Source organism: Coffea arabica, chromosome 5e, assembly GCF_036785885.1.
Source record: "Coffea arabica cultivar ET-39 chromosome 5e, Coffea Arabica ET-39 HiFi, whole genome shotgun sequence".
NCBI lineage: Eukaryota > Viridiplantae > Streptophyta > Magnoliopsida > Gentianales > Rubiaceae > Coffea > Coffea arabica.
The window spans coordinates 3753108-3823215 of NC_092318.1; the positions used below are offsets into that span (position 1 = coordinate 3753108).

The 70108-nt window shown below is 35.4% G+C and overlaps 5 protein-coding genes across 7 annotated transcripts; 4 read left to right on the top strand and 1 right to left on the bottom strand.

Moving 5' to 3' along the window:
* Positions 1-2195: 2195 nt before the first annotated feature.
* LOC113722651 (BTB/POZ domain and ankyrin repeat-containing protein NPR1-like) lies at positions 2196-10179 on the bottom strand. 2 transcript variants are annotated; one of them, XM_072048305.1, is made up of 8 exons: positions 9342-10179; positions 7602-7887; positions 7134-7421; positions 5843-6016; positions 4501-4932; positions 3480-3677; positions 2821-2997; positions 2196-2699 (listed from the first exon to the last, which is right to left on the bottom strand). In XM_072048305.1, exons 1-8 carry the CDS (start codon positions 9831-9833, stop codon positions 2497-2499), a joined length of 2250 nt encoding a protein of 749 aa, XP_071904406.1. In that variant the 5' UTR covers positions 9834-10179; the 3' UTR covers positions 2196-2496. The 2 variants fall into 2 exon arrangements, with proteins under 2 accessions (XP_071904406.1, XP_071904405.1); XM_072048304.1 differs by having other exon boundaries at positions 7134-7887.
* Positions 10180-21670: 11491 nt separating this feature from the next.
* Positions 21671-25766, top strand: LOC113722606 (putative disease resistance protein At1g50180). The gene is made up of 4 exons (XM_072049491.1): positions 21671-21923; positions 21972-22182; positions 22355-22708; positions 25568-25766. Exons 1-4 carry the CDS (start codon positions 21671-21673, stop codon positions 25764-25766), a joined length of 1017 nt encoding a protein of 338 aa, XP_071905592.1.
* LOC113722603 (replication protein A 70 kDa DNA-binding subunit D-like) lies at positions 25658-35967 on the top strand. Of its 2 annotated transcripts, XM_072048105.1 has the most exons (13): positions 25658-26128; positions 26328-26381; positions 26950-27023; positions 33367-33511; positions 33608-33878; positions 33961-34057; positions 34164-34288; positions 34387-34465; positions 34563-34692; positions 34779-34930; positions 35033-35153; positions 35227-35455; positions 35542-35967. In XM_072048105.1, the coding sequence occupies exons 4-13, from the start codon at positions 33368-33370 to the stop codon at positions 35667-35669; spliced, it is 1476 nt and encodes a 491-aa protein (XP_071904206.1). In that variant the 5' UTR covers positions 25658-26128; positions 26328-26381; positions 26950-27023; position 33367; the 3' UTR covers positions 35670-35967. The 2 variants fall into 2 exon arrangements, with proteins under 2 accessions (XP_071904206.1, XP_027101682.2); XM_027245881.2 differs by having other exon boundaries at positions 25658-26381.
* Positions 28822-33246, top strand: LOC113722604 (uncharacterized). Its single transcript, XM_072049492.1, has 3 exons — positions 28822-29731; positions 29823-32448; positions 32535-33246. Exons 1-3 carry the CDS (start codon positions 28822-28824, stop codon positions 33244-33246), a joined length of 4248 nt encoding a protein of 1415 aa, XP_071905593.1.
* A 1608-nt stretch (positions 35968-37575) lies between the features above and the next one.
* LOC113722602 (probable disease resistance protein RXW24L) lies at positions 37576-38721 on the top strand. Its single transcript, XM_027245880.1, has one exon. The coding sequence runs from the start codon at positions 37576-37578 to the stop codon at positions 38719-38721; it is 1146 nt and encodes a 381-aa protein (XP_027101681.1).
* Positions 38722-70108: the final 31387 nt, after the last annotated feature.

Genomic DNA, 70108 nt, shown 5'->3' on the forward strand with positions numbered 1-70108 from the left:
ATTTTCTTATTTTGCATGGGAAGAAGTATGTAGTTATAATGTGTAGAAAGTAAAAATAGAAATAAAAGTAAAAATATTTCAAAAGTTAAACAAACACCAGAAAAATGAAGTAAGAAAATATTTTCAATAAGCTAACCAAACACCTGAAAATGATGAAAGGGAAATGATTTTCATGGAAAATTACTTCCACAGAAAATATTTTACTTCCAACCAAACAGACCCGTAATGTAGGTGGGCATAAATACACATTTGTAGGTGGACATCATCGATTATCTAGCTTCTTAGAGATAAAAGACGATGTTTTTTCTGATATAAGGACTGTAATTGATGGTGTTCATATGTATTTGCTAGATCAAAACTGTGTCAATGTAAATTGGGTTTCAAGAGAGACAAACAAATTGGCACACAGTCTAGCTTCTTATGCAAGATCTGCCAATTGTAGTGATTTTCTATGAAACGTCCCTCCTGATTTTGTTATACAAATCATGTTAGATGATTTCTAGCAATCTCATTAATAAATCTTCCTTATTTATGAACAAAAGGGGCTCCAACTCTCCTCAAATGGGATAGGAAAAGGAAAATAGAACAGAAATTTTTAATGGAAGCCCTTGGAACATAATTTAACTACACACAAAATTTACTATTTAAGGTACACACTGAAGACTAAAAAAAAAAAAAAAAAAGGTACACACTGAAGACTAAAATGGACCAGCACCATTTGAATTGGAATAACCCTTCCATTGGTTTGGGCTTATGCATGTTTGTTGTTCTGCAACTTCACGGACTAATTTAAAGTATACAAGTATAAAATGGAGTAAAATAAAAGTCACAAACTTATCAACCTTTTGTGATTCCCTTTTTTTTTTTTAAATGCTTTGTGTCATCCTTTTTTTTTTTTCCTCACATTTCTTTTCGTTGTCAATGAATTTCAGCTTATGCGGTTGCTTGCTACTACTCGTTCTAGGCACGAGTGTTTGAAGTGCTTAAAAATCTCTCATTCATTTTCTTCAAGAAATTAACATCTATTGTTTCTATATGTTTGTCTAATTTTTATTGTTTAAGTTTTATTCCTTTTTCTGAGTATCTATTTACTATCAATAAATCTTATGCAAATTGATTTCTTCGTGTAAATTAGTATTATGTGGATGGTTTTATTTTTTGTGTTTAAATTAGACAACAAAAAAATAAATTTTTTTGACGCGTCTATTATTTTAGCTTTGCATATATTGATGATCCCAATTAGCTCTTGGAAATTTTGAAAAAAGAAAAAAAAATGAAATGCAGAATGCTTTTATCTTTTTAGTTGTCAAATTTTGATGTTTTGAATTTCTAATAGCGAAGATGCAATTACCATTACATTGCATAAAAAATATTAAAAAAAAGGTACAATTACATTTCCAATTTAATAGTAATTTTTAAGTGCTTTTCCTTGGTTTCATCTAAACTTCCGATTGAAATTTGACCTTGCTTCCCATTCTTGTGGATTCTTTATTATTCTAAAGGATTTTTATTTGCTATTATTTGACGAACCGAACGACATAGTTGGTTGAACCAAACAAATCATGATTCGATCAGGTGTCTGATCACCCTATGGTTCAAACTTAAAAAACACTCCTAAAAAGCTGACCTGCCCAATAGGCAAGCAACATACTGCAAAAAAATTGTCTTCTCTATTTTCTCCTCTCCTTGCATCTGTCAATATCATGAAAGATGACAAAGATTTTCACTAAAGAAGAGTGAATCTCCCTCCAAATATTCAAGATCTCAATTAACACTATAACAATGGAAAACACTAACAAAGAATTCAGCTTTATTCTTGACTATGATTCATGCAAATAATGGCGCCTACATCAACTAAGTAAAATAACATAGGGCAAATCCCAACTATCACTTCCTTTAGAACTGATAATTAATGAAAGCTCTAGTTGCTATATTTCTCCTCCTCTCATGGTGGCGATGACTTCAATTAGGACCTCTTTATTTGCATCAGCAAGGCAACTAAACTTGACTCTTCCTAGATCCACTTGTATGTCGTTTGCATGCATAACTTTTGAACTCTAGAGTTCTATGGAATGCCTAATCAAAAGAAAGATTGGCTTTATGGATGCGCAAAGAGATTCAAGTCAAATAGCAAAAGAATCAGATTATAGCAAGTTCATAATTTCATTATCGTGCTCTTGTAAGCTAAAAACATCTAGAAGAAAAGGGACATTGATAGCATACCTGGGATTAATATAGATTAATACAGCTAGTTCATGATCTATTATCATACGTTTACAAGAAGAAAAACTTGATTTTAGTAAGCCATAAGCTAAAAACACCTAGAAGAAAAGGGACATTGATAGCATACCTGGGATTAATATAGATTAATACAGCAGTTCATGATCTATTATCATACGTTTACAAGAAGAAAAACTTGATTTTAGTAAGCCATAGGCTGTATTTGAGCTTGAAACAGATGGCAATGAATGTTCCCATGCTCATGAAGAACCAAATTTAGCACAATGATCTTTTCCCGAGGCCAACACCTTGATTCACACTAGATATTGAGCCAGAAGATGATGATGATGAGAAATTCCTATCTTTATCTATGTTATTGAATACCATCATTGCCTCATCGAGTCCCGTGGTTTGTCTCTTACTTGTTATATTAATTCCTTTCAGCAGCTTTCCGAACTTCTCCAACAAGAAGTCAGTATCTAACAAATTGTTGCCAAAATTTCAGAAGACAGAGATGCTTAAAAAACCCAAAACAAAATACATAGATAAATGTAAAGGAAAAGCACAAACATATAACTTTAGAAGAGAAAGAGGGTTCACCAGTTTCACTTGGTGAAGGTGCAGAAAAGTGTGTTGAGTGAATTCTAGCTTTGTCTGTCTCAAATGCCTTAGTGATCTCCTCCTTAATTTCTTTGATTCTTACATCCTCTGCATCATTTTCCAGAAACTTGCCAAGAACTTCACAGCAACTGGGATAAAATTGGCGACCCTTCTCCACTGCCATCAAATGTGCAACACAGAAGTAAAATGTCAACTTTTGAACTTATGACGACGAACTTTAGTGAGTTCAAAATTTATTGAGTAAAATGACTACTGCACTTTACCGAGTACAAGTTTTTGCTATATGTTTGGCTTTACAAGCCAAATCTTTTCTTAACGTGCTTCATATTTTTACTCTGAGATTGACATCTAGATAATGAACATGGACTGTTTAAGTATGCCGTGAATCATCAGGATATTTTTCATATATTCCAAAATTAGAGGAAAAAAGAGCGTGTCTACAACATTGCAAGATGAAATACAAGAATGCCATAAAACTGTAGATTTCTGAACCATGATTGGTGAATAATGATTTCCACAACAATGGAGACCTTCCATCTAAATTGTAGTCTCTAGGAACTATGACCATTTCCTAACAAAAATAAAGACCAACAACTTATATTTCCAATGCTTTGAAGAGGACTTATGGGCTTCACTACCTGCTTTTCCCAAGGCCTGTAACCCAGCTTGAAGTCGTTTTTCTTGCTCCAACGGACTTTCGTTCAAGTCGACCGTTTTCAAGTTTCCGCACAAGGTGCTGGATGCTGCAAAGGTGTGAAACTCTGAGGATGAATCTGTATCTGCTATCTCCATTGCCAGCTTGACTTCAGAGGGAAGTAATGCTCGTATAATGGAAGCTGCAAATTAACTCAAAGTAAACGTAGCTGGGAAGAACTCTTCTCTGAATTACAGTAATTAGAAGAAACTATTTAGCGCAAAATGGGAATCCAACACATCATTTGGGAAGCTAAGCGGCACAGTGCAAATATTTGAACTCTTTATGCAGCTATTCAACTAAGTAATTTAGTGAGTGAATGAGCCATTATTATCCACTGACATTCCAAATGTTGGATTCTGTGAAGCAGAAACATAATAGAGAGGATCTTCCAATGAACAAAGGAGTTGCTCAGCCTGTTCAATTTTACATCCAAATGCACTTGTACCCCTCAAAATTCTCAACAGTCACTTATCCTTTTACCTAATACTTTTGGACAAAATAAGTTTCATCTGTACTTTTCATTTTCAATTTTGCCTTTGTGCTTTGTCTTTAAACTTCCTCCTGCAAGCGCATTGTAAACGCATGGAAGAAAACTGTAGCACCTTTTCGGTACGCATGCATGTGAGATAAAAGTGTGGTTGGAGAGCAATGGAATTACATAAAACATGTTCTTGAAAAAACAGCTCCAACCAAGCAGATGGTTTTTGAAATCTAAGTAAACAAAATCCATTCTAGAAAAAGATATTTAACAAAATCTTATTTGATAGTTTTGCCAATATTCTAATGCTACTTCCAGAACCACCCCAAAGCTATCTTTCTAAATAATATTTCAGCTAAAAATAACCTAAAAGCACAAATTGATCATGATTGTCTTTTAAAAAGCTCCTTAAACTTGTCTGATAACATTCTCCATCAATGTACCATAGCTGAAAATTGAACAGATTCACTTAATGAATTTTTACCTCTATTTTCAAGTAGCAGCAGCCTCATAACCACATCATCAGCCAGCACCATCGATGACATAGATATATCACCAGTCATTGCATTTGTTGTTTCCTTAAAATCCATTGGTTGAGTAAACCTCTGGCAGATTGTCGTGGACATTTGTCCATCAATTGAACTTGTTGATTTTCGTTTCCTAACATTAATGTCAACACTAGCCTTGGTAGAAGATGAACAAGAAGAGATAGAAGTTGAAATGCTCAGCCAGTTACTTTCACCTTTGTCTTCATCAGATGCATTCATTACCTCCAGCTTGAGTTCTAAGTAAGGCATCTTCTTCTTAGTCTGCTCCTTCTCTGGAGAATTAAACATGAGAATCTCTTGCATGTGATCCTCCAAAAATTTATCCAGAACTAAAGAACAATTGGGAAAAAAGTGCCGACCAATCTCCACTGCCAAGACAGAAACATAGCAATCAGAGATGGAGATCCTGAGATTGCAATGATGATGCTCCATGAACCAAAGAGATGATAATGTGTAATCAGAACCTCTAATTGTAAAATCTAATGATTTTGGTACGCAATTTTAGTAATCTCGGTTCACCATCCTGTACATTTTGAAGGCTGGCATATTAGTCATAAACAGGACAAATAGTGATGCAAGTCACAAGTTCATAGGTGTACTAATATTTTAACTAGAGTTGTTAACATCTTAGGATGACTACAAAGCTAAACACCCAACATAATCCTGTGGCTAGAAACAAAGCACTCCAATATCTTGGCCAAATTGTTTATATGAAACCAAATTTAGAATTTTCTCCAGACACCTCTTTCATTGTTGATCTGGAATTGACTCAAATTGGGAGCTAACTGGCATCAAAAACTCCTCCACTTGGCAACAATAATTGCAATGCTAGTCAGGCAAAGAACAAAGATGACGATCATTAGTATTTAAAAATATTGAAGACCAGCGTTTGTAATGTAGCATTCATTAAGCACTAATGTTGTTTCTAGCTTGCTCCAAATTATCCAAGAAATGGGAAAAAGAATGACATATACATGATCATCTGAAGGTCCTAAAATATAGTTAAATGATGCCAAATACTGATATATCTCTGCAAAATATAACTCTAAGCTGTCAATGGCATAATCAGAGAACACCAGACAAGGAACTGTTTTGTTTTTAACTTTTTTGTTTTGAATTAATTAGCAGAGGATAGAAAACCAGACATGGACATCTATTATTTACTCTATTATTATGTAACTAGTCAATGCCACCTCTGTTGATGATATTTAGCAATCCATCAAACTTAGAGTCACTTAATTTTCCCAAGATACAAAGAATGGTCGAGGTCTTAAATACCTGATTTTTGCAGGGCTTGTAGCCGCAATTGAAGTTGTTTTACTTGCTCATATGGTATCTCATTCAAATCAATCATATTTGGACGCGAGAATTCAGGTGCTGAGGTTGAATGCACATTGGCTATTTCCATTGCTAGCATAGCTTCTTGGGGAAATAATATTTGTGCATATGCCACTGCCAGAAGCCAAAAACTTTAGGACACATTGAAGTTCTAGGAATTACATTCAATGATGCAGGAAAGGATGATTAAAACAGTAAAAGAAACTTTGGCAACTGCAGTAGGGAAGATGGGACTAATTTACAACACCTGGAACCCTTGTCAGATGATCATTAGGCTAATGACACATCACCATGTGAAGAAATATAGCAAACTAGATGCCAAGTAGGGGAGCTTGTCACTCAAAAACCACTCCACCACAACTAAAGGACTACCAGAGGATTCTTCAGTTGAATGAGAAGTGAACTTTCTGAGCTTGTCAAGATTAAATTCTTTCAATTGGTATAATAGCTAAATTCATCAGACCTTTTCACTGGCTGATAACCACAAATAAAATTGTTTCAGCCTTCTATTAAGGACAGAGAAGTATTACATGGTATTTCCGGAGGATACGTAAATCATTACACAGGTTCTTGTAATGTTCTACACCAATACCATGTATTGTCTTTTTGTCTCTAAAAAATGGGAACTTTTTCCTTTCTCTAAAGATTATAAAGGAAGCACTTGTTTCCAGAAGAAATTAAGTTTCATCTCAGAATAAATTTGGTTGCTACTTTAATCACAAATATTCCAGCTTGATTCAATTTCAGGGCATTAGGCTTATAAAATTGGTACATGTCCAGGGAACAGCAAAGGTTTTACCAATCGTTGCCATCTAACGCAACAGTTTGGCTGAAAGTTTCTCATTAGATCATCATACATTGACTACCTGATTTTCAATTAAATAATGAAACTTGGGACTTTTGCTTGATCACTAAGTCAAGGCTCAATACTTTTCCTGATTATACTACATACATTTCATTTTTTTCAATCCTCTAGGCAAGTCAAGAAAGTAGAACCATCACAATGCCTGTATTATTTATTTATACCATCATGTGGCGCTCATAGTTACTGATGCAGGCTCAAAAACACATGTACAAAAAATTCAGATTGAAAAGTAAACCTTCAAAAGTTGATGCCACCAGAAATGGATGCAAATAATTATATTCAAGGAGCCTATTTTAAGAAGATGGTGTCCCACTGGGGTCAATAAGGCATGGATACAGTATTGAACTTTACAGATAGAAATATTACCTCTATTTTCAAGGATCAGCAGCTTCATAATCAAATCATCTCCCACCACAATTGATGACATACACAGAGTACCAGCTAGTGGATTTCTAAGCATTGCTTTTTCCAACACATCAATGCATAATCTGTCTTTATTAGTTTCCTGTCCGGGCTTTATTGATTCATTATAATCCTTACGCCGAGTCAACCTCCGACAAATTGTAATTGACGATTGTCCATCAATTGTAGAATCCGACACATATGCTCCCTTGCTGAGAAGGCTGATGATCACTAATGGATCCTTGCGCCTAGCTGCCACATGAAGTACGGTATATCCTTGAGTATTTCTAAGACTGAGATTAGCATTGCCCAGATTGAGCACCTCAGTGACAACCTTAGGGTTGCAATACGCAGCAGCATAATGAAGAGCAAAAGCATCATCTAAGGTAATAGTATATTCATCCAGAATTAATTTCAACAATTCTACGTCACCAGAGTCTAATGCTTTGTGTATCCTTCTGATTCTCTTGTCATACACTGAATTTGCTTCACCGGTGACATGCTCCAGGTCTTGGTTAGGTTGTTTCCTGAAGCATTTAATATCTGTCAGAACTTCATGTGGAAGCTGTTTTTCAAGAGTGAGATTATCAACATTTGAATGTGCTATTCTCTGGATACAGTATGAAAGGAGCGCATTCAACTGCTGGTGGAGGGCTACTACAACTATTGGAATTACATCTTCTACAAGAGCCTTATCAACAAAGTTAAGAAGCCGACGCTGCATCCAAAAGAAACATGCATCAGAAACAATTTTTTTAAAAAAAATGATGTAAACCAGATTGGTAAGGTGATAATAGCAAAAAGAAATATCTGTAACCTTCCCTACAAACTGGGAACAAGATAAATGAACAAGAATTAACTAGTTGATACATTAATGCAGAGAGAGAGACGTACTTAATGTGAAGCACATAACAAGCTTGAATGGAAATGCTATGCAACTTAGTAAAACACCAAGAGTACAAAAACTTAATGCTATGCTACGATATGAATATATGAGTACAGTTAGCCATACATTACGGCTTGTAATCTAGTAACAGAATGCATAATTTCAGTGAGAAAGAAAGCAAAATGGAAGACAAAGTATAGTTGGGTCCAGGTTAGAATAATACTCAACTTGAACAGAATTGCAGGTGCAACCTGCTCAAATATGCTTACCAAGACTGTCAATAAGAAATGAATCAGAGATAGAATTCTGTCCCAAACCAAGTTTATTTATAATGAATCAGAAACAGAATTCCGTCCCAAACCAAGTTTATTTATATGTATTATTTATATATACAGCATATTCTGTAGACAATTTTAGCTAACCAAAAGCTAGGAAATGATTTCATGAGTTAAAAGTGTTAGCACAAAAAATCACGCAGCGGAAGTAGCATTAAAATCTTACAAATAATAAACAACAAGAAAGGCACGGGAAAAAACAAAATATTCTTCTTCATTCACAAATTTCCCTCAACTACAAACTTAGAACTCCCAGTCCTTAAATAGAAAAACATAACCACAAATCCTATTCTAATTATAAAACCAAAACATAACTCAACTCTATTTCCTAAATCACTGTAATACCAAATCTAATATAGTTACCAAATAACAAATCAATTTCTAAAACTATTAAAATTCTAAATATGCTTGCTTTAAAATATGTCAACAAAAAGGTCTAAGAAGTTGTACTATATTTCCTAGCATTCAGCACCATATTTGTGGATATGTAGATATAGGTGTGAAATCACGGCAAGTCATAATATGGAAAGATGTTCTAGAAGTGTTCTTTATAATAATCAAAGACTTAGCATGGTATAGGAAACAATATTTATCATTGATCTCATGTTTTGACAGTATATCTGATTTTAACAGCACTGCACAAGTTTCTAATTGTATTTCCCTGTCCTTCAAGAAATCATTTTTTTGATTCTTGCATTGGATGGATGCCAGGAGTGAACTAGAAATTGAATCCAAGAAATCATTATCTATGTGGGCCTAATGTATCATCTGCTCATTTATGATTAGAGAATCTTTTGATTTTAGAATGGCTAGCAGTTATTGTGAAACCAATGAAGTACTGATCTTTTCTCCATTTACCAGAGTATAGGATAAAATTTTGTAAGATGTCTTCCAAATATGAAAAGGAGCACAAGCATAAGGAAATTAACCGGATTGGCCATTAAAGCTCACCTGAACAACCAGAACTAGTTCTTCCATTTGAAATGTAGCAGAAGCATACATAAGCTCCACTGCATAGTTAATTGCAGGGCCACACGCATCATGAGCACAAGACTCATCAACACATGTTGAAACCTCTAGTGGAGAAGGCTTGAGCTTTCCAGTATAAACATAATTCAAGAAAACCAAAAATGCTTCATATCCTATCTTGCCATGGGGCACCAGTTCTTCCATGACATAGCTTGGTTTACTTTCATTTGCAGAGACAGTATCATTACCCTTCTTAAACAATTCATGGAAAAATGGACTTCGTGAAGCCAAAATACAGCGATTTACACCCACAGAAGTTCCTTCGACAACAATCTCCGCATCACTGTAGTCAAACTCAGCATCATGCAAAAGCTTTTGAAGACTACCACTTAGTTGAGTAAAACTGAAGAATCTGCCACTTCCCCCTACCTCATGGCCAGCAGAAGATACACTGTTTCCCTTCTCTATATCCATTGGATTACTGAGTAACAACTGAAATTAAGCAAAAAGATTCAACAACTCTAAAGTAATAGGAACCCCATCCGTAGCTCTTGGTGCCAAACTCAATTTAGGCATCTGATGAAGTTACATTCAGACGCCAGATTTCAGAACAACTACAGAGGCACCAATCCAAGAATCCACCATCACCAACTTCTGACTTTTATCCAAAGCATAATCACTTAGGTGAGTTTAACTCTCTTTATCTTCTCTTTTATGCACATAGCCCATTTAACCCCGATCCCAACTCAACTCCTAAAACACCATAAGAAAAAGCTAGGCGGACCCAAAAGCGATATTTTAAGCAACCTTCAAGGAGAATTCTCGGAAGTTACTTAGAAATCACAAAGAAACCTCAGGATGTAGAAACTAGAAGGGATAATTGCAGAAACCTCCCCTCAGGTTTCTGACATTTACACTAACCTCCCCTGTGGTTTGAAAAATTACACTGACCTCCCCTGAGGTTACTAATCCTTTGCAAATTTAGTCCAAATGATTAAAATATTATTTTAGGGAGTGAAATTAGAATTTTGTACCAGATTTGCCCTTTGTGCTACATATCCAATGAATGACAAAGTACTATAAATCAATTAATAATTAATAAATTTTAAGGAGTATAATTTATGGACAAACAGGCATTACTTATTTAAAGTACCAGCTCTTTAGGAGTATTTTACTTTCAAATATTTAATTTATGATAAATATATCAATATTTGTAAGTAAAATTCAAAAATTGTTATAGTAATATTCTTGTAAAAAGAAAATCGATAGGTTATTTATTTAATATAATTAAATATATTTTTTTAAAAAATAAATGGCCTATAAAGTATTAATTTTTTATGACTTTCATCCATTACACGAGTAAAGTATTCGCTCTTTATGTGCATTTTATTCTGAATCATTTAATTTATGTTAAATGCATAAATGTTTGTAACTAAAATTGAAAAAATGTTATATTAATATTTTTACGGAAGAGAGATTGGTAGGTTTTGTATTTAAAAAAAATTAAATGTTTGAAAGTAAATACAAATCTGTATTTGAGCGTAAATATTTGTATTAAATTAAATGTTTGAAAGTAAAATACCCTTAAAGAACCGGTACTTTAAATAGTTACCTGCTCTTTATTGGCAAACACGCATTACTCATTTAAAGTATTGGTTTTTTACGGATATTTTACTTTCAAACATTTAATTTATGATAAATATATCAATATTTGTTAGTAAAATTCAAAAATGTTACAGTAATATTCTTGCAAAAAGGAAATCGGTAGATTATTTATTTAATATAAATTAAATATTTTTTTAAAAAAATGACCCATAAAGTATTAATTCTTTATGGCTTCTATCCATTACATGAGTAAAGTATTGGCTCTTTATGAGTATTTTATTCTGAATCATTTAATTTATGTTAAATACATAAATGTTTGTAACTAAAATTGAAAAAGTGTTATATTAATATTTTTACGGAAGAGAGATTGGTAGTTTTTGTATTTAACAAAAATTAAATATTTGAAAGTAAATACAAATATGTATTTGAGAGTAAATATTTGTATTAAATTAAATGTTTGAAAGTAAAATACCCATAAAGAGCCGGTACTTTAAATAGGTAATGTATATTTGTCTATAAACTATACTCCTTAAAGTTTATTAATTGTTAATTGATTTGTAGTATTTTGTCATTCATTGGACATGTAGTACAAAGGACAAATTTGATAAAAAATTTTAATTTCACTCCCTAAAATAATATTTTAATCATTTGAAGTGAATTTGCAAAGGATTAATAATCTCAGGGGAGGTCAGTGTAATTTTTCAAATCGCAGAAAAGGTTAATGCAAATGTCAGAAACTTCAAGAGAGGTTTCTGCAATTATCCCAGCTAGAAAGTAGAAAGTACTCTATTATGTTTTCATGTAGCTGTTTTCCGTAAACGAAATTAACACACACACCACTAATTAGACTAACACCGGAGTTAATCGAAAAATCGGCCACGTAATCGATTTAAGGAGGACCCACAAGAGAAAGAGACGATGTTCATGTAGCCATCTTGGTGTAGGGATGGCAACGGGGCGGGGTTGGGGCGAGGGACCCCTCCCCCGCCCCCCGCCCCGTTGCCTATTAGTTCCCCCGTCCCCCGCCCCGTCCCCCGCCTCCCGCTCCCCCCGCCCCCGCCCCGCCTTGCCCCGTTTCCCCCGCGGGGTTAATAAAATTTTATTATATAATTTTATTATAATTAAATTTTAATAAATAATCAAGTACCAAAATATCAACACATCACCAAATTATTATTCATTGTAATTTTACAATTAAAACTCATAAAAACAATCAAACAGAAGTTATTTGAATACAATCTAATATGATGAAATAAATATAAATAAAATAGTCAAGTTTTCACTTTTAGTACAAATACAATCACTAATTCATTATTGTGTTTGTGTTTTTTTTTGAGAAAAAAGTTTTATTCTATTAAGTGTAATTAGAAATTTAGTATAAAAATATTAGTAAATTTAGTATAACTAATTAATAAATTCTATTAGTAGACATGTATAATTATTCATATAATTGATAATATCAATTATATTACATAAACTAATATACATTATATAATACATCTAACTAATAATATCATTATCATAAGTTTATAACCAATTAACTTACATATTATATATAATTATATATATATATATATATATTGTTTTGCGGGTGGCGGGGCGGGGGATGGGGCGGGGGTATACTTCCCCGCCCCCCGCCCCGTTTCTAAGCGGGGGGAAAAAAATTCTCCCCCGCCCCCGCCCTAACCCCCGCCCCGAGAGCCCCCCGCGGGGCGGGTGCCGCCCCCATTGCCATCCCTATCTTGGTGCGCGGGCACGCGCCCCCATTGCCATCCCTATCTTGGTGTAATATTGCTTTACCTTTTCAATCGGTGAGAATTTAGTTATGGGGCTTCAATTATACCGCAATTCCATCTTTAGTCCCTACAATCTAAATTAAGACGTTTTAGTCCCTAAACTCTAAATTTGGACACTGATATTCTGATCCATACTATGCAGAGATTTATATTTCAATTCAAAATAATTCTAATATATACTTATATATTATATTATAGAATAAAGTGCATGAAAAAAGCAAAAATATTCAAGAAAGTGTATGCTTAACATGTTAAAAAGAAGTTTATTTTGTAAATACAAAATGGACTTTCTTAATTTTAATATCTTAAATAAGTTGAAATGAAAATTTGTTTACCTATTGTCAATCAATATATGATAACAATTTGAATAAAATCATTTAATTTATAATGATTTACATGTTAGAGCTATTGTAAACCTATTTATTAATATTTCATGCTATAACCATATATGAAAATTTTTAATATTAAAAATATAAATTATAACTAATTTATTTTCCACAATTTTGAAATTTTTTTTCTATCTTGTAATTCTAAAATTGTTCAATGCCCATAGAATAGTTTTCTTCATAAACTTTAATAGATTTAAAAAATATTTGTTATACGTGTTTTAAAAGTTTTCAAAATTATTAAAAATTATCACCCTTTCCATCCTCTCTTACATGTTTACTGGCTATTTGCTGTCTTTTATGACTTTGAGGCCTCTTATCACAGTGTCATCTTTCCTGTCATATCACCACAATGTCTTTGTTTCTTTTCCCCTCTCTCCGTTCAACCTTATCATAGTTCATCTTCCTTTTCAACTTTTCCAGCCACTTTTTAACTCCTTCCCTTTCCCTTGCCTATAGTTAGCTTCTAGTTTCCTAACCTTGCCACCCAATTTTCTATCCTTTTCGGCTCACCATTTTCCTAAAACCTTGGATAGCCCCCCCAACCTCCTCTATTTAACTTTCCCCTATTCCTCCATTTTTCTTCTATCGGCCAACCATAATAAAATAATATTACAGTTAGTTAGGATTACTAAGTTGAAGGGCAAATTATTGTTATTTATTTTTTTTAACTTCTAGTAGGTTTGGTGAAATTTTCTCTTTATTTACCCTCACATTAATAGATTTCAAATCAAATTCCTATATAAGTGTAGCCAGATCTTACTTTTAAAATTTGAAAGACATGAAAGGATATATAAGAATTAAAAAATTCAAAATTCTATATAAAAAAAAAATGAGGAGTTAGAAGCATTTTGATTTAACCATCCTAACAATCCTCCCTGCAACACACACACACACACACACACATATAGATGCCTCATGCCCACATTGGATCTCTCAAAATCCTTTCAACCCTTTTATTTTTGGTTATTGTTTAATCTGATTTTCCTTCTATGCCCTTACAATATGTAACCCTGCTGCTCAAATTACTATTATTTTGTTAATTTTGGTGATTCCATTCAAGATTCTACTTATATGGGAAGTTTTAACAGTTTAGTGACTAAAGTATCTCTGAACGAATTGAAGTATAGTTAAAAGGTGCAAAGTAGAACTAATCCTTTTATTATGTTATATTAACACTCCATTTTATATTATTGGAGATAGAGTCCCAGTTACAACAAATCATCCACTTTTTAAGCTCCATGAACAAAATAGATGATATTTCTTCTCAACTCTCTATTTGTACAAAAGGCCTGTTCTCAAGTCTCAACCAATTCTGATTTTGTAAAAGCTAATTTTATAAAATTGATTCTTAAAAATCAAATTTTTTAGAATAACTCGTTTGTTCTCATTTACTATTAAAAAACTACTTTAATAAATGCATAGTTGTTCTCAAAAAAGTTAAAAAGTTGATTTTGACAAAAAGACAACCATATTGCCCTTATATGCTGCACAAATGAATTTTTTTACTGACTAAATAATTTTTGATATAATTGATTACTTTTTATATGAAGATTAAATGATAGATGAGAAAAACAGGGAACACTTAAATGAATCTGGGAGTGAAATGAAAAAGGAAGAAAATAAAAAGGCCATAAAAAGTTATCTAATCTTTGGGTAATTTAATAATTATATTGAAATTTGAAGGTAATTTTGTCTACATGAAAAATAGGTCAGAATCAAAATCCAAAGCACCTCAAATCCTACTTCTAATTTTTAGTTTTTTTGGGCTTAAAAAAATCTAAAATCCTTTGAGAACACAACAAAATATATTTTAAAAAATTAAAAGATAAAATCAGGTTTCTAGAATCAGTTAAAAATAGGCCCAATGTATTGTTAAATCAATGTGATCATGCAATCAAGGTTTGTTTCATCGGTGGTTTATTATTAAAATAATAATAATAATAATAAGTGGTATGGGAATTGACTGGTTAATTTTCTGGGGAAGTTTTCCTTCCATAGCCCCTATTTTTTTCAGAGAGTGTTTGGTGAATGGCTCATATCAAAGTTAATGCTAGTCTTTTTTTCCGGAACTAAAGAAACACACACACCACTAATTAAACTAACGCAGGAGTTATCGGAAAATCGACCATGAAAGCAATCTAAGAGGGACCCACAAAAAGACCATGTTCAGCCAATTGGTGACGGAACCTAATTTTTGGCAAAACCTGATTTTTGGCAAACCTAATTGGTGATGAAAGCAATCAAAGTTAATGCTAGTCAAACCTAATTTTTGGCAAAAGAATCATTCGATGGGAGTTTGCCTCACACCATTCCCAACTTTTGATACAAGTTTCAAGAGGATTAGCTTATTGCTTGGATGAAATTATCCATGTATCCAACCAAACACGTAATGAGAATAACTAAAACCCATATGCAAAGTGGAATGTATGATTCTGTGCCCATTCTCATTTTGAAATATGGACGAAATAGCTCCTAAATAATGTCTAAAATCAGTGTGCCACATTACACATAGAATTGTGGGTAAATTGTAATATCCACCAATAAATTATCAGCAATTTCTAATTTGCCCTTGTATATTACAATTATAACACTTTAGTTCCTTACACTATCAATTGTTACAAATTTCTTGAAAAACAACAATTTTTTTAATAATTTTTGAGTTAAAAGTATTTAGCATCATTAGTTTGATCTTTTTTTTTTATCAAAATAATGTTTTATCAAGAAGAAGAAGAAGAAGAAGAAGAAGAAGAGAACAACAGCAAAGGAATAGAAGAGAATGAAGACAAAAATAAGGTGTTTATGTTTGATTAAAATAAGAAAAGGAAGCTAAAGATTGAGAATAAAAGAAGAAAGAGAAAAAATGGAGATCTGGGTTTTGAGAACAAAAGAAAAGTTGGAAGACAGCTGCAAAGATGGTCATGGCAAACTTGTATTTGATCTCTCATATCTCATACTGTGTTAGCTAGATTTTTTTTTTTTTTTTTTTTTTTTTGCCTCCATGGCTGTAGGTTGAGGCAATGGACACTTATGTTGTTGATGATGTTGCGTTAAGTCCTTTCTCAACTAGTTATGCAGAGTATGATGGCTAAAAGGCAAAAGTAGTCCACAACTTAAGGTATTATAGATGAATGCTCAGAGTTTCATGGTATTTCACTTTTACCTCCAAATGGTTGGATAGTCATACTTGCCATAACATTCTCTATTATTTGTTTGCAGCCTTAATTGGGAGTATTTGTTTTCGAGTAAGTCTTTTTATTTTTTTTGGTCAACACAGAGGTATTCGTTGCCATTTGGCCCCACTATTCCTCTGCGCTTGTACATCCCGCCCTCCAAGGATACACAAGGCAGTAACAGGCATCGAATTCTGATCACACGGTACTAGAACCTAACTAAATAACCCCAGCACTAGCCGAGCCAACCCCGAGGGCCGTTTTCAAGTAAGTCGTAGGGATTTAATTTGTATGGTTCTATTATTTTTATTATTTATAAATTCACCAAGTATACCATGTTTAGAGATATTTTTTGTACCATTTTATTTTTCTATATAATTAAAATATATTTATAGCGTCATTATGATGTCATCCGGTCGAATCCCAACTCAACCGATTGAATCCATTGACCCTGATTCCTAAGTTTATCGTCGTCACTTCCCACTCCGAGTTTACAAACATAACTATCGCTTCATATCGGTTATTGATTAAAGCCAAATTACAACTAAACCAACTACGGTCTGCTATGGCACCATTAGTGCCAACTTTTTAAGTCTAGATTCTCTGCGGTTGCAGGTGCAACTAAACCAACCACTATGGCACTATGAGTGCCACCGTCGGGTGCATTTGATGGTTCAAATCAGGCTAATTTAGCTCGACTGATTTGGACCATTTGAAATTAGTCGTCAAGATCCAGACAAATTCAAATGCTGAGTGTGGCTGCTGTTGCTGCGGCACCAACTCTTGGTCGCAGTCAGGAATGGCAGCGGGGGCGGGCACCCGCCCCACGGGAGGTCACTGGGGTGGGGGGGGGAAATTTTTTTCCCCCCGTTTAGAAACAGGGCGGGAGGGGGAGTATACTCCCCCGCCCCGCCACCCCTTTGAAAAAAAATATATATATATATATATATATACATAATTATATATATATATAATGATATTATCAATTATATTACTAATTATACATGTCTATTAATAAAAATTATTAATTATTTATGTTAAATTTCTAACTACACTTAATACAATAGCACTTTTTTCTGAAAAAAAACAATAATAATTTAGTGATTGTATTTATATCAAAAGTGAAAGCTTGATTATTTTAGTTATATTTGTTTTATCATATTAGATTGTATTCAAATAAACTTTTTTTTAACTATTTTTATGAGTTTCAATTGTGAAATTACAATGAATAATAATTTGGTAATGTATTGATATTTTAGTACTTGATTATTTGCTCAAATTTAATTATAATGAAATTATATAATACAATTTTTTTAACCCCAAGGTGCCCCCGCGGGGGAAGCGGGGGGGGGGGGGTAGGGGAAGCCGGGGGTGGGGGACAGGACGGGGGCAGGGAAATTAAAATACAACTGGGCTGCGATTATGGGAGATGTTCTCCTCTCCAACCCCGCTCCATTGCCATCCCTAGTCGCAGCCTCTCTTACAGCCACTGGCCGCTTGTGATGAGTGGCGAGGGGCTGCCACAGGTTGGTTGCGGGCCCAATTTGTATATTGAATTAGCTCGACCTTTTGGAAAGAGCCTCTGCCAAGGTCTCCTTTTTAGATGTCCACCTTAGATACCAACTTGGCAACTGTTACTGGTAGCATGATTTTGATTTTTGAGAGCTTTTATCAAATGTGAAGTTGTTTCATTACTAAAAATTTATTTTGTTCTATAAAAAAATCAAATGTGAATTTGTTTTTTTTTTTTGGGATACATTAGATAAAATCGAGCATGATGTTTCCTTGTTAAAAGGGAAATCAAAGATGAGATATCTAGTTTTTCACTTTCATTTATCAAATCTTTCGGTTTTGTATATTTTTTAATATTAAAAATCTCTTATTCAACATTGGTTCCATTACGCTATAAAATTAGTATATTGAATTTATTTATCTACTGCAACATTACCAAACAGGAGATGCATCCCCTTCCTTTTTTGGGCATTTTGCTAAAATTTAATTCATCAATTGGTAAAGCTTCAGTCTTGAGTTGAAAACTCAGCTTAGTTAAAAATTAAAACCTATCTAGATGTATATTTGGAAGCACAAGAAGTAGATAAAGGAATCCTAGCAATATGATATGGTGAGGAAGTCCTGAACAGTGATCAAAGCATACAGAGAATATGATTAATTGAGCCGTCCACTTGGATTATAGCGTGCATAATGCTTAATAAAGAAGAGAAAGTTCGAAAACAGACATATTATAAGTGTTAGAGAGATATAAAATAAAGAGGATTAGTTTCTTAAATGCAATTAAATCATTTTAAATTGAATTGGCTAAAAAACAAAATGATTTGGATTGAACCTAAGTTAGCATGTGATAAAATCAACTAAGTGTTTACACAACATCAGAGATAATAGCTTCAGTCATTTTAGCCATTTTTGCGTTTTTTTTTTTCCACGTAAAAAAGCTTCCACGAAATTGAATGACTATGAACAGTTGAGATTTTTCTCTCTTTTTTTTTTCCCATGAACTATTGATTAGCATCATTGGATTGTAGTATTGAATGATGGTTCAAGTGGGGTTATGGGAGCTCCGGATAACAGATGTGGATTGGTTGGCTAGACTTTTCATTGCTACGGTTTTTTTTATAAGTAAAAGTTTGGGTGCATTTGGCACGGTTGCTATCACGAGTCAGTGCATGCCTTCAGGATAATATATCGTTTATAGATATTCTTACAGATCACTCACTAACGCAACCCTTACATCGATAGCCGATTGAAATACACGATCTTTTGCCAGAAAGTGATCCGTTCTTATCAATTTGGCGAACTTGGTTATGATTGCATATCACATACTAAAGCAAATACAATACCAGATGAAGTTGGGTATGAAAACTACTGTAACTAATCTGAGTCCTTCCTCATCTCTCACACAAAGTCTAGTTAACCTATCCTTAGACATTATTAAGCTGTGGACCACCGATCTCGAACCGTCCAATGCTACACGATCTCTAATGAAGGTGACTGAGCTATTGTCTCCTATGTTGTCCAAGCAGTTTGCCTTGTGTTACTATAAGTACAGTTCAGAATCTTCTAATTAAATTACTGTAGATGTTGAATTATAAGCCGCAGAAAACAGGCGAAGATTTAGTTTCAAGTGAAGAGACAATTACCAATAAATGCAAACGGGAAATATGATTAAGCCAAAAACTATGAATATATATGTGAAATTTAAGTGACGGGAAAGAGATAAATTTCAAAAGTAGAATATTAATGAGGATCAGAAATATATAATAAAAATGGTTAGTTTTATAAGGCTATGAGACCTTTTGATCCAATAAACTGACACTTAAAAAAAAATTGCATAATTCTCAGTTAGCATAGCGTAACAAACCGCGGAGCCTTTGCAACACTAGTAGAGACAATAGTTTCAGCCTCTTTTGGCTATAAGGAGCCACCAAAAACTTCTCGAAGGACTTGGATGATAATAATTCACATCGATGTCAATCATGAATTACTAGTTTTTATTAATGGAGTTGACTACAATGACGGAGCCAAGGGGGGCAGAGGGGGGCCATGGCCCCCCCTAAGTTTTGAGAATTTTAATTCATAATATGTAAATATGTGTGTAAAATAAAATTGGCCCCCCCTAAATTTTTTCAATTTTAGTTTATATTATGAGAGTTAATATATATATATATATATATATATATATATATATATATATATATATATATATATATATATATATATGAATTAGTCATCTTTGAATGGAATTTCAATTTTGGCCCCCCAAAAAAAAAAATCCTGGCTCCGTCACTGGTTGACTAGTGAAGGAGAATTCAAGTTGGTTGGTGGAACGTCCACAGCTTAATAATGGTTAAGGATTTGAAGACTAGACTTTTTCCTAGAAAATTTTACATTGTAAGATAGGTGACACCTTACAAGATTGATTCCAATAATTTTTTTTCTCATTTTAATGATTTCACAAGTGGTTATATATATATATATATATATATATATATATATATATATATATATATATATGGTCAGAAGGGTGAGGATGACAGAGGGAAGTACGAAGGTTTGAAATCACTTAATTAGAAGCATGTTGGATCATGGAACAATGACTGAATGCAATAATTAGAAACTTATATATGATTTATGATTTTGAGAAATGACAAGAATGATAGATGGAATTGTTCACCATGCAAGTCTTGACAGTTTCCATTTTCAGTTGAGAAAGCAGCAAACACAAAGAGCTCAACAGTAGTGCCTTGTGAGGCAGCAGAGCTGGCAACCCTCGTTCGCCTAAGATCGAAAAAGGTCTCACTATGGTCAAGGATTAATTGAGTCAGTTGACCTTTGATTTGTAAGATTAGAGTAGAACAACGTGGTAATAGTGGAGAGGGATTTTGCCTCAAATTCTTGCAATTACTTGTATACATTTACATAAATAGAAATATATTTAGAATTAATCTTTTTTACACTTACAATGTATACGCTATTAGGTTTGGGTGGATGACAATCGTGCAAAAGTTAAAAATTTTGAATTTAAAATTCAATTTTTATACATGTATCATGGATATAACAGTGATAGTATATATATTATTAGTGTATATAAGATTTACTCGTATATTTATGTGTATGTGTATGTATATGTTTATTCTGCTATGAACCCTGAAAAGTACAAAATGGCCACATCCCACTTCTTATTTGATAATGTAACGGTCCAAAATGGGGGAACCCATATGCTCGTATACCTGAGCTTAATTATTTATGTTACTTTTCTCTCTAGCTATGTACTCATTTGCTTATTGTAAGAAATCAAAGTTTTTATAAGTCATTTGGATATAGTATTGTTTGTGTAGTTCAACTCACTGAAAAAGTTAAATCATCTGATAATATAATTTGCACGAAACAAATTGGACAATGAAAAATAGGTTAGAATCATGACAAATTTAATGATGAGTAATTAGGCGGCAAAACTTAGTCCACTTGGTCCCAATTATTTCGCTCTTAAACTTAATGAAAGCATCATATGAACTGCTTTAATTTTCAAATAGGATCTCAAAATTTCATTTATCAAGGTGTTATGATGCAAGTTATCTCCGATTAAATAAAAGAGGAGTCTAGTTCTTCTGTACCATGCAATGTCTACTCAACCAATCCTTGTCCGTTAGTGAGCAGTAGAGGTTCCACCACCCCACTTGATCCTTTACTACTCAAATCCAATGATAAAAAATCAACAATTCATGTCTGTCTGATCTATTAATATTGTTTTTCTCAGTAGGGTTGCTCAAGGATCATCCAAGTCCTTTGAAGCTTTTGGCGATTCCTGTCAGCCTAAAAAACAAAGAAAAACAAAAATGGTTGAAGCTATTGTTGGCAGTGTGTTGCAAATACTTGGTCGTTTATTGATTGAAGAAGCCAAATTCTTGTCGGGAGTCACAGATCAGGTCAAAGAAATAAGCAGAGAGCTAAAGCATGTGCAATGCTTCCTAAGAGATGCTGATGCAAGAGAATATAAAGATGAAGTTGTTCGCAATTGGTTGAGGGAGGTCAGAAGCCTTGCTTATAGAATTGAAGATACTGTTGAGATGTTTGCAATTGAAGTCGCAGGTAATCGGGGAAAAGTGATATTGACAACATTTGGTTCTATCTTTGCAGAGGGCAGATCTCGCCATTTTCTTGGGTTGGAGATTGGAAAACTTAAAACTGACATAAATAATCTCATTACAAGTTTTCGCGGATATGATGTAAGAGCTATGAGCGAAGCAGAAAGCTCAGGTGCAACTACAAATGACAATCTCAAGTGGGCAAGACAAACTTATGCCCATGAGGTTGAGGAATATTTTGTTGGGAAAGAAGAAGACATCAGGTAATTGGTGTCACTCATGGTTGACGACAGCAAGCACCATGCTATAATCTCCGTATGGGGCATGGGAGGTCTTGGAAAGGACCATTGCTAGAAAAATATACAGGCATAGAGATGTTCAACACCGCTTTCAACATTTTACTTGGGTTTGTATAACTTAACAGGCCCAAATTAGATGTATTATGCAGGATATCTTGATGCAACTTTGTCCTGAGAAGGAGGAGGAGATCAAGAATATCGAAGACAGGGAGTTGGTTCGAGAACTTTATCGAGTGCAAACGGAGTATAAGTGCCTAATTACTCTTGATGACATTTGGTATATGCATGATTGGGAGAATCTAGTTCATGCATTTCCGGATGTTGAAGGGGGCAGCAAAATGATGCTCACAACTCGCACAAAAGAAGTTGCAGAAATTGGATATCCCTACGAGATCAAGTGCTTGAATGAAGAGGAAAGTTGGGAGCTGCTAAAAGCTACAATATCCTCAAGAAAATATGTCAAAGGTAAGACTTTTATATTGTTTGAAAGGTGAATTAGCAATATAGAAAGGGACAAATGCAGAAAACATTCTCACATTTTGGCAAAAGAATTTTTGTTTTCCTGACATTTGAAATGCTGATTTCACAACTCTTACAACTGCAAATTGGTTTAATTTGGTCCAAACTTCTAATTCCAATTATCTTTTGGCCTGACACAGCCAATTGACCACATGTGATCAACTTTAAAGATACCAATTTGTGAGATGGTAGGGACTGATTGAGAACTTCTTTAAATCCAAAACAAAAAATATATATAAACTAAGTGAAATACAAATTAAGCAGGGATTAAAAAGCAGCAATTTATGAAATTTTGTTTTCATCTCTAAGCCTTCTTATTTACCCCCCCCCTCTCTGTCCCCTCTTCCCATCTCTCCCCTTCACCACCACCTACAGCCCTTCCCCTTCCTATTTCTTACCCTCTCCCAGTTGCCCAATAAAATTAATATAATTATTTAATTAGTTGTTGAACGGTTTTTGAGATATTACTAGTTGAACCAACAAGATCGTAGACTAGTCAATGACTTTCTTTGTTATCCTATCCGATTGCTAATCCAACTCGGCTAGGTGAAGGGTCAGCTGAGTTGTAATGAATTCCTTTCTTATCCGGTCCAACCATATACTAACTAGACTAGGCTAGATGATGGGTTGACTACTGAGCTAAGTTAAGTTTACTAACTATGCTCAAATGTGATTCTCCTAGTTAGCCATGAGCATTGGACCAAAGTAGCATCGCCTACTATTAAGAGTTCATGTAGCTATCAAAGCAGGATGCTTTTACAAATCTGTACATCATAAAAAAGAAAGAGCATTCAATTGGAAAATATCACTCTTTTATAGTCTTTATAGAGTACATGAATTATCTTTATATAATAGATAAATAATATGTGCAAAGATGTATACTTGAAAATCATATGCATAGTGCAGCTAAAGTAGTGAAAAATAGTGTATTTTTTTTTAAAATAAACATCAGAATTACATTAAATATGCTCTAATGGCGTAAATTATTTAGACACACTAAGATACAATAGATTTGAAAAATAGACACTACAAATTAAAATATTAATGAAATTACGCTGTGAAGCTCCAGAAATACTTAAAAGTTAGATATGTTCACATGCGGTCCCAAGAACATCTATGCATATTTCAAACCATCAAATCTATTAATTTACTTCTTTAAGCTCAATATTATGGTGAGTTGTGATGAAATGGACCTAAAGAATCCTAAATTTGACAACTAAATCTAAAAAATTAAGATATGACAAAGGAAATGAAAAACCTAAAGAAGAAAATTCTCATAGTAAACTATGATAGAAAAAACTCTCACTAAATCAACTAAGGAGAGAATAAACTGTCTCTAAGAAACCCTAGGAGACTATATTAGATCCCAAAAGAAGAAAGAAAGAAAACCAATTGGTCTCCCTCACAAGGAGGAAGATGTTCTGTTTACAAGAAGAGGAAAATTAGAGGGACAAAGGAGAATTTAGATTGAGGAAAGTCTTGGTATTAATAAAGGAAGACAATTAGGATTAGTGTAAATTAAGAGCTGCAAATTGTCAAGAGGGCCCACTACCCCTATACAAATTCTCTTATTAGTCCTATTTTTAATGTAATTTAAGTTATGCCGCCATTAAATTTTTGAGAAGTAAAATGAATATATAACTACTTTTGTTTATGGATAACGTTGAAGTACTAAATAATCAAAAAGCCTCTTAATTGGTTATCTATTTCCTTGGAAACTAGCTCGTTGTAATCTATTAGGGTTATTATCACTTTATCCCCTTAAATTATATCATTACTATCAGTTTACCCCTAACGTTATCTTTTAGTCATTTCATCCCCATAAGTAATTCAACTCAACATGTTAAGAAATTTTGGACAAAAATACCCTTTTATTCTATAGCATTACTACACTGTTATTATTACTTTATTCCTTTAAATTGTAGTGATATAATCGATTTAATTATTAACATTATTTTCTTGACATTTTACTTCATCGTTAATCTAACAAATATGGTCAAAAAATTTTAAATATATTTACCCTTATATATATAATTAAAAATATAAGATTTAGAATGATTATTCTTCTTTTTTTTCTCTTTAAGAGATCCAAAAATATAAAAATAAAAGGATTTTCTCAAATTTCTTTTTCCACACTTATTAATACTATGAAAAGAAAAAGAAATAGGAAAGAAGAAGACAGAAAGTTAGATTTGCAAAGAAAAAAAAAATTCTAACATTATCATATTAATTTAAGATTGTTGGGATTATGATTGAAATCTAGTGGTAAACAGTAAAGTGAAATAATTTTAAAATAATGAAGTATTTAATTCTTTCTTATTTGTATTTTCTAAAAAAGAATTGAGCTCTCTCTCTCTATCTCTCTCTCCCCCTCTCCCTCCCCCTTCCGATCTTTCTATTTTTTTAATATTAATAAGATTGTCAAGAAGAAAGAAATTAATATTTTGACTTTTTTTCTTGATACTAAAGAGGAGAAGAGTCACTTTAAATTTTTTTATTATTTTTATTATACAAAGAGGAGGGTACTTTCTTCTAAAGAACTTTTTAACTTGTTAAATTGGTTTAATGATGCGATAAATTGCCTAAAAAATAACTCTATGGGGTAAATTGATAATGAGACTATAGTTTATGAGGGTAAAATGATAATAGCTTTAAGGGCTAAACTTGTTTTTTTACTTTAATTAACAAACTCTGTTAAGTTTGACCATTAGTCTTGAGGATAAAGTGACTAAAAGATAACGTTAAGGGGAAAATTGATAGTGACACCGAATGTTAAGGGGGTAAAGTGATAATAACCCCAATCTATTATTCATCTAAATGACTTGTACAGGGTGTTTATCAACCTATATAGTAAAAGCGCGAAAGGGTTCGGTGGTTGTGCTGATGTGGCTGCATTTCATTCGCTGGGGGGTCGTCTTCGTCCATCACGTGGTGCTCGCGTGCTTCCACTGGGAGGGGGCTTCAGATTGTTACTTTTCTTCTCCTCTCCTCTGGAAGAAGAAGTACAGCTTCTGCTTTTTGTCCGATAGACCAAGATGAAGACCACCTGACCTGCTGAGTAAGCTTATGGCGGTTGCTGCTGGGTTGATTGACTGGGAGGGGGCTTCGGATTGTTGCTTTTCTCCGCTGGAAGAAGAAGTACAGCTCCTGCTTTTTGTCCGATAGCCCAAGATGAAGACCACCTGACCTGCTGAGTAAGCTTATGGCGGTTGCTGCTGGGTTGATTGACTGGGAGGGGGCTTCGGATTGTTGCTTTTCTCCGCTGGAAGAAGAAGTACAGCTCCTGTTTTTTGTCCGATAGACCAAGATGAAGACCGCCTGACCTGCTGAGTAAGCTTATGGCGGTTGCTGCTGGGTTGATTGATGACAACTGTTGGCTGGTGGCCTCAATGTGGGTTTGCATGATTTCACGATTTTGCCCTTGTATTTGAAAACAAATGCAGCGTTGTTTGTTGCTGATCTTATTGCTTGACTGTGTCCTTTATTGAGAAGAAATTTCACCTCTGGTTTAGAGATCTGCCAAGAACCGACTTTTTCCTCTTTCCTTTGATTGAAAAGACTAAAAACCTTTGTTTCTCCGATCTATGCAGAGGCTCCTATGTTCCTGCGGCCGCCTCCTCCAGCCATCACCATCATGCTCCACGGTAACTGTGCCTTTTCCGCTAGTCTTTTCTTTCTTTCCATACGTTTGCTTCTACCTACTGTGTTGTTAGCTCGTTTCTTTCGTTTCCCTTGTTCCCTCTGCCGGAGCTTGTCTTGCTGCGTTCTTGTTTCGGATTTACTTCCCCTGTTACTGTTACATTTTGGCTCCTGGTTAGTTTGTTGCTTGGGATTGTCATGTTTATTTGAATTTTTCCCCTAAATTTTATGCCCTGTTGAGCTCTTGCTGTTGCCTTGGCTATTTCCTTTGCTTTACGCCCCATTTTTCTCCTTCTGTTGCTTTGTTTAGCTTTGAATTACTGTGCGCATCTTTTTACCTCTGTGTTCCATTTCCCTCCTGTCAATGGTTCTTGCAACCTATTTGTTTTTTGTTTTAGCTTCTACTCTGCGCTTCTTAGTTCGTGCGGGTTAGCTTTCCGCGCTTTCTGTTTTATGCTTTTTGCCCCTGATACCTTTTCCACTTTCCTTCTCTATTACGTGCTATAGCTGATTACCTCTTTAATCATTGTATCCTCTTAATTTTTTCCCCTCTCGTTGTTTTGTTTGACACAGTAGCCGGTCCTGCCCTCTTTTCTGCTGCTCTTCTGTTGGCTGATAAAGGCTTGTTCTGCGTATCTAAGGTTAAGGTGACATCGCTTGTTCTCCCTTCTGCATATGCTTAGCCTTTTTACTTTGCCTGTCACCTTGCTTCTTCCTAATGAGCACTTTGGTCCATGCTACACCATTCTAGAATGTCACAGGGTTTGCTTGAGCATTTCCCTCCATCCTGCTGGTTTTGTCTGCCCTGTAGTGGCTTTAAAATGTTGCATTTTTAAAATGCTAGATGGTTTGCTCGCCTGTTTGCCTGCTTTATGCTTATCTGTTCATTTTTTCTTCTTCTATATAAGACCTGTGTTTTGGCTTTTCTTTCCTGTGTTTTGTTCCTTTTTAATAAGAGCCCTTTGTCTCATACCTCTGTTATGGCGTTTATTTACTCTGCAAGCTTTTCTTTAACTTTTACCTCCTTAGCCCTTATTTCGTCGGCTCTATGGTAGTGCATTAGATATGTACGTTAGTCTTTCTTTCCCCTGCTAAAGTGTGTAGTCATTAGATGGATAGAAATGCTATGCGCCGCAAAAGATATGCGGAGATGCCGCCTCTGAAGAAAGCGGCGCTTCTGCGCTCTCGAAGAGAAGCTAAAGCAGCAAAGAAAGCTGGGAATGCTTTACCCCCCCGCGTTCGCAAGGTTCCATTAGGCTATGTCGAAACTGGTGTATCTTTCCCAGATACCCAACGTATGCCATGTCGTTCTGAGGATCAAGCTTCTGTGCATTCTCAGCCGTTAGGAAACACAGATGCTGTGTTCCGTGCTGAAAATGCATTTACAATGGTAGAAGGATTAGAATTCATGTCTGAACAGCTACCGGGTTCCTTTAATGGTAGCTCTTCTTCCTCGTTTGCCGGAGAAATACCTGTGCAAATTACACCTCCACCTAAAGGTATATCAGCGTTGCTTGACGTCCAATTCCTTCGCTCGTTTAGCTCCTGCTGTTTGGCGCCACTTACTCTTATCCGTCTCCTTTGCTTGACACTATTCCTCTTTTGCCTCTGAAAATTACATCTGCCTTTGTTCGTAACTGCAGAGCTTCCATCCCGTAATGGCCTTGTCCCAGCAAAATATCAGGGGTTGTCTTCTGGTGCAGAACCGGAACAAATCCCCCTTCATTCTACTGATTTCCAGCTCAGCACTGAATTAACTACAGAAAAACATAAGTGCACACTGTCCCTTTCACCTGAAAATGAACGCTTCCAAGACAATGAACAGCCTGAAGTTATACTAGACTCTTTTTCTTTAAATTCGCCTCTTATGAACTCTGAACCATCACCCCAAAGAGAACTTGCTTATGAAAGTAATTCTTTGTCTGCTAGGATTTCAGATTCTACTTTACCACCTCCTTGCACAGGTACTGCCTTACCTTGCCGTATTCATTTTCTTTGTATAATCCCTGACCTGCTTCAACCAGGCTATAAACAATGACTGATCATCTTTATAGCCTGGTTTCTCGGAACCTTTGCCTTTACTTCGCCTTTCCCCCTAAGGGACTTTGGACAATTTTAGATAGCTTGTTCGGATCTGCAATCCGCCTTAATCACTTCTGCAATATGCAGGCGTGTTTCCTGTTCATAAAAAGGATGCGGCCAGGTTCAAACCAACATCTGGTTGTTTGGGTATGAGGAGCAGGAACGTTAGTCCTTCTGCTACTCCATCTTTTAGTCAGTCCTCTAACAAAAAACGCAACGCTCCTGAAACTGTTACCAACCAGGCATCAGGTTGGCATTAGTTTCTGATTCGGCTTGGCCATTCATTAACCTAGATTCTGCTTTATCTACAAACCCGACCAGAACTAATTGATTTACTCGTATCCAAAATATAAAACTACAGCGATGGAGCGAACGACTTCGGGTTCAAGCCTATCTCGGCTTGCCAATATTTCTAATGCATCTCTGGTTCTGCCTGATGCTCCTGATTGTGAGCATTGTGGAGCGAAAAGGTTCCATTTGGAACCTCCTACCTTTTGCTGCTCGGGGGGAGAAATCTCTATCGTCGCTCCTCCGATGCCTTATGATTTGAAACGCTTGTTCATTGGCAACGATGAAGAAAGTGCCCACTTCAGAAACAATGTTCGTACTTATAACAACAACCTTGGCTTTACATCATTTGCTGCCAAGTACGACACTGATTTAACAAAGAACACGAAAGGTGTTTATACCTTCCGGGTCCAAGGCCAAGTCTACCACTTTCTTGATGGTCTTATTCACTTGGGCGAGAAACCTTCTGGCATCCAGTTATACTTCTTTGACACTGATGAGGAATTAGCAAAGAGGCTTGGTAACTCTGATAAGCTGCGAGAAAACACTTTGAAATTGCTTATGCGAGTTCTTTCTGATAATCCTTATGCCCGGTTCTTTAGGAGCCTTAGGGATGTTCCAAATATTGACAGCCTGAACATTGTCCTTAACTGTTATCCTTCGCTAGACCAGCGAATCTATAATCTTCCCACTGCCTCGCAAGTTGCAGCTATATGGACTGAGAGTGAAGATCAGACATCCGATAGGCGCGCTCACATTCAGGTTTATTCTCGCTCAGCTGGTAGCCATCGTCTTCAGCATTACTATGGCTGTTATGACCCTTTACAATACCCTCTCCTTTTCCCTCGTGGTGAGTGTGGCTGGCACCATGGAATTAAGCGACTTCGCAAAAGGAAAAGAGGAGAGGACGCCTGTGAGGCTGATCTTAACATCGATCCAACTTCAGTTAACACCTCGTCGGAGTTAATTGATTTGGAACAGAGAGGCAAGTACATCCCTCCCTTGTTATAAGCAACTAGGCCTATCCCTTGCCTTATATCATCTGATAATGCCCAGAACATTTTCCTTCTTTATAGCTGCTGACCAAGGCAAATCAGAAGGCAATACTGTTTCAGTTAGGGAGTACTACTGTTATAGATTTCAGATACGGGACAATGATGAATCAATGTTGTTGCACGCTCTTAGATTGCTACAGCAGTTTTCGGTTGACGGTTATGTCAAGATAGAAACATCTAGACTTGACTTCCATAGACATCGCCAAAACAAAATACGCTCTGAAGCTCTGCAAGGAGTTCTTGACAGTGTTTCTATTGGTGAAACTGCTGCTTCTAAGGTTGGTCGTAAGGTCTTCTTGCCAGCTTCCTTTATAGGTGGCCCGAGGGACATGCGCCGTCGCTACCTTGATGCAATGGCTCTGGTCCAAAAGTTCGGGAAACCAGATATCTTCCTAACTATGACATGTAATCCAGCATGGAAGGAGATTCAAGAAAACTTGAAATACCATGAAAAACCTCAAAATCGGCCAGACCTTCTAGCTAGAGTTTTTAGAGCCAAGTTTGAACTTCTTAAAGCAGAACTTCTGAATAAACAAATCTTTGGTGACGTTGCAGCATGCGTTTATGTGATCGAGTTTCAAAAGCGAGGCTTTCCTCATGCCCATCTATTATTGATCTTAAAACCTGGTCACAAGCTGCTTAATCCGGAGTCATACGACAAAGTAGTTTGTGCTGAGTTGCCCGACAAAGATCGATATCCTCACTTATATTCCCTTGTTGTCAAACATATGATCCATGGTCCTTGCGGAGCCATGGATAAATCTTGTCCTTGCATGAGAGATGGAATCTGCAAAAATCGCTATCCAAAGAACTTTTGTGCTCAAACGACTCATGGTGAGGATACTTATCCATATTATAGACGGAGAGATGATGGCAAGAGAGTCAAGGTCCGCAGATTTACTCTTGATAATAGATGGGTTGTGCCTTACAACCCATACCTACTTGCCTTATTTGATTGCCACATCAACATGGAAATTTGTTCAACTTTGAAACTCGTGAAATACTTATATAAGTATGTTTTCAAAGGGCATGACCTGGTGAGCTTTAAGATTATTTCCTGTGAATCACCCAATGATACTGATGAAATAAAAGACTTCCAGAAAGGTAGATGGGTTTCGCCTCCGGAGGCTTTTTGGCGCATTTATGAATTTAAACTCAATGAGATGACTCCAGCAGTTTACACCCTTCAAGTTCACCTTCCAGACCAGCAATTTGTTTCCTTTGTCAAAAATTCTGACTTGTTCCAACTGCTGAGCAAAGTTGATTTTTCTAAAACAATGTTAACTCAGTTTTTCTGCATGAACAAAACAAATATAAAAGCACAAAATCTGAAGTGCTTCTATAGAGATTTCCCTGAACATTTTGTTTGGTCTGCTAAATATAAAGAGTGGACTGAACGAAAACGTCGAAAAGTGATCGGTAGGATGGTGACTGTTAGTCCAAAAGAAGGAGAAAGGTATTATTTGAGGTTACTTCTAACTCATATTGCTGGACCGACTTCTTTTGAAGACCTTTTGACTGTTAGTGAACAGAGATTTGCCTCATTCAGAGAGGCTGCTCTAGCTCTCGGCCTTCTACAGTCTGATGCATACATCGAGGACACACTTCAGGAAGCGGTAGCGTTTCAGATGCCTTCCTCGTTGAGATTATTATTTGCCACTCTTCTTGTGTATTGTTCCCCGGCAGATCCTAGGTCACTTTGGGAAACATTTGAACCAGAACTTTCTGCCGACTATCACCATCATCAACCATCCCATGGCCTTTCTTCTCCTGAAATTAGAAGAAAGGTCCTGCAGGATATAAACAACTCACTTGAACAAATGGGCAAAAACATTGCTGATTTTCACTTTGTCTCCGGTGACTTCACATGCGGTTACGCTGAAAGGTTAACAAAGGAGATTGAGAATGAAAGAAGCTTAGCGGTAGCGCCCGAGGATTTGTTATTGCCTCAGAAGTTAAATTTTGAGCAAAAACATGCCTACGATGTGATCCTAAAAGCATGTTTTTCCTTCGAAGAACAAGCTTTTTTCGTCGATGGCCCCGGTGGCACCGGTAAAACCTTCCTGTACCGGGCACTTCTCGCCACCTTACGCTCACAGAACCATGTTGCCCTTGCAGTGGCAACATCTGGAATTGCAGCATCAATCCTTCCTGGTGGGCGGACAGCTCACTCGAGATTCAAGATACCACTTGATTTCTCAAAAACTAAGAGTTGTCAGCTTAGTAAACAGAGCTCTGCTGCAAAACTCCTTTTTGAATCTACGCTTATTTTGTGGGATGAAGCTTCAATGGCTAAGCGGGAAACAATTGAAGCATTTGACGAGCTGCTAAAAGATTTAATGGATTCAGATTTGCCTTTTGGAGGAAAAGTTGTCGTTTTTGGTGGCGATTTTCGGCAAACTCTACCTGTCATTGAACAAGCAACTAAAGAACAACTCATAGAATCAACCTTCCCCATTTCTCCCCTGTGGCCTAAACTACACAAGCTCAGGCTCACAGAAAACATGCGGGCTATGTTTGATCCGGGATTTTCACATTTTCTTTTAAGTGTAGGAGAGGGGAGGGAACCTGTCGATGATCAGGGCGAAATAACTTTGCCACCAGATATAGTTATTCCATATCTAGATAAAGAGGAATCTCTCAACAGGTTAGCTGGTTACATGCAATCAAATTCTGGTCATTTTTATAATCATTCCTTCTACTTCCATTATAAACAAATCTTCTTATACACAGGTTAATAGAGAGCGTGTTTCCAGATTTGAACCTCTATGCACGTGATCCTTATAACCTGATAAATAGGTGCATCCTTGCTCCTAAAAATAGCTCGGTTGACGAGCTCAATGAAATAATGATTAGGAGGTTTCCTGGGAGCCTTCAAACTTATATTAGCTCGGACAAGACTGTTGATCAGCTGCATCAAAGTGATTATGAGGACTTCCTCAATTCTCAAAATCCTAAAGGTCTCCCTCCTCATAAGTTACTATTGAAGGAAAACTGCCCGCTGATGCTTCTAAGGAATTTAAACCCAGCTGAGGGTCTATGTAATGGAACACGGTTAATATGTAGAGATCTTGGGCAACACACGATTTCTGCTGAGATTGTTTTTGGTCATCACCGAGGAAAAAGAGTTTTTATTCCAAGGATACCTCTTCAGTCACCCGACAATGACAAAAATGGGATTCCATTCATCCGAACACAATTTCCTGTCCGACTTTGCTTCGCTCTGACCATCAACAAATCACAGGGTCAAACTCTTGACTACGTCGGCATCTATCTACGAGAACCAGTTTTTTCTCATGGACAGTTGTATGTCGCTCTGTCTAGAGCTAGGACTGCGGCTAAAGTTAAAATTCTACTTGTTCCTGGGACATTTGATGGCACAAAAGTAGATTGCAAAACTCGAAATGTCGTCTTTGCTGAGATTTTTAGATTAACAAACCAGTAGACCATTCTCTGCTTGAATTATACTAACTGAAGGTGTCATGCAGATTCTTTATTCTTGGATTACTATGTTCCTGGATCTTTAAGTTGCTGTTCATTTATTCAACAACTTATGTGTTTATAGGATGGCTAACTTGCTGCCAATACGAGATGTTATGCCTCACATGAAAAATTGGAGCTGCATTATCACTGTTCAAGAAAAGCAACAGGTCACAAACTCATTGGGAACCCCTACAAGAAAGCAGAAGTTTGTTTTCTATGATTCAGAAGTTAGTCAAACCTTCTGCTCTGTTTTAGATGTGATCATTAAAATACACTACTCTTTTGCTTTCTTAATCCTGCGTTAATTTTGCCTCTTTAAATAGGGATCGAGGGTTGAAGGAATCATCTTCAATGATGACATTCCTAGAATGAGCCAGATCTTGCAGGTTTATAAAAAGTATAAAATCTCCAATGCTGAGGTCAGGCCTATACCACAAAAGTTCCAGACATCTGACCTTACCATTCAGTGGGTGATCAGTAGCAGGACTGTCATTGATGAAATTCCTGATGATGATGCAGTCATGGCTGTGAAATTCTGCTATTCAAAGTTTACTGATTTAGTTCAGTACATGGATGACAAAACTAAATCAGTCGGTGAGTCTTTCAACGCTTTACTCTTAGTATGTTACATTCTGAACCAGGTTTTTTATAATCCCCTTCCCTGTGTTATTCATAGACGTGCTGGGAGTCGTGATTAGTGCGCTCGAGAGGAAAACAATTACCAAAAACTCAAGGCAATCAGATGTTCAGAAATTTGTCCTGCTTAATGAAGAGTAACGACTTTAATCTTTGATTTAGACATAATTTCGCACTGCATCTCCTTTTCCTCTGCAGTAAATTTTTGCGGTCTGTGACTGTTACCTCTTACCACAAATGCAGGTCACAGACAGTCCTCTTATCTCTGTGGGATAACTTTCTAACTAACGAGGGAGCAGAAATGCTATCTAAACTTCACAGCTATCCTGTGATCATTGCTCGGAGGGTCAAAGTGAATAACTATAATGGTTTGTTCCCCATTTTAATCTTTACATTTTTAGCACTTAGCCTTTTATGCTCGTCTGCAACACCTGTAAATCTTTCTCCATTTCTTTTCGTCGTATAGGGGTCGCACTTGGTACTTGGTTTGATTCAGCGATTCTGGTTGATCCTCCTATACAAGAAGCAAGAGAGCTCAAGAATTGGTACGGTGTATTTCCAATCATCATTCTATACACAGTTTCGATCTAAATACTGTCCTGCCTACCAGTTCTAATATTTTGTATGCATCCTTTCACCCAGGGCGTTGAGAAACACTAATCTGATTAAAGAGCTTGTCGAAAAAATGGACTATATTAAATATAATCCACAGCTGTCATTGAAGCCAGACCAAAAAACAACTTGGATTTGTAACATAACCTCAACACAAAAGGTTTGTAAATGGATAGTGTTGGCCTCCTTTCATACTTTTTCTCATTTATGATCATTTTTTTATACTCATGCTTGCTCCACTTTTAGACTGTGTGGGTCAAGGCACAGATCTCTTTTGACCACATCTTCCAGAAATATTGGTACATGAGTTGCAAAAACTGTTGTCGAGCTACAGCAGCAGACTATGAAGTGGTGTTTACCTGTAACTCATGCAAAGAGAAACATCCTGCAATACCTAGGTGCTAAATAATATACCTTTCCTATGTTGATTTTTGTTTGTTGTTATCTAATGCTGTCGTTGTCACTAGATATCTTCCTGCATATTGTGTACCCATTTTCAGATGTCGCTTTGATGTCGATTTGACCGATAGCACTGGAGTGATCCCAGCCTCAGTATTTGGCGAATTGGCAGAGAAGCTATTGACATTTAATGGACTAGAAGCAATGCAGCATTTTGATCAGGTTCCTACGTGCTGAATCCTAATACTGAAGACGTTATATATTTTTTACTCTTGTTTTTCTGTTTTCTTAACAGAATGTTGAACTTCCACTCGAGTTTGTCCATAACGAGCTTAAATCAAAAATGTTTCTGCTCCATATCAAACCTGTGCAAACACAGCTGGCAGATGCGAGGCAGCGTTACACAATTATATACTACTCTGAAATTGATGATCCAACTGCTTCTATCCAGTTAACAAGTCAAACAGAAGATGACTCTTCTTTCCTTGGCAAAGAAGTTGACAATGTACGGTTGGGGACTCCAGGTAAATACCAAGTACCTAATTTCTGTCCTATACTTATCTTTTACGGCAAATGAACAGCAAACCATGTAAAAAATTTATTATCGCAGGAGGAGACAGTGATCGGTCAAAGATTTGTGTTCGGCTTTCTGACAGATTTGATGAACCCCAGAACGTTGAACTAGATGTGGATGAAAATGCAGAGTGCAGCTCTAGCAAGAAGCAAAAACTAATCTAGCTTGTTGCGGTTCAGTTTTGCATCCACCTGACTCTTAGATATTGCCTAACATGCTATCGTATATTTTTGCAACGTTCCTTGTGCATTCTTAGAAGGCTCATTAATGTATTAATGGAAGATGTGTTTTTTGTCCATGAGATACCCTTTAAACCCCTTTTGGTCTGGGACCTTTTACCTTTGCTGATAAGCTGCAATCAGCGACACTATGTATCTAAATTGATGCCTTCCAACTGCTATGTACTTGTTACAGTATCCTTTCAATTCGACATCTACTCTATTAAGTTTATTAATTGACCTCTTGGTGGATGTAATAATTGTTAGACATCAGCTTTTTCATGATACGTTTCTCATGACTTGTTCAAGTCTTCCCCTACACATAACCATCTTATTAAATATCGACCTACCGTTATGACCTGCACTTACTCTACTGACCAGCTCAGGTTCGAAGACCTATTGTCCTTAACATGTATAGCTGTTTGACCTTCAATAAATTTAAGCAAGCCAACTTTTCCCTTTGTTCAGGTTCAATAAATTTATAGAGGACAGATATCCCAAATCATTAAGCCGCTTAGCTGTGAAAAATGAGAGCCGGCCTGAATATACAAAAAAATCTTACCCACAGAACTATCAACCATCCATTCTTTATATATAGGTGCTACCTGAACACAGCATGCATCCCAGGCAAAGTGCTGCACCAGGCTAAGTTTCCTACTTTCACTCAGTTATTCCTAACGTTTACCGCATTACTTTGCCTGCATATCATTGCATCTTTGACGCTTTATATTTATCACCTTCGCTGATCAGATCAATGGCAGAAGCATCATCTACCTATGGATTAACAATCAGCGGCTCAATGGCCTGTTGTTTTCTGCTAAAATGCATTCACAAAGGAGAGGTCTATTTTTTCCCTTTCGCTCAATATAAAATACATGCTACCAATGATTAGTACAATTATATATCTTCGTTTAACATTTCCTTTTCTAATCTTCTAAAAAACAGATTCTGCCTGCTCAATTGAAGCTATTACTTAATCAGCACCAGCGCAATACAATCATTATCAAACATGGAATTTATAAATGGCCTGTTGCAGTCGGTGATCGTTCATTCGAAGAAGGTTGGGATCAATATTGCAATGAAAATATCTCTCTATTTACTTCCGCCAACACTTCGTCATCTATACACCAAACAAAGCCATGCCAATTAATTCCAATTTTACTCCCCTCGATTTTTCCTCTATAACCTTTTTTTTCAACACCATGTTTGATGCAAACTTTCATGTACTCACGTTTTCTTATCCCATTACTTATTTAAAAACTTAATCATTTTATAGCTAAGTTACTCAAATACAATTCATACGCTTTATGATATTTCTACTTGAAAGTCTGGGCATTTTCTGGGCAACATTAAACCACCACCGCGCATCGCGCGGTGATCCCCTCCTAGTAAGAAATAAAAGTGGACCACTTCAACACAAGTAGTAGTTTGATAGTTTGCTTGAATATTTGTACTCTTTAAATGAGAATGTACACAGATGGCGTACAATAGTAACCGTTCAAATAAGGTAGAGAAACTTGTTTTGTTAAAACGTAAAATTTTAATCATCATCCCAAATTCCCCTCGCGCCTTTTTCTTTGCGTATCATTCATATAGTCACCTCTCTTATGGGCTTATTCTCGATTTCTTGACTTTTTTTAAGTATTAATTGATCATCAAAATTAACTTAAATAGTATCCTTATTTGTTACTTTTATTCTTGCGTTGTTTGTTTGTTTTTTTTTTAAGAGCATAAGATTATCATTTCTTTGAAATGAAATTTGGCAGTTGATAGGCTGATTGATTGATGAATAACTGGATAGTGAAATAGTTCTCAATGATGATTATTTTGTTATTTAGGTTGAAAAAAAAATATGAGCTATTTGAAACCATGCTTCCTCTATTTGGGCACCTTTCTGGAGGATGAGTACTTAGATGCCAAAGAACTACACCTACTATGGATTGCAGAAGGCATGGTCTTGTCGGAACACCGAAGAAATGGGGAAACATTACTCAATGTTGCAGAGAGGTATTTGGTTGAATTAGGGCAAAGATCTATGGTTCAAATGCAAGTCAATGGATTTTCAACCTCGTGTCGCCTTCATCTTCATGATGTGATGCGAGATTTTTGTTTAAAGAAAGGAAGAGAAGAAGAATTTTCTGAGGTCATAGATCTTCGGGGTGTCGAGAAGCCCTTGCTGGATTCCGTTTCTCACACCAATAATGATGTCTACAGATTAGTCGTCCACATAAATACTAATGTTGAAACCCCCGTTAATGCTAACGCTATTGTGGAGGATTTTAAACAACTTTGTTGTCTTCTTTTTCGCAATAGTGATGGTGCTTGGTGTTCGAGAAAGAAAATCATCTGGGCTGAAGGGTTAAATGTTAATTACAAGACCTTCAAATCGCTTAGAGTGCTGAAGTTTGATAAGTATGATTTTGAAGGGCAAGATTTAGCCACAGGTCTAGAGAAACTCATCCATTTAAGGCTTTTGTGTTTTAGAGGCTGCAATTTCGACTTAAGTGGTCTTCCATCATCAATAACCGAATTACCATTCCTCCAAACTCTTGATCTACGGGTAAGCTACTTGTCGAAGATGCCAAATGTCTTTCTGTATGCATTTAACGTGATAGAAATGCCAAATGTTCTTGGAAAGATGAAAAGTTTGAGGCATTTATATCTTCCTACAAGTGCAGGCATTGAAGTAAAAGAAAAAGTTCGACTATATGGCTTGAGTGAGTTGGAGAGACTTGAAGGATTCCTAAGTGATAGAGATGAAATTGCTGATCTTTATGAACTACCGAATCTTCGAGTACTTGATGTGGCTGTTACTAATAATGAGGGCCTTTGCGCTATCATGAACTACATGAACATAAGTGGGAAAAATTTGCCGGAGATATCACTTACCCTGAGTGGCGTTTTATCCATTGAGTCAGAACAGGGGTCTATCCTCCTGAGAAGTCTGTTGGCATTCGAAAACCTACATCATTTAAGCAAGTTTCCCCGATATGAATAGCAGCTCCACCCAGGCTTGGTCAAGTCGGCATTAGAGTATACTCGAATTGATGAAGATCCAATGGAATCACTAGAAAAACTTCCTCAATTACAATATCTCGCATTTGATATTGAGTCTTGCAGAGGAAAACATTTTATCTGTCATGAATGGGGCTTTCCTCAACTTCGACATCTCAGAATTTCTGACTTGTTCAGTTTACGTAGCTGGAGAGTGGAGAAAGGTGCAATGCCTAATCTTTCTTCTCTACAGATTTCTAGATGCCAAATGTTGGAAATGATTCCAGAAGGATTGGAAGATGTTGCAAGCCTCAAAGAAGTGATTATTTTTGGCATGCCTCGTATTTTTGTTGATAGAATTAAAGTTATAGATGGTCGAGAAGGCAAGGATTTTGATAAAATCAAACACATTGCTTCAATTACTTTTCAGCGTTGTTGATGCAGTGTTAGGTATATATATCAGGCGATCTCTTCACTTTTCGACTTTTTTGTTGAGCTTCATTACCATTTATTGACGGAAGACTAGAATTCTTCATACTAGTATTAAGCCAAGTACTAGTGTAATTCAAAAGCACGTCCTTTTCTTTTTCTTTTTTCTTTAACAAGTTCCATTGAATCTCAATGTCTAATTGGGAAGTGTTAATTTTTTCCATGCATACTTTGCAGGGATAAATGATTCGTGGCTAATGCTTGGTTTTTATATATATTGGAGGCCATCAGATGGTCCCTGAGCTCTGAATGAGATATATACAAGCCTGAGATGTTTCCAAGTTGTGCTCAAGAAAAGCTTAAAAGGGTTTCCTTGTCTTTTTCTTCTTCTTTCTTTATTTTTTTTGGTTATAAATATCGACAAATGATACAGATTGGTTTGTTTACTTTGCAAATAACTGCATTTTGATTTGGGAGTTGTTTCTAGTTACTGATATTGTTGTTGATTGATGTTTCCATAAAGTATTGTCGGATGACTTATTTATATGCAAATGTGCCCAAAATCATGGTCCTGTTTGGGAGTGAAATTCGCTTTCTGATTATGCCTTCTCAAGAACTTTCTTACAACTGAAATTTTCTTGTCCTGTTTTCCCTTTTGCCTAGTCAGAAAACTAGGCTTTTTAGCCTGAAGCTCGGATCAAATTGATCTGTACTCAACTGAAGCTTGGCTGATTAACAGCTGATACATATATGCAGTGATCTTGTAAACCAATCAAACAAACTAATCTCAAGTTTCTAAAGCTACACAACGGTGATTCATCATACTCAAGTTTCTGGCCTGGGAGGAATTCTATTTCTAACCAGTGCCAACTTGAACTGAAGAAGTCTTGATACAAAAAAGGCATATTATTTCTGATTTAAGTTTGGAATGTATTGATATCTGAAGTTGCATCAAGTCTGATGAAGTTTGAGTTACATACTTTAATGGACATTATTGGCCATCTCTAATGGAAAAGCCTAAATATCAAGCAAATATTATTGGTCTTCTAAATCACAAACTAGGCAACACTGACAACTACAGGAAAGAATCTAGCTTGTCCTTTTTGTATAAATTGTGCTGGTTTACATACTGACCATATAGGTAGAACCAAGGGCACTGAGACTAGAAATTGGTAACCATGAAAATCAATTTCAATTTCAGAAAAATTTTGGACCGGTGTGATTTATGATTTGTTTAAGACTCTATTAAAAAAGAGTTATGTTTTAAAAGTAAACACTAAACTACTTAGGGAGCCCCTAAAATTTACTTTGTCAAGTTTTAGTTCCTCATCTATTTCAAGTCCCAAAGTCAGCCGGCAATCCTTCATATCTACACTTTATCTTGTTATCTATCCCGAAAGTTTCTAGGGTAGTCTGCCATGGCGGCCGCTTGGCCGCCGAACATTGGTGCCAGCACGGGCACCGTGCCGGCAAAATCCTTTGCCGCAGTGGTGGGGAACCCATGCAGCGCGTTGACGGGCCCAGACCTAGGTGGGCTGGGTGCATATCGCGGCGAGCCGGCGCTGCTCCTGTCCAGAAGCGAACTGTCGTTGCTGGCGGAGCCTTTCAAGAACGCACTGGTGGGGCGTTTTGCCCTGCGCCGCCCATCCATGGAGATGATTAGGAAGTTCTTTGTGACCCTTGGTCTGAAGGGGGAGTGCTCGGTGGGATTATTGGATGCGAACCACGTGCTGATTCAACCTTCAACAGAGGAGGACTACACACGGCTCTTTGTGCGGCGGACCTGGTTCATTCACAACTCTCCAATGACTGTTTCTAAATGGACGCTAGATTTCAAGTCCAACAAAGACTCCTCCATAGCACCTGTATGGGTCTGCTTCCCGGGCCTTCTCTTACCACTCTTCACTATGAAGTACCTGATGAAACTGGGGTCGCTGTTGGGTCGCCCCTTGCAAGCAGATTCCGCGACTTCCTCCTTCAAGCGGCCGTCGGTGGCTCGGGTTCTGGTTGAAGTAGATTTGGCCATGGAACCTGTTAAGCGTATATGGATAGGAGACGACACCTATGGGCACTGGTAGCAAGTCGACTACGAGAGCTGGCCTGCATTCTGTTCCTTTTGCCAGCGCGCCGGCCACGCGGAAGCGGAATGCTTTAGGAAGAACCCTGCGCTCAAACCAGCAAAGGGGGCCGGAACTCATGGGCTGAAACCCACTGCTACGAGCAACAAGGAGGGTACGACAGCAGCTATCGAGGAGACAAACGGCAGTGAGGTGTCGGACAAGATAACTATGGGAGATGCGGTGACTTCCACGGAGAGGCCTGGGGCTCTTACTCTGACGCCGGAGGTGCAGCGACCTGGGGGTAATGCCTTAGAGGAAGAAAGCGCGCAGGAAGAGGGCGAGTTACGGGTTGAGCATACAGCGGCGCCCCCCTCGCCCCAACCCCAGCAGCCTCGGTTGTCTGTCGCTGCGTTAGTAGAGGAGACCATTGTTTCTACCGCAGGTGAAATCATTCATAAGTTGGCTGATCAAGTGTTTCGGGAAACTGAAGAGATGCGTTCGGTAAAGCCCCAAGCTACGAACCAACTTGATGAGGGGGAATTCACTGATTCGGAGTCTGAGGATGGCCATTCACCAGCTAATAGAACATTCACAAAGGCTGCATCGAAAGAGAAGGCGATGGATACTAGCGACTCTTCACAGCAACGTAAGCAAATTATGTCTAAAGTGGGAAACGATGCACTTGAGAAGGTAGACAAAAGTCATGATCCACATAATGTGGTATTAGTTGGAGACACACCCCTTATGGGGACAAGTACAAGAACAGAAACGGAAAAGTCCCGGTTTGAAGATGTGCCACAGTTTAAAGATGTGTTCGAAGAGTTTCAATGGGAGAAATTACATGGTAAGATTCCTCTCGTTCATCTAAAACCTTTTCTTCATTCAAGTACAAAATACAATGATAACAAAAATGAAGAGAGAAAGGATGATTCACAACATGATAACGACAAATATCATGACCAGAAACTAGTTCTCGAGCAATTTACCCAAGTGATATCAAAGAAAACGAGGAAGCAAATCTCAAAAAAAGGTAAAACAATGCAAACACGTCAAGATGTTAAACCAAATTTCCATGCTCGCTCACAATCCCACAAATGTGGGGCACCCTCATGTGGATGATTTCGTTCGATTGATCTGTTATGTGTTTGAATCATATTGGTTCTTTTATATGTTTGATCCATAACTGTCTTTCTTTTTTACTTCAACAGAGGTCAGGTTTGGTCCCCCTCTAATTCGCTGTATTTCTTTTTTCGATATAAATAAATTAGGGGATGGCATCCCTACCCAAAAAAAAAAAAAAAAAAAAAAAGTCCCAAAGTCAGCCCCTTGATAATAACAAGCATCAATTCTTGGTTCTTCCGTTCATGTCTAACATTAAAGTTGATGGATTTAAGGCAAAATTTTGACAAATCTAACTATGTAAATAGACTGAAGGACCAATTTTTTGCACTTTTCTATCATCAAGGGGTCAATTTGAGACTTTGAATAGACGAGTGGTCAAAAGTGAGGATAAAAAAGTTTAGGGACTTTTTAGGTAGTTTAGAAAAATAAACAAGCTCAATTAAAATCTAGCAGTTAAATAATATGCGAAAAGGCTATTCATGTCGCCAGTCTCCCACAGCAGTCAGTTTATACGTATGGGCCGTATGGTACATAAGGAGTAGCTCGCGAGCAGCTCAGTCAAAAGTTTGACTCGAACTCGGTTTGACCGAGTTCGAGTCGAGCTCGAGCGCCTCGATAACATAAACGAGTCGAGTTCGAGCATCCAGAAGCATTGTTCGAAGGCTCGTTGAGCCTTATCGAGTTTTTAATTTTAATTATTTAATATATTATTATTATAAAATTACCCTTATACCCAAAAGAGTTGTTGAATTTACAAAATGTTTCAAGTCATATAAAAAATTTTAAAGGGCAATAATGTATTTTCGCTCAAAAATTGCCAAGAAAATAAAAATTTCTAACTCGAGCTCGATCGAACTCAATAAGGCTCGTATTGACTCGAGCTCGAGTTTTGCAAGCAAGCATCGAGCTTGAGCTCGAGCTCCAATAATAGTACTCGCTCGAGTTCGAGCACCCTTCTTGCATGTCGAGTCTAGCTCGAGTATGGTGATACTCGGGCTCGACTCAACTCGATTACAACCCTAATGGTACATAATAGCTAGCAATTCAGGAGATGAGAAAATAGGGGCACAGCCACCCTTTAAGTGTAGAAATTTGCATTAGTACCCTCTAAATTCTGAAACATTTCATATTAGTCTGAGCCCTCACCAAGTCATATTTGTTACTCTTCTAAGTTTATTTTACCCCTCTTACACCCCTCCCCACAATCTTCGCATACCGAGCATTTAGGCAGATGATTTGAATCCTAAACTTGACAACAGAGAAGACTCTAACGGCTCTCCGTTGGCACTAAGCCGATCCTAGTGGTTAATTAGATATTATGTGTAAATACTAGAAAACTGATAGAATAATTTTATAGCAATTGAATATAATAAAGATTAAATCTGTACAAGTTTAATTATGTTTGGCTTCTATAGCCTTCGACAATAATAATTCAATGCGATGTGTCACACATAATCGTCTTATTGCCTGATTGGCACAAAGGAAATCATTTGAGTGAAGGTTAAGTTAATCACTAGTCAAACCTAGAGTTTTTTTTTTCTTTTCCTTCCTTGAGGAGCCTAACTTAACTTGCTAATCATTAAGAATGATGTACAGAAAAAGAACCAAAAATTGATAATGTTGCTAGTTTTTTTGCACTTTACTTTGCCCACTAGCTATAAAGTAGGTAATATACAAGATCATTTCTTTATAGTTCATCCCTTTTGTTCTCTGATTCATGTAAAACGGCCTTTCATTGTCCCAGAATATATCATGATCCAATTTTCTTGTAAGATCACTTAGGCACCGTCCTTAATCCCTTTTCTAATAGGAAGAAGCTTAGAAAATCAGCACTTTTGGTCCTGATTTGGCCTTTCCTTCCATTATTGAACTGTTCCAGCCTGAAAGAAACCTGTGGTTTCTCACTTAATTTATATCCAGAGATTGAAAACAAGACGAATTAGACAGGCAATAAAGTTTGCATGTCCAAAGAGATTGAATAACTGCTTACATCCATCCCTGATTGAACTACTAAGAACTGTGGAACAGTAGCCCATGAAGAGATATTTTGGGCACGGGAATAACTGGTCAAAAATAAATAAATAAATCAATAAACACAATGCCTTTAAAATAGTTGAATATTGTGCTTCTTAAGCATTTGATTGAGCAATATAAAACATCGAACGGGTTCAAGCAGATCAATGTGAGAAACTTTTAAATTTTGAATTGATGGAATTAAAATTTTGTTCAAGGAGAAAATTTTGTTCCATATTCCTCCAATTATGAATCTAGAAACCAATCAAAGATTAGTACAAGAATTAAAAGACAAATGGAATCTGATTCTTTTGACCTAGTTCTATGTAAATTACGCTAAAGCACCTTCATTATACATGAAAAAAAAAAGGATTCTTATCTAGGATGCATATGATTAATTGACATCAGTTTGCTTATACTACTTGTATCTCTCATGGAAATTGATCTTACTTTCCAGTCAAGGTAAGTAAGGATTCAAGGTATCTTTGAACCTAATTAAGTGTGAGTTCACCATATACAAAAACTAGTTGATCAAGAGTCTCACATGTCCAATTCAAACTAGCTCATTCGTATAATTCTCACTATATTTGATGTAAATACGTATAATTTTAGTGTAATAATTAATTTAGTTGTATGAGTTAATAAATATAAATTTGTATCCAAGTTATACTATTGGCGATTACACCAAAACTGTACATATTTATACCAAATGTAATGAGGATTACACAAATTATTTTAAATTGCACACAACTCAATTTGTGCAAAAACTAGTGGGGTTAAAAACATCAATTTGGATTAGGTATTGCCTATTAATAATTTTGAGAAACTATAATTTGGCCTAAACAATTGATGTTTTTAACATCACTAGTTTTGGATCAAGGGTCTCACAAGTGTAGTAGTTGTGTGCAATTCAAAACGATTTGTATAATTCTTGGTCGAGCCTCCATTCTAATGCAATTTTCAGATTTTCTTTTGTTCTAGGAGTCTTTGACCATGAGAGATATACACACTGAATCAGACGAACCACTGCTGCAACTACTTGTAGCTTAGACGTATTGGATTGCTAGAAGATTCATTTATTCCTCACCTGCAACAAATACCAAACAGTTGTTACCAAAGATCAGCCTTCTGTCCTTAGCAAAAAATGAATCAGAGCAAGTATGTGTGCTCCATCATAATATTTCCTACTGCCAACTCATACTACCTCAATAGAGTAAGCGCATTCTTTGGACTTTATCCCATAAACAATGTGAAAAAATGACAGTTGAAAAACAAATGCCCTATAGACTCATTTCTAGAGTCACACAACACACATAATGGAGACATATTAACAGCACTTCACGTGCAAAGCCTATCTATAGTCATCAATCGCTCCTTTATAGCCAACCAAAGTATAAAAGCAAACTTTGGAACATGTCTTTTACCCAATACCAGATTGAACCACTTCACTGTGTTCCAAGGATAGTGACGTGCGCGGAGTATACATATACAATTAAGCTCATCCTAATCAAGTTTTACATTTATAAACTCCTAAATACCCCACACGCGATTTATCGCAAGTATACGAATCGTGAGCGAGTATAGGGTATTAAGGGTCGATCCCACAAGGAAGATTGCAATTACCGGTACTACTAAAGTTTCTCTATTATTTAGACTATCAATGAATTATAAAAAATTAAAACCTACTCAAATTATGCAAGAAAATAACAAATGAAAGCTCCTTGGGTTGTGGTATCCCTAACTACTCATGCAAGTGCTATATTTGGATCATTGAGTACTACATCTAGGCTAATTATGGTGTAATTTCCTTATGCATTTGAATCCTACTTTCGTAGTGAATCAATTATTCTTATAACTACTCCATACCTATTCTCATGGTTATGAAATTAGCTACAAGTTCATTTCTTCAGTGAAATTACATGAAATGAATCACTAAAAACCACATAGGTGCACCTCTACTTTCGTGAGTGTACTCCCTATGTTTAGCACTTCTTGAACCAGTGTTAAATCTAAATTTTCATTGCAGAAACAACACCTTAGATAATCACAATCAATGGTACCAGATTAATCATGATTTAAAGAGCCAAAGTGCTAAATAACTTGCTCAAATCGTAGCAATCAAATAACCAAACAATTAACACTAACAATCATAGAAAGTTCAACCAAACCCAAGGCTTAAACTTTAGAAACACATAATGAACACAAAATCCAGAACTTGTATATTAACTAAACTTGGAATCAAACACAAAAGATAAAGAGTTTGGAAGGAATACAACCCTTGTCACATGAGCTTTCTTCCTTGCCTTCTTCATCCTCCATCTTCATCCTAATCTAGATAATAAAAAAGAATGGAAAAGCTACACTACTCTATACTAAGCTAAACTAATACTAGGAAGATGAAAGAGCTACATTTCTGCAGCTTCCAGCTTCTCCCGTAGCTCACTCTCTATTTTCTGCTATGGATTCCCCATTTTCTTCAATGCAATGAATTTGGCTCTTTTATGATGAAAGGTGGTCAAGAAATGAGGATTACATCTCCCTTTTACAGCTGGGAATGTTTCTCACATGTATAGCATCCAATGTGAGTTGGTGGGGGTGAAATTGAGTTTTACGCGTACAGAGCAGCCTTTTCTGACCAGTGATCCGAGCTGCTACAGTACCTCGGATCCGTATGGATCCGAGCTCGGTTCCACTAACCCAGAAACAACCGAGGGTTCGGATGAATAGTGGATCCGAGTGTGGATCACTTGCTCTGTTTTTGGCCCAACTTCAACCGATCTTTTCTTGATGATAAAAGCTGATTTAGCTCTTGACCAAAACATAAAACTTGTAGCCCTTTGAGTTAGCTTTCCAATGCATCAAGAATCACCTCATTTGCATCTGTGTAGGCTGAGAAATTACCGAAATACCCTTACCTGCTCATTGCCCTGTTCCAGTTTCGACCAGTAGAAATTTGCTATTGTAATTCGGCATTTTGACCTGGAAAACCTTCAAACTGGATTTAGATGTCTTCACCAAAGTTGTAGATCTATCTCTTATCTTCAAATTGGTTCAAGAATCATCTTAATCCGATCATTGTAGCTCAAGTTATAGCCGAAATACGCAAATATGTCAAAACTGTCAAAATACACAAAATCCAAGTAAAAAGTGATAAAAACCTCATTTAATCACTTAAAAGCATTTTTCACCAATTATAGCCAAAATGATTCATATTCTACCAATAATATAACTAAAGTGACTAAAAATAATATAAAATGTCATACAATTATTACGTAAATTAGTCACTTATCAAACTCCCCCACACTTAAATCATTGCTTGTCCTCAAGCAATAAAAATACAAACCAACAATGATCCAAAATTTGAAAATAAACATATGTAGCATTTCAACTTCATTTCCTCAAAACAAAGTAAATAACCATTATGCAATTATTCAATTAAGTTCAAGTACTCATAATATCGAATAAAGGAGAGCCAATTATACCACCATTATAACAAATTCAAGTCAATTTCTCATCCTTAACCAATTTCATACGCAAGTAACTCATATGGCCAATAATATGCTTTCTAAACCCATGATCATCTTCTTATTTAACTTTAAAGAGGGATTTATTTATATAATATAGCTAAATATTACTTAAGTTGTGAAGGTATCTTTTTACGCGAGGATCGACATTTTTAGATGAAGATCACCGGTTACTCAACACTTCACATACTCAAGTTGTTTTGCATACTCTTAATTCAAGTACCGTTTTACGCGAAAGTCGACATTTTTAAATGAAGACACCCGGTTACTAAGTACAAGAATCATTGGAGTAGAACAAATCTTATTCTATTTTTGTCTTTTTCTTTTGTTTCTTCATTTTTTTTTTCATTCATTTTTTTTTAAAGTAAAGATAATAACATTCCCTCGAAAGCATAATCATGAGAAGAGTATTGCAATTATTGACCATATTTATCACTTAACTTATAAAATTCAATAAAGAGAAGAAATTTCATCAAATATGCAAAAAAAATATATAGGCATAATTTTCTCCACTTTAAAAGATATACTTTCCTACAAATGCAAAAATTATAATCACATAATAGTCATTTCCAAGTTAAATGAGAAAAGAAGTGCTTAAACCACATATATTTATCTCAAATATAGAAGGACTTTGAACTACTAATGGTATGGAACTTGTTACCCCTTGGATAAAATCGAAAAAATTTAAAAATTGTTGAGGCAAGTTTGCAATTTTGGACAAGATTTTGGAAAAATTTTGAATTTTAACACAAGTCCAATATTTGCAACTAATACGTCAATCACATACAATATACAATCTCAATTCTCCCCCCACACTTAACATACACATTGTCCTCAATGTGTAAAAAGGAAAATCAAGATAAAGAAAGTAATACTCCCCTATGATGTGATTGAATATGAAGCTTCAAGGTACGTTGTTCGCTTGTCTTCATTGCTTCATGAGTTCCATTTGGTAACCATTAGTGATATAAACCTAAAAATGGAAAATGAGAAACAAAAGTGATAACAAAGGCTTAATAAACATATAACGGCGATCCGTAATTCCTAAGACTTTGTGGTGGTGATGTACCTATAGAAAATACACAATAAGCAACTGAAGGTACAAGAAAATATATATGAGGAAAAGAAGAAAAAAGAGAATCAAGGAATCTGCATTTTTTTTTTTTTGCTCCGAAAACGCGACTCATCAAAACGCGCCACCAAGCCGCGTTTCTTCACATATCTTGCAGGATCGAAAACGCGACTGTGTTATAAAACGCGACTTGGAGTCGCGTATTTTAAGTCGCGTTTTCAATTTTTGATCAGGCCGTAAAACGCGACTTTTGTAGAAAACGCGACTTCATGTCGCGTTTTGAGGCGCGTTTTCTTCAGTATAGGCGCAGAATTGAAAACGCGATTATGGAAAACGCGATTCTAAGGCGCGTTTTCAGCCCAAATGCGTTTTCTTCTGCGCAATTTTTGCAGAAAGCCAACTTTGAAAAATTACCATTGGTATCCCAACACTCAAAATGCATCATAGATCATTTGTTTGTTAAAATACTCAATACATGCACATGTAAAATGATCAAAATATGCATTTTAACCCCTTCTAACAAATCAAAAATAATTATTACTCAAATCGAGGGGTTGAGTTCCTTGATCAAATTTCGCCTTTTTCACCTCATTTGGTCACTTTTGCTTCCATTTCCAATACCTACAAATGAAAAATAACAAAATAACTCAAACACATACTTTAAACATAAAATCACCCCAAAATAACATAAACTTAAACAAACATTGGGTTGCCTCCCAATAAGCGCTTCTTTATAGTCAATAGCTTGACTAGTTCACCTTATTTTTCAAGGAGGCTTTGTTAACGAATAATCCACCATTTTAGGCCGTGGTGGATCATTAAATGGTGACTTTATAGCCAAAGCCACATGATCTAATGATGTGAGAAATGAAAGTGACTTACCTATCCCAAGTGTTTCATAGATATTACCTTGAATATACACCACTTGAGAACTTACCAAAGGACATGTCATAAGAGTATCTTGGGCAGGAATACCTTTAGAACCTATACTTTCAATGCACTCCTCAAGAGGGGTGAAAAATGAGTCATTAAAACTCGCCTCTTGAGGTTCAAAGTTAGTTCCAAAGATATTATCATGTGAAATGGACATTTGCTCATTGAAACACAATTGAGATTCATCATTTTCATCAAAATGCAACCCATTTTCACATATAACATTTCCACCATTCATGCTAGGATCATTTTGCACATTATTAGAAGAAATAACTTCACACAATACATTCAATTGCTCATGTATTCTACCAAAGTGAGAAGCTAATTCATCTATTCTTTCCTCAATCCTATCAAAACGGTCGGAAGTTGCATTTGCTAGCTTTTCTATGGCTAAATCAAATTGATTAGAAAAATTTTCTACAGCTAGCTCCCAAGATGCATTAGAATCATTAGCTAATGGTTCACTTTCTAACTCCCAAGGTAGAGGTGCATTAGCTAACCTTTCTATTGCCAACTCCCAAGATGGTTTTGATTCGAATTGGACACTTTCAAGTTGGTAATCATAAAAATTTTGAAAATCACTATATGCACATTGATTATCCCAACCATAAGCAGGAGAATTGCTCCAATTAGCACTATATCGATCAAAACAGGGATTGTAATGCTCTAATTCATCATAATAATCCACATTTTGTACTTGCATACATGTATTAGTAGCATGATAACCTCCACACAAGTCACAAATCACATGATAAGAATGAAAAAACTTGACGTGCGCGGAGTATACATATACAATTAAGCTCATCCTAATCAAGTTTTACATTTATAAACTCCTAAATACCCCACACGCGATTTATCGCAAGTATACGAATCGTGAGCGAGTATAGGGTATTAAGGGTCGATCCCACAAGGAAGATTGCAATTACCGGTACTACTAAAGTTTCTCTATTATTTAGACTATCAATGAATTATAACAAATTAAAACCTACTCAAATTATGCAAGAAAATAACAAATGAAAGCTCCTTGGGTTGTGGTATCCCTAACTACTCATGCAAGTGCTATATTTGGATCATTGAGTACTACATCTAGGCTAATTATGGTGTAATTTCCTTATGCATTTGAATCCTACTTTCGTAGTGAATCAATTATTCTTATAACTACTCCATACCTATTCTCATGGTTATGAAATTAGCTACAAGTTCATTTCTTCAGTGAAATTACATGAAATGAATCACTAAAAACCACATAGGTGCACCTCTACTTTCGTGAGTGTACTCCCTATGTTTAGCACTTCTTGAACCAGTGTTAAATCTCAATTTTCATTGCAGAAACAACACCTTAGATAATCACAATCAATGGTACCAGATTAATCATGATTTAAAGAGCCAAAGTGCTAAATAACTTGCTCAAATCGTAGCAATCAAATAACCAAACAATTAACACTAACAATCATAGAAAGTTCAACCAAACCCAAGGCTTAAACTTTAGAAACACATAATGAACACAAAATCCAGAACTTGTATATTAACTAAACTTGGAATCAAACACAAAAGATAAAGAGTTTGGAAGGAATACAACCCTTGTCACATGAGCTTTCTTCCTTGCCTTCTTCATCCTCCATCTTCATCCTAATCTAGATAATAAACAAGAATGGAAAAGCTACACTACTCTATACTAAGCTAAACTAATATTAGGAAGATGAAAGAGCTACATTTCTGCAGCTTCCAGCTTCTCCCGTAGCTCACTCTCTATTTTCTGCTATGGATTCCCCATTTTCTTCAATGCAATGAATTTGGCTCTTTTATGATGAAAGGTGGTCAAGAAATGAGGATTACATCTCCCTTTTACAGCTGAGAATGTTTCTCACATGTATAGCATCCAATGTGAGTTGGTGGGGGTGAAATTGGGTTTTACGCGTACAGAGCAGCCTTTTCTGACCAGTGATCCGAGCTGCTACAGTACCTTGGATCCGTATGGATCCGAGCTCGGTTCCACTAACCCAGAAACAACCGAGGGTTCGGATGAATAGTGGATCCGAGTGTGGATCACTTGCTCTGTTTTTGGCCCAACTTCAACCGATCTTTTCTTGATGATAAAAGCTGATTTAGCTCTTGACCAAAACATAAAACTTGTAGCCCTTTGAGTTAGCTTTCCAATGCATCAAGAATCACCTCATTTGCATCTGTGTAGGCTGAGAAATTACCGAAATACCCTTACCTGCTCATTGCCCTGTTCCAGTTTCGACCAGTAGAAATTTGCTATTGTAATTCGGCATTTTGACCTGGAAAACCTTCAAACTGGATTTAGATGTCTTCACCAAAGTTGTAGATCTATCTCTTATCTTCAAATTGGTTCAAGAATCATCTTAATCCGATCATTGTAGCTCAAGTTATAGCCGAAATACGCAAATATGTCAAAACTGTCAAAATACACAAAATCCAAGTAAAAAGTGATAAAAACCTCATTTAATCACTTAAAAGCATTTTTCACCAATTATAGCCAAAATGATTCATATTCTACCAATAATATAACTAAAGTGACTAAAAATAATATAAAATGTCATACAATTATTACGTAAATTAGTCACTTATCAAACTCCCCCACACTTAAATCATTGCTTGTCCTCAAGCAATAAAAATACAAACCAACAATGATCCAAAATTTGAAAATAAACATATGTAGCATTTCAACTTCATTTCCTCAAAACAAAGTAAATAACCATTATGCAATTATTCAATTAAGTTCAAGTACTCATAATATCGAATAAAGGAGAGCCAATTATACCACCATTATAACAAATTCAAGTCAATTTCTCATCCTTAACCAATTTCATACGCAAGTAACTCATATGGCCAATAATATGCTTTCTAAACCCATGATCATCTTCTTATTTAACTTTAAAGAGGGATTTATTTATATAATATAGCTAAATATTACTTAAGTTGTGAAGGTATCTTTTTACGCGAGGATCGACATTTTTAGATGAAGATCACCGGTTACTCAACACTTCACATACTCAAGTTGTTTTGCATACTCTTAATTCAAGTACCGTTTTACGCGAAAGTCGACATTTTTAGATGAAGACACCCGGTTACTAAGTACAAGAATCATTGGAGTAGAACAAATCTTATTCTATTTTTGTCTTTTTCTTTTGTTTCTTCATTTTTTTTTTCATTCATTTTTTTTTTAAAGTAAAGATAATAACATTCCCTCGAAAGCATAATCATGAGAAGAGTATTGCAATTATTGACCATATTTATCACTTAACTTATAAAATTCAATAAAGAGAAGAAATTTCATCAAATATGCAAAAAAAATATATAGGCATAATTTTCTCCACTTTAAAAGATATACTTTCCTACAAATGCAAAAATTATAATCACATAATAGTCATTTCCAAGTTAAATGAGAAAAGAAGTGCTTAAACCACATATATTTATCTCAAATATAGAAGGACTTTGAACTACTAATGGTATGGAACTTGTTACCCCTTGGATAAAATCGAAAAAATTTAAAAATTGTTGAGGCAAGTTTGCAATTTTGGACAAGATTTTGGAAAAATTTTGTATTTTAACACAAGTCCAATATTTGCAACTAATACGTCAATCACATACAATATACAATCTCAATTCTCCCCCCACACTTAACATACACATTGTCCTCAATGTGTAAAAAGGAAAATCAAGATAAAGAAAGTAATACTCCCCTATGATGTGATTGAATATGAAGCTTCAAGGTACGTTGTTCGCTTGTCTTCATTGCTTCATGAGTTCCATTTGGTAACCATTAGTGATATAAACCTAAAAATGGAAAATGAGAAACAAAAGTGATAACAAAGGCTTAATAAACATATAACGGCGATCCGTAATTCCTAAGCCTTTGTGGTGGTGATGTACCTATAGAAAATACACAATAAGCAACTGAAGGTACAAGAAAATATATATGAGGAAAAGAAGAAAAAAAAGAATCAAGGAATCTGCATTTTTTTTTTTTTTGCTCCGAAAACGCGACTCATCAAAACGCGCCACCAAGCCGCGTTTCTTCACATATCTTGCAGGATCGAAAACGCGACTGTGTTATAAAACGCGACTTGGAGTCGCGTATTTTAAGTCGCGTTTTCAATTTTTGATCAGGCCGTAAAACGCGACTTTTGTAGAAAACGCGACTTCATGTCGCGTTTTGAGGCGCGTTTTCTTCAGTATAGGCGCAGAATTGAAAACGCGATTATGGAAAACGCGATTCTAAGGCGCGTTTTCAGCCCAAATGCGTTTTCTTCTGCGCAATTTTTGCAGAAAGCCAACTTTGAAAAATTACCATTGGTATCCCAACACTCAAAATGCATCATAGATCATTTGTTTGTTAAAATACTCAATACATGCACATGTAAAATGATCAAAATATGCATTTTAACCCCTTCTAACAAATCAAAAATAATTATTACTCAAATCGAGGGGTTGAGTTCCTTGATCAAATTTCGCCTTTTTCACCTCATTTGGTCACTTTTGCTTCCATTTCCAATACCTACAAATGAAAAATAACAAAATAACTCAAACACATACTTTAAACATAAAATCACCCCAAAATAACATAAACTTAAACAAACATTGGGTTGCCTCCCAATAAGCGCTTCTTTATAGTCAATAGCTTGACTAGTTCACCTTATTTTTCAAGGAGGCTTTGTTAACGAATAATCCACCATTTTAGGCCGTGGTGGATCATTAAATGGTGACTTTATAGCCAAAGCCACATGATCTAATGATGTGAGAAATGAAAGTGACTTACCTATCCCAAGTGTTTCATAGATATTACCTTGAATATACACCACTTGAGAACTTACCAAAGGACATGTCATAAGAGTATCTTGGGCAGGAATACCTTTAGAACCTATACTTTCAATGCACTCCTCAAGAGGGGTGAAAAATGAGTCATTAAAACTCGCCTCTTGAGGTTCAAAGTTAGTTCCAAAGATATTATCATGTGAAATGGACATTTGCTCATTGAAACACAATTGAGATTCATCATTTTCATCAAAATGCAACCCATTTTCACATATAACATTTCCACCATTCATGCTAGGATCATTTTGCACATTATTAGAAGAAATAACTTCACACAATACATTCAATTGCTCATGTATTCTACCAAAGTGAGAAGCTAATTCATCTATTCTTTCCTCAATCCTATCAAAACGGTCGGAAGTTGCATTTGCTAGCTTTTCTATGGCTAAATCAAATTGATTAGAAAAATTTTCTACAGCTAGCTCCCAAGATGCATTAGAATCATTAGCTAATGGTTCACTTTCTAACTCCCAAGGTAGAGGTGCATTAGCTAACCTTTCTATTGCCAACTCCCAAGATGGTTTTGATTCGAATTGGACACTTTCAAGTTGGTAATCATAAAAATTTTGAAAATCACTATATGCACATTGATTATCCCAACCATAAGCAGGAGAATTGCTCCAATTAGCACTATATCGATCAAAACAGGGATTGTAATGCTCTAATTCATCATAATAATCCACATTTTGTACTTGCATACATGTATTAGTAGCATGATAACCTCCACACAAGTCACAAATCACATGATAAGAATGAAAAAACTTGACGTGCGCGGAGTATACATATACAATTAAGCTCATCCTAATCAAGTTTTACATTTATAAACTCCTAAATACCCCACACGCGATTTATCGCAAGTATACGAATCGTGAGCGAGTATAGGGTATTAAGGGTCGATCCCACAAGGAAGATTGCAATTACCGGTACTACTAAAGTTTCTCTATTATTTAGACTATCAATGAATTATAACAAATTAAAACCTACTCAAATTATGCAAGAAAATAACAAATGAAAGCTCCTTGGGTTGTGGTATCCCTAACTACTCATGCAAGTGCTATATTTGGATCATTGAGTACTACATCTAGGCTAATTATGGTGTAATTTCCTTATGCATTTGAATCCTACTTTCGTAGTGAATCAATTATTCTTATAACTACTCCATACCTATTCTCATGGTTATGAAATTAGCTACAAGTTCATTTCTTCAGTGAAATTACATGAAATGAATCACTAAAAACCACATAGGTGCACCTCTACTTTCGTGAGTGTACTCCCTATGTTTAGCACTTCTTGAACCAGTGTTAAATCTCAATTTTCATTGCAGAAACAACACCTTAGATAATCACAATCAATGGTACCAGATTAATCATGATTTAAAGAGCCAAAGTGCTAAATAACTTGCTCAAATCGTAGCAATCAAATAACCAAACAATTAACACTAACAATCATAGAAAGTTCAACCAAACCCAAGGCTTAAACTTTAGAAACACATAATGAACACAAAATCCAGAACTTGTATATTAACTAAACTTGGAATCAAACACAAAAGATAAAGAGTTTGGAAGGAATACAACCCTTGTCACATGAGCTTTCTTCCTTGCCTTCTTCATCCTCCATCTTCATCCTAATCTAGATAATAAACAAGAATGGAAAAGCTACACTACTCTATACTAAGCTAAACTAATATTAGGAAGATGAAAGAGCTACATTTCTGCAGCTTCCAGCTTCTCCCGTAGCTCACTCTCTATTTTCTGCTATGGATTCCCCATTTTCTTCAATGCAATGAATTTGGCTCTTTTATGATGAAAGGTGGTCAAGAAATGAGGATTACATCTCCCTTTTACAGCTGAGAATGTTTCTCACATGTATAGCATCCAATGTGAGTTGGTGGGGGTGAAATTGGGTTTTACGCGTACAGAGCAGCCTTTTCTGACCAGTGATCCGAGCTGCTACAGTACCTTGGATCCGTATGGATCCGAGCTCGGTTCCACTAACCCAGAAACAACCGAGGGTTCGGATGAATAGTGGATCCGAGTGTGGATCACTTGCTCTGTTTTTGGCCCAACTTCAACCGATCTTTTCTTGATGATAAAAGCTGATTTAGCTCTTGACCAAAACATAAAACTTGTAGCCCTTTGAGTTAGCTTTCCAATGCATCAAGAATCACCTCATTTGCATCTGTGTAGGCTGAGAAATTACCGAAATACCCTTACCTGCTCATTGCCCTGTTCCAGTTTCGACCAGTAGAAATTTGCTATTGTAATTCGGCATTTTGACCTGGAAAACCTTCAAACTGGATTTAGATGTCTTCACCAAAGTTGTAGATCTATCTCTTATCTTCAAATTGGTTCAAGAATCATCTTAATCCGATCATTGTAGCTCAAGTTATAGCCGAAATACGCAAATATGTCAAAACTGTCAAAATACACAAAATCCAAGTAAAAAGTGATAAAAACCTCATTTAATCACTTAAAAGCATTTTTCACCAATTATAGCCAAAATGATTCATATTCTACCAATAATATAACTAAAGTGACTAAAAATAATATAAAATGTCATACAATTATTACGTAAATTAGTCACTTATCAAACTCCCCCACACTTAAATCATTGCTTGTCCTCAAGCAATAAAAATACAAACCAACAATGATCCAAAATTTGAAAATAAACATATGTAGCATTTCAACTTCATTTCCTCAAAACAAAGTAAATAACCATTATGCAATTATTCAATTAAGTTCAAGTACTCATAATATCGAATAAAGGAGAGCCAATTATACCACCATTATAACAAATTCAAGTCAATTTCTCATCCTTAACCAATTTCATACGCAAGTAACTCATATGGCCAATAATATGCTTTCTAAACCCATGATCATCTTCTTATTTAACTTTAAAGAGGGATTTATTTATATAATATAGCTAAATATTACTTAAGTTGTGAAGGTATCTTTTTACGCGAGGATCGACATTTTTAGATGAAGATCACCGGTTACTCAACACTTCACATACTCAAGTTGTTTTGCATACTCTTAATTCAAGTACCGTTTTACGCGAAAGTCGACATTTTTAGATGAAGACACCCGGTTACTAAGTACAAGAATCATTGGAGTAGAACAAATCTTATTCTATTTTTGTCTTTTTCTTTTGTTTCTTCATTTTTTTTTTCATTCATTTTTTTTTTAAAGTAAAGATAATAACATTCCCTCGAAAGCATAATCATGAGAAGAGTATTGCAATTATTGACCATATTTATCACTTAACTTATAAAATTCAATAAAGAGAAGAAATTTCATCAAATATGCAAAAAAAATATATAGGCATAATTTTCTCCACTTTAAAAGATATACTTTCCTACAAATGCAAAAATTATAATCACATAATAGTCATTTCCAAGTTAAATGAGAAAAGAAGTGCTTAAACCACATATATTTATCTCAAATATAGAAGGACTTTGAACTACTAATGGTATGGAACTTGTTACCCCTTGGATAAAATCGAAAAAATTTAAAAATTGTTGAGGCAAGTTTGCAATTTTGGACAAGATTTTGGAAAAATTTTGTATTTTAACACAAGTCCAATATTTGCAACTAATACGTCAATCACATACAATATACAATCTCAATTCTCCCCCCACACTTAACATACACATTGTCCTCAATGTGTAAAAAGGAAAATCAAGATAAAGAAAGTAATACTCCCCTATGATGTGATTGAATATGAAGCTTCAAGGTACGTTGTTCGCTTGTCTTCATTGCTTCATGAGTTCCATTTGGTAACCATTAGTGATATAAACCTAAAAATGGAAAATGAGAAACAAAAGTGATAACAAAGGCTTAATAAACATATAACGGCGATCCGTAATTCCTAAGCCTTTGTGGTGGTGATGTACCTATAGAAAATACACAATAAGCAACTGAAGGTACAAGAAAATATATATGAGGAAAAGAAGAAAAAAAAGAATCAAGGAATCTGCATTTTTTTTTTTTTGCTCCGAAAACGCGACTCATCAAAACGCGCCACCAAGCCGCGTTTCTTCACATATCTTGCAGGATCGAAAACGCGACTGTGTTATAAAACGCGACTTGGAGTCGCGTATTTTAAGTCGCGTTTTCAATTTTTGATCAGGCCGTAAAACGCGACTTTTGTAGAAAACGCGACTTCATGTCGCGTTTTGAGGCGCGTTTTCTTCAGTATAGGCGCAGAATTGAAAACGCGATTATGGAAAACGCGATTCTAAGGCGCGTTTTCAGCCCAAATGCGTTTTCTTCTGCGCAATTTTTGCAGAAAGCCAACTTTGAAAAATTACCATTGGTATCCCAACACTCAAAATGCATCATAGATCATTTGTTTGTTAAAATACTCAATACATGCACATGTAAAATGATCAAAATATGCATTTTAACCCCTTCTAACAAATCAAAAATAATTATTACTCAAATCGAGGGGTTGAGTTCCTTGATCAAATTTCGCCTTTTTCACCTCATTTGGTCACTTTTGCTTCCATTTCCAATACCTACAAATGAAAAATAACAAAATAACTCAAACACATACTTTAAACATAAAATCACCCCAAAATAACATAAACTTAAACAAACATTGGGTTGCCTCCCAATAAGCGCTTCTTTATAGTCAATAGCTTGACTAGTTCACCTTATTTTTCAAGGAGGCTTTGTTAACGAATAATCCACCATTTTAGGCCGTGGTGGATCATTAAATGGTGACTTTATAGCCAAAGCCACATGATCTAATGATGTGAGAAATGAAAGTGACTTACCTATCCCAAGTGTTTCATAGATATTACCTTGAATATACACCACTTGAGAACTTACCAAAGGACATGTCATAAGAGTATCTTGGGCAGGAATACCTTTAGAACCTATACTTTCAATGCACTCCTCAAGAGGGGTGAAAAATGAGTCATTAAAACTCGCCTCTTGAGGTTCAAAGTTAGTTCCAAAGATATTATCATGTGAAATGGACATTTGCTCATTGAAACACAATTGAGATTCATCATTTTCATCAAAATGCAACCCATTTTCACATATAACATTTCCACCATTCATGCTAGGATCATTTTGCACATTATTAGAAGAAATAACTTCACACAATACATTCAATTGCTCATGTATTCTACCAAAGTGAGAAGCTAATTCATCTATTCTTTCCTCAATCCTATCAAAACGGTCGGAAGTTGCATTTGCTAGCTTTTCTATGGCTAAATCAAATTGATTAGAAAAATTTTCTACAGCTAGCTCCCAAGATGCATTAGAATCATTAGCTAATGGTTCACTTTCTAACTCCCAAGGTAGAGGTGCATTAGCTAACCTTTCTATTGCCAACTCCCAAGATGGTTTTGATTCGAATTGGACACTTTCAAGTTGGTAATCATAAAAATTTTGAAAATCACTATATGCACATTGATTATCCCAACCATAAGCAGGAGAATTGCTCCAATTAGCACTATATCGATCAAAACAGGGATTGTAATGCTCTAATTCATCATAATAATCCACATTTTGTACTTGCATACATGTATTAGTAGCATGATAACCTCCACACAAGTCACAAATCACATGATAAGAATGAAAAAACTTGACGTGCGCGGAGTATACATATACAATTAAGCTCATCCTAATCAAGTTTTACATTTATAAACTCCTAAATACCCCACACGCGATTTATCGCAAGTATACGAATCGTGAGCGAGTATAGGGTATTAAGGGTCGATCCCACAAGGAAGATTGCAATTACCGGTACTACTAAAGTTTCTCTATTATTTAGACTATCAATGAATTATAACAAATTAAAACCTACTCAAATTATGCAAGAAAATAACAAATGAAAGCTCCTTGGGTTGTGGTATCCCTAACTACTCATGCAAGTGCTATATTTGGATCATTGAGTACTACATCTAGGCTAATTATGGTGTAATTTCCTTATGCATTTGAATCCTACTTTCGTAGTGAATCAATTATTCTTATAACTACTCCATACCTATTCTCATGGTTATGAAATTAGCTACAAGTTCATTTCTTCAGTGAAATTACATGAAATGAATCACTAAAAACCACATAGGTGCACCTCTACTTTCGTGAGTGTACTCCCTATGTTTAGCACTTCTTGAACCAGTGTTAAATCTCAATTTTCATTGCAGAAACAACACCTTAGATAATCACAATCAATGGTACCAGATTAATCATGATTTAAAGAGCCAAAGTGCTAAATAACTTGCTCAAATCGTAGCAATCAAATAACCAAACAATTAACACTAACAATCATAGAAAGTTCAACCAAACCCAAGGCTTAAACTTTAGAAACACATAATGAACACAAAATCCAGAACTTGTATATTAACTAAACTTGGAATCAAACACAAAAGATAAAGAGTTTGGAAGGAATACAACCCTTGTCACATGAGCTTTCTTCCTTGCCTTCTTCATCCTCCATCTTCATCCTAATCTAGATAATAAACAAGAATGGAAAAGCTACACTACTCTATACTAAGCTAAACTAATATTAGGAAGATGAAAGAGCTACATTTCTGCAGCTTCCAGCTTCTCCCGTAGCTCACTCTCTATTTTCTGCTATGGATTCCCCATTTTCTTCAATGCAATGAATTTGGCTCTTTTATGATGAAAGGTGGTCAAGAAATGAGGATTACATCTCCCTTTTACAGCTGAGAATGTTTCTCACATGTATAGCATCCAATGTGAGTTGGTGGGGGTGAAATTGGGTTTTACGCGTACAGAGCAGCCTTTTCTGACCAGTGATCCGAGCTGCTACAGTACCTTGGATCCGTATGGATCCGAGCTCGGTTCCACTAACCCAGAAACAACCGAGGGTTCGGATGAATAGTGGATCCGAGTGTGGATCACTTGCTCTGTTTTTGGCCCAACTTCAACCGATCTTTTCTTGATGATAAAAGCTGATTTAGCTCTTGACCAAAACATAAAACTTGTAGCCCTTTGAGTTAGCTTTCCAATGCATCAAGAATCACCTCATTTGCATCTGTGTAGGCTGAGAAATTACCGAAATACCCTTACCTGCTCATTGCCCTGTTCCAGTTTCGACCAGTAGAAATTTGCTATTGTAATTCGGCATTTTGACCTGGAAAACCTTCAAACTGGATTTAGATGTCTTCACCAAAGTTGTAGATCTATCTCTTATCTTCAAATTGGTTCAAGAATCATCTTAATCCGATCATTGTAGCTCAAGTTATAGCCGAAATACGCAAATATGTCAAAACTGTCAAAATACACAAAATCCAAGTAAAAAGTGATAAAAACCTCATTTAATCACTTAAAAGCATTTTTCACCAATTATAGCCAAAATGATTCATATTCTACCAATAATATAACTAAAGTGACTAAAAATAATATAAAATGTCATACAATTATTACGTAAATTAGTCACTTATCAAACTCCCCCACACTTAAATCATTGCTTGTCCTCAAGCAATAAAAATACAAACCAACAATGATCCAAAATTTGAAAATAAACATATGTAGCATTTCAACTTCATTTCCTCAAAACAAAGTAAATAACCATTATGCAATTATTCAATTAAGTTCAAGTACTCATAATATCGAATAAAGGAGAGCCAATTATACCACCATTATAACAAATTCAAGTCAATTTCTCATCCTTAACCAATTTCATACGCAAGTAACTCATATGGCCAATAATATGCTTTCTAAACCCATGATCATCTTCTTATTTAACTTTAAAGAGGGATTTATTTATATAATATAGCTAAATATTACTTAAGTTGTGAAGGTATCTTTTTACGCGAGGATCGACATTTTTAGATGAAGATCACCGGTTACTCAACACTTCACATACTCAAGTTGTTTTGCATACTCTTAATTCAAGTACCGTTTTACGCGAAAGTCGACATTTTTAGATGAAGACACCCGGTTACTAAGTACAAGAATCATTGGAGTAGAACAAATCTTATTCTATTTTTGTCTTTTTCTTTTGTTTCTTCATTTTTTTTTCATTCATTTTTTTTTAAAGTAAAGATAATAACATTCCCTCGAAAGCATAATCATGAGAAGAGTATTGCAATTATTGACCATATTTATCACTTAACTTATAAAATTCAATAAAGAGAAGAAATTTCATCAAATATGCAAAAAAAATATATAGGCATAATTTTCTCCACTTTAAAAGATATACTTTCCTACAAATGCAAAAATTATAATCACATAATAGTCATTTCCAAGTTAAATGAGAAAAGAAGTGCTTAAACCACATATATTTATCTCAAATATAGAAGGACTTTGAACTACTAATGGTATGGAACTTGTTACCCCTTGGATAAAATCGAAAAAATTTAAAAATTGTTGAGGCAAGTTTGCAATTTTGGACAAGATTTTGGAAAAATTTTGAATTTTAACACAAGTCCAATATTTGCAACTAATACGTCAATCACATACAATATACAATCTCAATTCTCCCCCCACACTTAACATACACATTGTCCTCAATGTGTAAAAAGGAAAATCAAGATAAAGAAAGTAATACTCCCCTATGATGTGATTGAATATGAAGCTTCAAGGTACGTTGTTCGCTTGTCTTCATTGCTTCATGAGTTCCATTTGGTAACCATTAGTGATATAAACCTAAAAATGGAAAATGAGAAACAAAAGTGATAACAAAGGCTTAATAAACATATAACGGCGATCCGTAATTCCTAAGCCTTTGTGGTGGTGATGTACCTATAGAAAATACACAATAAGCAACTGAAGGTACAAGAAAATATATATGAGGAAAAGAAGAAAAAAAAGAATCAAGGAATCTGCATTTTTTTTTTTTTTTGCTCCGAAAACGCGACTCATCAAAACGCGCCACCAAGCCGCGTTTCTTCACATATCTTGCAGGATCGAAAACGCGACTGTGTTATAAAACGCGACTTGGAGTCGCGTATTTTAAGTCGCGTTTTCAATTTTTGATCAGGCCGTAAAACGCGACTTTTGTAGAAAACGCGACTTCATGTCGCGTTTTGAGGCGCGTTTTCTTCAGTATAGGCGCAGAATTGAAAACGCGATTATGGAAAACGCGATTCTAAGGCGCGTTTTCAGCCCAAATGCGTTTTCTTCTGCGCAATTTTTGCAGAAAGCCAACTTTGAAAAATTACCATTGGTATCCCAACACTCAAAATGCATCATAGATCATTTGTTTGTTAAAATACTCAATACATGCACATGTAAAATGATCAAAATATGCATTTTAACCCCTTCTAACAAATCAAAAATAATTATTACTCAAATCGAGGGGTTGAGTTCCTTGATCAAATTTCGCCTTTTTCACCTCATTTGGTCACTTTTGCTTCCATTTCCAATACCTACAAATGAAAAATAACAAAATAACTCAAACACATACTTTAAACATAAAATCACCCCAAAATAACATAAACTTAAACAAACATTGGGTTGCCTCCCAATAAGCGCTTCTTTATAGTCAATAGCTTGACTAGTTCACCTTATTTTTCAAGGAGGCTTTGTTAACGAATAATCCACCATTTTAGGCCGTGGTGGATCATTAAATGGTGACTTTATAGCCAAAGCCACATGATCTAATGATGTGAGAAATGAAAGTGACTTACCTATCCCAAGTGTTTCATAGATATTACCTTGAATATACACCACTTGAGAACTTACCAAAGGACATGTCATAAGAGTATCTTGGGCAGGAATACCTTTAGAACCTATACTTTCAATGCACTCCTCAAGAGGGGTGAAAAATGAGTCATTAAAACTCGCCTCTTGAGGTTCAAAGTTAGTTCCAAAGATATTATCATGTGAAATGGACATTTGCTCATTGAAACACAATTGAGATTCATCATTTTCATCAAAATGCAACCCATTTTCACATATAACATTTCCACCATTCATGCTAGGATCATTTTGCACATTATTAGAAGAAATAACTTCACACAATACATTCAATTGCTCATGTATTCTACCAAAGTGAGAAGCTAATTCATCTATTCTTTCCTCAATCCTATCAAAACGGTCGGAAGTTGCATTTGCTAGCTTTTCTATGGCTAAATCAAATTGATTAGAAAAATTTTCTACAGCTAGCTCCCAAGATGCATTAGAATCATTAGCTAATGGTTCACTTTCTAACTCCCAAGGTAGAGGTGCATTAGCTAACCTTTCTATTGCCAACTCCCAAGATGGTTTTGATTCGAATTGGACACTTTCAAGTTGGTAATCATAAAAATTTTGAAAATCACTATATGCACATTGATTATCCCAACCATAAGCAGGAGAATTGCTCCAATTAGCACTATATCGATCAAAACAGGGATTGTAATGCTCTAATTCATCATAATAATCCACATTTTGTACTTGCATACATGTATTAGTAGCATGATAACCTCCACACAAGTCACAAATCACATGATAAGAATGAAAAAACTTGACGTGCGCGGAGTATACATATACAATTAAGCTCATCCTAATCAAGTTTTACATTTATAAACTCCTAAATACCCCACACGCGATTTATCGCAAGTATACGAATCGTGAGCGAGTATAGGGTATTAAGGGTCGATCCCACAAGGAAGATTGCAATTACCGGTACTACTAAAGTTTCTCTATTATTTAGACTATCAATGAATTATAACAAATTAAAACCTACTCAAATTATGCAAGAAAATAACAAATGAAAGCTCCTTGGGTTGTGGTATCCCTAACTACTCATGCAAGTGCTATATTTGGATCATTGAGTACTACATCTAGGCTAATTATGGTGTAATTTCCTTATGCATTTGAATCCTACTTTCGTAGTGAATCAATTATTCTTATAACTACTCCATACCTATTCTCATGGTTATGAAATTAGCTACAAGTTCATTTCTTCAGTGAAATTACATGAAATGAATCACTAAAAACCACATAGGTGCACCTCTACTTTCGTGAGTGTACTCCCTATGTTTAGCACTTCTTGAACCAGTGTTAAATCTCAATTTTCATTGCAGAAACAACACCTTAGATAATCACAATCAATGGTACCAGATTAATCATGATTTAAAGAGCCAAAGTGCTAAATAACTTGCTCAAATCGTAGCAATCAAATAACCAAACAATTAACACTAACAATCATAGAAAGTTCAACCAAACCCAAGGCTTAAACTTTAGAAACACATAATGAACACAAAATCCAGAACTTGTATATTAACTAAACTTGGAATCAAACACAAAAGATAAAGAGTTTGGAAGGAATACAACCCTTGTCACATGAGCTTTCTTCCTTGCCTTCTTCATCCTCCATCTTCATCCTAATCTAGATAATAAAAAAGAATGGAAAAGCTACACTACTCTATACTAAGCTAAACTAATACTAGGAAGATGAAAGAGCTACATTTCTGCAGCTTCCAGCTTCTCCCGTAGCTCACTCTCTATTTTCTGCTATGGATTCCCCATTTTCTTCAATGCAATGAATTTGGCTCTTTTATGATGAAAGGTGGTCAAGAAATGAGGATTACATCTCCCTTTTACAGCTGGGAATGTTTCTCACATGTATAGCATCCAATGTGAGTTGGTGGGGGTGAAATTGAGTTTTACGCGTACAGAGCAGCCTTTTCTGACCAGTGATCCGAGCTGCTACAGTACCTCGGATCCGTATGGATCCGAGCTCGGTTCCACTAACCCAGAAACAACCGAGGGTTCGGATGAATAGTGGATCCGAGTGTGGATCACTTGCTCTGTTTTTGGCCCAACTTCAACCGATCTTTTCTTGATGATAAAAGCTGATTTAGCTCTTGACCAAAACATAAAACTTGTAGCCCTTTGAGTTAGCTTTCCAATGCATCAAGAATCACCTCATTTGCATCTGTGTAGGCTGAGAAATTACCGAAATACCCTTACCTGCTCATTGCCCTGTTCCAGTTTCGACCAGTAGAAATTTGCTATTGTAATTCGGCATTTTGACCTGGAAAACCTTCAAACTGGATTTAGATGTCTTCACCAAAGTTGTAGATCTATCTCTTATCTTCAAATTGGTTCAAGAATCATCTTAATCCGATCATTGTAGCTCAAGTTATAGTCGAAATACGCAAATGTGTCAAAACTGTCAAAATACACAAAATCCAAGTAAAAAGTGATAAAAACCTCATTTAATCACTTAAAAGCATTTTTCACCAATTATAGCCAAAATGATTCATATTCTACCAATAATATAACTAAAGTGACTAAAAATAATATAAAATGTCATACAATTATTACGTAAATTAGTCACTTATCAGATAGAACAATTTCTTCAATGTATTTTTGCAATTCCAAAACACAAAACTTTGCTACCTTTAATTAAGGAAATTATTCAAATGCATAAAAATGGTTATTTTTTTTAAAATCATTAATTTATCATTTTTGAAATTTAAGCATTGGCCCCTGTCAAATTATTATAGCTTTCTCGATTAGAAATTTTTTTTATTAAGTATTATGTGAAAATGAAGGTTAGACAGTTAAAAAAAACCCTATATTGCACCACTAGCAAGCATATTTGCATGGTCATTCACTCATTCTACAAAAACCTCCTTGAGCGCAAAATTAACCTCATTGTCCACGATAACATAGCCACGTATGTTGCATTCCAGACAATGATCAGAGGAAGAATTAATCGAATTGATGAGTGTAAGTTAGCAAAGGGAAGTAAGTAGTGACGGAACCAGAAATTTTTTTCTTAAGGGGGCCAAAATTTTTCCTAATTTTGTTTTAATATGCTATGTTCAAAATAATTTTCATCTATTTAAATATATGACATCTAAAAATATCAAATATTATCTTTAATTACAAAGGTACGTCTATTTCATAAATATGCAGCATAGTCATAACGAAAATTAAGACAAAAAATAAGCTTCGATTAAATATCTTATTATATTACAAACCACCCAACTTACACATTATGAGAAGGTGCTCCGATGTGTTGCCTATGCAATATATATATATATATATACATATATATATATATATATAACCATGCAATATAAATATAACTATTTTTAATTAAAAAAGATAAAAGTTATATTAACATACACTGAAATTTTAACCTCTTTCTTAAAAGTAAATTGAGCTTTACATTCGTTTTAGAAGTAAATTTATTTATGATTGAATCAATGCTAAATTTTTCAACAACTTTCTTTTCTATGTACACAATTAGGCAATCATTCAAGAAATTATTTTCCATCTTGTTTTGGAACTTTGTCTTAATTATCTTCATAATTGAAATGCTTGTTTTGTAGTTGTAATTGATACATGAGGAGTGAGAACGAATCTAATCAATTGAGCTAAATTGTATATTTGTATATGAGCGAATAAAGTAATTACTTTGTTTTATCCCATTGATAATTATGAATTGGGTCTTTTATTATAATATATCAAATTCGGTCAATTTACTATGGATTATTGATTATATGTTTACTTTTTTGAAAGTTAAATAACTAGCACAATGAAAAATAAATAACTTTTTTTTGGAGAAAAAAGTAATTTGAAGGTGGCTAATTCATATATATATATATATATATATATATATATATATATATATATATATATATATAAACTCTCATAATATAAACTAAAATTGTAAAAAAATAGGGAGGGCCAACTTTGCTTTACACGCATATTTACACACTATGAATTAAAATTTTCAAAACTTAAGGGAGCCCTCCTCAGCTACCCTATGGCACCATCATGGGATGTAAGCCTGGAATTGTAGTAGCCTTGTACCTAGTAATTATAATTATAAAAACTAGCCAATGTAAGTACCACTATGAAGTGTTTTAAGGAATTTTGGGAGAAAAACTTCCATTTTTTTGTTGTCTTTCCCATTTATTAAAATCAAGCATTCCAATAATAAAGTTTTAAAATATTCATTTTACTATTTGTGTATCTTGATAATTTTATTGAATGATTCAATGATTTTACAAAATACCAACTTAATCTCAAACTCAATTGATAACTAATTGAAATGGGAACAAGATATAACAATTAGCCTAATTTACATATGGTATACATACCCTATATTTTAATGGGTTAGTTAATTGAGTTTAATTATCAATACAAGTAAAGGAAAAATTTTAGAACCCATCATGAATTAAATTATTCATAATGCAAAACAATAAATGCACATATTATCCCAATTTTGAGACCAACTATGTAAAACAAAATAAGTCTAAGATGATGGGATGAATAAATAAAATAAAAATAAAAAGCAATAAATTTTTTTTATTGTTTTTGCATGTTTTTTAGCGCAATTTTGATCTAGTTCATATCTTGTTTCATCTTGAAATGCTAAATATCACTATTCAAAAATTAAAGGACCATAATGATCTAAATTCGAAACATTAGGGACAAAAAGTGCAAAGTCAATTCTGTTAAGCCAGAGGATGACTTAATCATTCACAACGATCTTCCAAAGAATTTAACAAGACTTTTGCCTTATATTTCAACTTATGTTGCTGATGAAATGAGAATCCCAGTTCTGTCATTTCAACATGTTATTTAACAATTTTTCAAGAATTGATTAACAAGATTCGTATGATGTTATTGAAACTTTTTTGTTCCTCCAACATCTCCAGGCCTACTGCATGTAGTTTCTGAAACTCTTGAACCATATCAAGTTTAGGAGCACATCCCTAATTATAGATGCTAAAATAATGAGCTTCCTAAGATTCAGTGCGCTTGTAAACTAGGTACTTGGAAAGAATATGAACATGAATCCAAGTATATATTAAGATGCTTAAGTTTTCTGCAGGCATATCACTTTGTACAATATAAATATATCCTAAAATGGGAAAGAAAACAAAAGCTGATGTCTAACTCAGTTCATTTGCATAGGGATATATTTTGGCAATTTTCATTTTGGAATCTGAGGTGCACACAAATTTGTCGGAGAAACCATAAAGCTAACATCAAACAATCCCCAGTTGGAGATCCTATGGAACTAAACAATTCCCCAGTCGCCCATATAATCCCATATAAGGATTTTCAGACCAGAAACTGCTATCAGAAAGTAATTGATTTTGTCTAGACACGATATGTATCCTCTGGTTACTGCTAGATGCAGCCTGTTAAGCGATTGCTTTATCTGGCATTACGTAATGGCTTTTTTGGGTATAACTTGTATGTCCAGCAGTGGATATCAGTACCTTGAGCCATAGTTTTCATCAGTTCTGAAATTCAAGCTGAGGAACACAGTATAATTTTTTATTGAAAAAGGAGGAGAGAGATTTGAGGTTATAAATTTGCGATCATTTCAGGTATTTCTCCCTGGCCAAATTTTGTTTTTTACCACAAGACTGGGAAGATATGGATTCCTGTCTAGTAATAACCAGTTATTTGTTGCTAATCTCTTGTTATTCTGAAGAAGAGGTGGAAAGCCCATTTCCTT

What these genes read in the sequence shown, in the direction of transcription:
- LOC113722651 (XM_072048304.1), bottom strand. Translation starts at nt 9,833, where the DNA reads ATGGATATAGAGAAGGGAAACAGTGTATCTTCTGCTGGCCATGAGGTA. An exon ending in AACTAGTTCTGGTTGTTCAG is followed by an intron (nt 7,888 to 9,341) that starts GTGAGCTTTAAT and finishes TTTTGGATGCAG; the next exon opens with CGTCGGCTTCTTAACTTTGT. An exon ending in GCTGATCCTTGAAAATAGAG is followed by an intron (nt 6,017 to 7,133) that starts GTAATATTTCTA and finishes GGCTTCTGGCAG; the next exon opens with TGGCATATGCACAAATATTA.
- LOC113722606 (XM_072049491.1), top strand. Translation starts at nt 21,671, where the DNA reads ATGGTTGAAGCTATTGTTGGCAGTGTGTTGCAAATACTTGGTCGTTTA. An exon ending in GTTTGCAATTGAAGTCGCAG is followed by an intron (nt 21,924 to 21,971) that starts GTAATCGGGGAA and finishes CTATCTTTGCAG; the next exon opens with AGGGCAGATCTCGCCATTTT. An exon ending in GGGAAAGAAGAAGACATCAG is followed by an intron (nt 22,183 to 22,354) that starts GTAATTGGTGTC and finishes GGCCCAAATTAG; the next exon opens with ATGTATTATGCAGGATATCT.
- LOC113722604 (XM_072049492.1), top strand. Translation starts at nt 28,822, where the DNA reads ATGGAGCGAACGACTTCGGGTTCAAGCCTATCTCGGCTTGCCAATATT. An exon ending in AATTGATTTGGAACAGAGAG is followed by an intron (nt 29,732 to 29,822) that starts GCAAGTACATCC and finishes CCTTCTTTATAG; the next exon opens with CTGCTGACCAAGGCAAATCA. An exon ending in AAAGAGGAATCTCTCAACAG is followed by an intron (nt 32,449 to 32,534) that starts GTTAGCTGGTTA and finishes TCTTATACACAG; the next exon opens with GTTAATAGAGAGCGTGTTTC.
- LOC113722603 (XM_027245881.2), top strand. Translation starts at nt 33,368, where the DNA reads ATGGCTAACTTGCTGCCAATACGAGATGTTATGCCTCACATGAAAAAT. An exon ending in TTTGTCCTGCTTAATGAAGA is followed by an intron (nt 34,058 to 34,163) that starts GTAACGACTTTA and finishes CCACAAATGCAG; the next exon opens with GTCACAGACAGTCCTCTTAT. An exon ending in ACATAACCTCAACACAAAAG is followed by an intron (nt 34,693 to 34,778) that starts GTTTGTAAATGG and finishes CTCCACTTTTAG; the next exon opens with ACTGTGTGGGTCAAGGCACA.
- LOC113722602 (XM_027245880.1), top strand. Translation starts at nt 37,576, where the DNA reads ATGAGCTATTTGAAACCATGCTTCCTCTATTTGGGCACCTTTCTGGAG.